At 39.4% G+C, this 72,089-nt stretch overlaps 1 protein-coding gene across 1 annotated transcript; it reads right to left on the reverse strand.

The window, feature by feature from the left end:
- Positions 1 to 3,835: 3,835 nt before the first annotated feature.
- slc7a11 (solute carrier family 7 member 11) lies at positions 3,836 to 36,190 on the reverse strand. The gene is made up of 12 exons (XM_042493313.2): positions 35,773 to 36,190; positions 32,997 to 33,123; positions 28,450 to 28,565; positions 26,360 to 26,485; positions 23,647 to 23,746; positions 23,364 to 23,408; positions 22,190 to 22,313; positions 12,125 to 12,228; positions 9,596 to 9,692; positions 9,025 to 9,174; positions 7,845 to 8,022; positions 3,836 to 5,986 (listed from the first exon to the last, which is right to left on the reverse strand). Exons 1-12 carry the CDS (start codon positions 36,038 to 36,040, stop codon positions 5,931 to 5,933), a joined length of 1,491 nt encoding a protein of 496 aa, XP_042349247.2. The 5' UTR covers positions 36,041 to 36,190; the 3' UTR covers positions 3,836 to 5,930.
- Positions 36,191 to 72,089: the final 35,899 nt, after the last annotated feature.

Genomic DNA, 72,089 nt, shown 5'->3' on the forward strand with positions numbered 1-72,089 from the left:
AGCTCTATTAGAGAGAAAAGTCAATACTATGTAGTGGACTGCCTTGGCGTGGTCATTACATTTGTCCCTCTGAGGAACTCCAGAGCTCAATGTCCCCTGGGCAAGTGGGGGACACGTCAAGAGACACTGTTTTACGAACCCAAAACATCCAACAGGGGGTTGTTAATTAACTTAACTTATACCCCTGGGGATGTCTGCAACACGCTCTGGCTTAAGCCACGGGAAAGTGTCAGCATCTGACACCCTCCATCCTGACATATGGTGGAAGGTAAGCACTCTGAAGGTCCCATCAGCATACCACAGGATGTAAGGCATCTGAACGACCTCCTGGGATCACCTAGCAATACCAACAACCATTGTATTGCCTCCCCTGCTGAGATAACCAACTGGTCGAACATTGGGTAAAGCCATTATATAACCCTGTGTTGTGATAAACATCTGACAGAATGACTTGGACCAAGGTTGTAAGTTAAAATTTCCCTTCTTCCCTAGTCTTTGTGACTGGGGGTGAGGTTGTCTCCATGCTTCAGTAAACAGATAGGAGCACCTCTCATTCTTTTCATCTCATGTAATTTGAATGAGTTAGGTAAAGTACGTTTTATTCCCCTTTTGTTATAATAGAGCTATACTGCCATCTAGTGGTCTTAGTTATTAGTAAGCTCATAACCAACTTTGTAATTATATCGTATTTTGAATTCATTGTATAATGTTAAAAGTAATCCTATATCTAAGTAATCACAAGTTTCTAGGATCCATGGTACAATGTTATGTTATGTGTGGTCACATATTTCACAAAACTGAGCAAAGGATCTTCAGAATCATGTGTTACGTTATAAATTACTTTTGGGTCTCCTAACGTGCATTGGAAGTTACTGTGATGAGACTATAGTGGTGAGGAGATACGTGAATTTATACACCACGGTTTAGATCGCGTAATTCGTAAATTAAGTTCAGAGACATAAATGTCTCCTAAATTACATTAGGTCTTTTAGAAAATTATACCAGAAGCGCGATCGCTTCGGTGCAAAAGTTCGCTAACTCGCCTTTCCATCCGCACTCAAATCGAAAAAGATAAAACTGAGGACTCTCTCTAAAGTTAGCTCAGAGCTCTCTCTCTCTCTCTAAGCTCACTCTTCTCAAGGCTTCTCCTCTTCTCTTTTCTGAAGTTTTTCTTCGCTCCTTTTTATCGCGGTGCATCTCGTGCATCCGCGCTCGTAACTTTTCTTTTCTTCAATTTTATAAGCGGAGCCGCAACAGCTCACCAGAGCTTTGCTGAACTTTTGAAGCCATTTTCTTTTAAATCTCTTTGACGCTTTTCTTTATACCAGTTTTTGGTCAGTAAAGACACTTTTGGTAATTCGTTTTTAAGTAAAATCAAATTAATAATTTAAAGTGACTCCCTCAGACCAGTGGGATTACTTTGATTATTTCTGCGAAGTTTTAATTGAGAAGCGACACTCCATGATTCGCCATCAACTCTCTGCCACGGATCTAGGAGCAACACCTGCTGCACAAACTATCAGCATCCGCTGCTCGCCCTTAAGTGGACTTTTGTTTAAAGATTTTTACCGGTTCGCTGAGGCGTAACACCGAGGCCAGTTAAAGACCGCCAAGACACCGACTCCACCTGCCTGCCGCCGCCGCCTTTCAGCGGGTCACTCGTTCTGGAAGACGCGCCGCAGCTCTCCCCTGGAGCGACGCGAGACCTGGACTTTCCGAGAAGTCTAATCAAGTCGACAAAAGTAGGCAGAATAACATTTTTTCAGGATCAGAGCTGATGTCGTATAGCGAAGCTTTAATGCCAAATTTCTAAATTCTACGTCACCGTTCAGTGCGTATCCACGTTTTAGACGGTCACGTATTTCCTCCACTATCATCCATAATTAATTATTTACATCACCTGAACATACATCACGTAGGTTCCCTTTTATGTGTTCACTGTCCTTTTATATGTCATATTATTTCATCTATTTACTCTTTATTTTATTAGTCTAAATAAATTGTCCTCATTTATCGCCAAGTCGTTGTCTGTGGATATTATTTCATGTGAGAAACAAGATCAATGTATACAGAATAAACGGTACAGACTATGAGATTGATTAAAGTAATGACATGTCTTAACACTGTCACAATTTAAGATTTAATTTTCTCCTGAATGGAGAATGGTGCCCCTTTTACTTTAACGAGTGCAAAATCCAAATTTTAACGTAGTTATTAATAACCGCTACAACTAAATATTAAATACACATAAAACATGGTATGATAATAATAACAAAATGAGAATATAAGATACATATATATATATAGCAAATAATATAATATATAATGACAAATATGTTCATATGTTAATTCAGGGCAATGATGTGATTATGAGCCTGTGTATATTAAAGCTTAAGAAGCAGCTCACACAGCTCAGTACACAGCTCCATGTTGATGTGTTAGTGTTTTGAAGTTGTTTTGGCTCATACAGACTGTGGATCTGTGATGTCATGAATCAGCTGATTCCCCAAATAGCGGCCGAAGTCGCTCGTCACACAAAGTTGTTGCCGCAAAGAATTGTGGGGCGGATTCTCTCCTTTCTTTTGGTAAAGGATGCTCTTGTGTATCCTATGCTAAAGGAGATTATGAAGGATGCATTGATGCACCTTTGCTTAATTTTAGGAGAATTCGAACAGTACTTCTGGTTCATCTCACTCAGTTAGGAACCTTCCTTAGCAAAAAGGGGTATTCGACTGCAGTCTGGGGCTGTATTCACAAAGGCTTCCTGGTACAAAAGAGTTACTCCTTGTGATGAAATTCTGACAAAATTCTTAGACTGGTGAATTTTCAAAGAACTTACTATTGTAGTTAGAACAAGGTCCAGGTATGGATAAAATGCATTCACAAAGCATCTTAGACCGTAAGATAGCTCCTACAGAAAAACTATGTTAGGAGTAGGAAGAAGGACTTTTAAGAGTCTTAGGAGTCTTTTAAGCAGAGGAGAAAATGGCAGAAATACAAAAAGGAAGAACAGTGAGTTAATGAAACGCTACAAATAAGATCTCATCGAGAATGCAAAATGCAAATGCAATAATGATACAATGCCATAAATAAAGTGACGCATAACACTAAGCTATTTGGCAACGCTACTGAAAAAAAAACAGCTAAAATTTACAGCTTATGCTGGTATTTAGTTTTAGTTGGGGCAGCACGATGGTGTGGTGGTTAGCACTGCTGCCACACAGGAAGATGTGTTGCGGCAGTACTAACCACCGCAACCCTTATGAGGACAAGCAGTTATGCACAATGAATGAATGGTTTTAGCTGGTTGAAGATGGTCGTAGATGGTCCTGATCCAGTTGTTGCTGCTCTTTGATGGTTTAGCTAGGTGGGCCACCAGCCGGACATGCTGGTGTGAGCAGCCTATCAAGCTGCGCCCATTTATCTTTAAGTATATCCCATGACAGCAGACTGAACTGATTTATGCCCTTTGCTTTTCATAGTTCCTGCTCGTGAAACTGCAACTTCTCCAGACTCAAGGACATTGATTTGTTTGGTTGTTTGGTTTCAGTTTTACAGGAACTTCAGAGGATAGGAGTGACCATCACAAGCTGATATGACCACCTAAACCATCAAAGATTGTGCAAAAACATGCCTTAAACTGGTCAACCAGATTAACCATTTTAGGATGGCCAAGCAGTTATTTTTCAGCATGTAAGACAAAACAATGTTACAGTGCAGTACTGTGATCACACAAAAGCGCTTTCACAGTCACATATTGTGACACAGTTGTGACATTTCATTTCCGCTGGGTGTACCAGACACACAAACAGCAGGACGACATGGTAAAATTGAACTGGCTCAACAAATTTAATATAGCTACCCAATCTGACAGAGCATACAAACAGAGAATTGAGCATTATTACAGCAAGTTGAGGAGAACAGGTATGTTCTCTGTGTTTTGAACTAGTTTTGCATTTGACACCTAAAAGCACAAACTTTTTCGTGAACAACAAAAGGAAAACTCTGCTAATATTACCTGAATGATTTGTAGACTGTACATTAAAAGGCAAGAACAGACTAAGGTTTAGATTTGTTGGCAAATTTTGGTATTTTCAACCTGCAACTGGATTCAAATACAAATTTCAGGAACAGGGATAATTATCAACATTTCATTAGGATGTGTTACAATACACACTACCTGTTCCTGGGAATATGTCCTTTAGTTCAACCTTTATAACAGAGAACCCCATTCTGTTATTGTTCGCAGTGGCTGGTATTGAAATTCAAAGACATGGTGCTCATTTCACAATGTTTGAAATTTGTACCTCCTAAAAACAAGTTAAGAAACATAATCAACACATTTGACTCTGTGGTTTAGATCTGCTCTCAAAGAAATACATTAAAATAACAATGACCTCTTCACTGTTATATGTAATGGTGGCCACTACTGTGTTAAAATTACCACTGCACCATAGAAACAGTGGAAAAACAATTACAATCCTTTGTCATGTTGGACACATGACTTCCTTGGCTCAGTTACATCACACTAGAAGGCTAACATTTAAAAGAAAGGCCTCAAAGTTGGTCCTCTAAACTTTTGTCTCCATTGCAGTGTATGTCCCCGCTAGGACACTGGACTCCAGAGTTGATGTTCTTCTCTCTTCTTCTGGGTTTTACACTGCGTTCATGTGATGTCGTGGGGTCAAACTTTCCAAGTTGGGAAGTCATTGTTCATGACCTTTGAGGTCATAAAGCGGGAACAATATGGAAGCTACAAAGAAGATGGGTTGCTTTTTTACTTTCCAGAGCGTTTCAACAAGAGGTTGATAGCTATTTCTGTACATGAATTAATAAAAATATTTCTTACCACTGACCAAACATTGACTTTTGCCCGTCACGTTTATGCATTTTGACATAAAGTCAGCAACTCGTGTTATAAAATTATCTCAGAGTTTCCAAATTGAGGCCATTCATGTGGATTTTCGCAGTTTAAAAGTCATCATTTATTCAGACATCACAGGATTGCAGCATTAAAAATGGCACTTGTTTTGTTTACATCCCACCCAGCAGTTTTTTGGGGCCGTACTGAAGTAATTAACCCAAGGCAGGGACTTGTTTTGCCCTCCTAGGGCAGTTTCTGTGGCGGAGACACACACCAGTGGATGAGACCCCATAAAACTCCCCCCTAGTTCCTCCAGTGGAAATGGGCCTATAGGGAGGATGTCAGGATGGAGGGATCCAACAAACATGGGACTTTTACCCAGAAGACGGCTGTTCATGTCCTGTGTGAAACTAAAAGTCACTGCAAACTACTTTAAACTTTACACACATACATCCTTTAAGTAGTTTCATCACATCTCTATCTAAATCTAAACAAGTGGTTTTGTTGCCTCAACTGCTTAAACAGGTGGAGCCAAGTATTTTTTATACTGAAAGCCAACTGTGCTGCCACCTGTAATTTTTTACATTACATGCCATCATTATGTTAAGAGGTAAGTCTTTTCATGTCTTTATGTGAGATAACGTTGCTTCGACTTCAAGGAAATGGTGATAACATGGCACAATCATTTCTACAAAGAATCAGATGATATACAGAATAATAAGCTCACATTAGTCCAGACACTGAATGATAATACATACTAACACTGTATCATGTGCAGTGACATGCTCTGTTTAGTCACACAGTAAGAGTGGGTCGAGAAGAAAATGGCAATTTTCGGGGAATAATCACAATGTTAACAAAAACGATGGCAACAAATTTCATTTCTTTCAACATAAATCTTTTATCCTTTAATAAAACACACTATATAAACTCTCATTCAGCACAGACATTTCTAACTTTCAATCTTTGTCTTAAAAGAGTTTTGGAGAGTATAACAGTTCAACTTAGTGTAAACTCTATGTGGGATTCGCAGGGACCAAGGAGGTGATATAGCGTTCGAGAGCTGTTATTGCTCAGCAGGGATGACAAGCAGGAGGATCTGCAGGGTTCTGTTAAAGGAATCTGGGGACACAAAGAAAATCATACCCTCGTGTTACATAGAAGGTGAAATGACAGATATGAAGTTCATGAGAATGTTTGGTTGAAATAATGACAGGAATTTTAAATACACAAAACCATTACAACATGGGAATAAGATTTCATTAGCAAAAAAAAAAGTACTGGAAGACCAACACTCTCGCTAAAGATATTGTTGCCACCTGAGGGCTTCCCTCACCTTCTTTTATGATTATCTATGCGTTCTCAGGCATGGCATATAGAACTTTTTAACCATGCCATCAAACAGGAAAAAATCCAGTTCAATCTGGTGTTTAAGTGACTTTACCCTATTGATTTTTGATGTTTTTGCCTGTGTTCATGCATATAGCATACATTTTGGCAAGATTGTTTTGTTTTGTTTTTTTTTTGTTGTTGTTGTTGTTTTTCTTTAATCTGCGAATTTCCAGCTCAGCTCCAACAATAAGTCTAAAATAAACTAAATTGTTACATTCAGACTGTTAAGTGCAAAAAAAATATTTTTGATCATACAGAAGCATAAAAACATGCATAGTATTATTTCTGGGTGTCATTCTGGGCTTTTGCCTTGGAATTTCTAATTTTTCTATTTTATTTCCACCTGGTGACTTGTCATTTTTACCATATTTGGCATATGGTGAAATAACATGCTATTTCCACGAGGTGCACTGTCACAATCTATGTTGCTTGTAATAACTGACATATGGGATCATCATTTTTTAAAAACCATAGTAGCATCATGACAAAACCCTGCTAATTTAAAGGATGAAAATATTTAATAGTCATTATTAAGACCGATGTTGGTTAAAAAAAAAAACAAACTCAAAGAAAGTATAAAATCATATTAATATACAAAAACAATAATGTATAACAATCAACTCTGCTGCTAATCATTGACATATCCCAGGCTATGATAATAAGAAAAAAATATATACTTAGTATGTGGTATATTGAAAATAATTCATTCTTTGTGTTCTTTTTTTTTCTAAAAACAAAGTGGCATCATGGCATTTGAATGGATAAAATTCTGAAAATAAATGAGAATTTGGTATTTATAATTCCGACTGATGTTGGGCTATAAATTAATTCAATAACAGTAGAAAATAATATCAATAAAATTTTTGTTAAAGCTTGATTTTGAAAAGCAGATTTTACAGCAGAGTAGTATGAGTTTGTGTAATATTTAAGCAAGCCCTAAGGGTTAAAAGGCAAGTATATCTACTGCCTTACACTTTCCCTGCTTGCTAAATGCCTTCAGGTTTTAAATTTGTGCCCCAATTTTTCTATCTAACATTTATACAACAGATAACCCATATCGAATCATTAGGGGTTGTTTTTCAGACATTATGACCATAATAGACATTCTATTATTTTTTTTTTCCATAATGAGTGAACTGACTTTTATGTAAAAACAAAAAAAAAATCTGTATTGTTTAAAATCTGGGCTACATGACATGAAAAGCATGAGCAGGAATACCAAAACTGATTCCATTTATTTTCGTCTATCATGTTCTCATCCCAAGTCATCACATATCGTTGCTTTGTCAGTGGACTTGCAGGTCTACATATTGCACTCTAGGCATCTTTCTGTGTCTGCTGTTAATGACCAGGGATGCCAACGTAGGAATGTCAGAAAAAGCATGTAGTTGAGTTTAGAAAAAAACATTATGGTTTGGCTATACATACATACAGTGAACACCGGCCATCTGGGTGAAAGTATATGGACAGGTTCGCTTTGGCTTATAAACTGATGCTGCACATCTGCGTATCATACTGCCGTGCCAGGTGCTGTCCAGCCAATCAGCCACATATTATACCACTGCGAAAGGTGGTAGTGATGACTCACCTAAAGCCCTCTGAAGCCACTTTGGTCTGTGGTTGAAGTAAATAAAGATGTAGTAGGCGGGGATGCCAGTGAGGGAAATGGCAAATCCAATCCCCGTGTTGACTGGGTCCGAGTACAGAGACAGGGAGACCATGAAGAAACATGTGATGCAGAACACCACAGGGATGAAGAGCGGGACCTGTGAGACCACAGAATTGATGTCTGTTAATATTATTATCTGCATACTGTATGTAAGCACACACAAAGATGTGCATGCATATTAAACCCTTTGAAACCTGAGCGAATTGATTGTATTTCCTTCATAAACACGAGAAGAAGGCAAAGAGCCACCAAAGAAGAAGCGACCCAAAAATTAGCAATTAGTTTGTAAAAAGTACCAGAAAATTAATTGAAAATTTGTTTAGAAAAATTTTAAAAAATTATAAAATAAATTAAAAAAAACTTGTTGTAAAAAGCAAACAAGACTTGAAAAAAGGGCAAAATATAATAAACAGTTAATGAAGTTTACTAATATTTTTGAAATATCCATAAATAAAACATGAATTTTGAAAATGGCCATTGTTCCCCTTTAAGGAACAGATAACCTTTTGTGAAACATGAATACTAGCTACAAGAACAAAATGGGCCAAAGTGGAAGGCAATGACGCTAATCCATTCCCAAGAGAAAATGTGCATTTCTGCAAACTGCAGACACATCACATTACATTAAAACTGCACATTTCTTTACATTTCAACAAAAAGCATGGTCATAACCACTTAATTATTGTAGGAAAAGATTGCATCTTGATATCCAGTTGTGGTGGAACTATCCTACTTGGAAACACAAAGATATATGAGTAAAAGAAAATGTTTGTCAAGGTACTATCCCCGATGGAGAAACAGCAACAGGTCACCAAAATAACATAAAAAATCTTTTTAAAAAAGAAGCAAGAGGAAAAACTGTGACAGGCCATTAAAATCAGTTTTGGTCTACAGTTGGCGGGCTTATCTTGGTTGGCCATCAACGATCCCCTCCACCTTCAGATAAAAAAAAGTAAACTCATAGAAATGTCACTAGAAACGTTGAAATGTATAAATGTAACGTATTTGTGCTTTGCAGAAACTGCATTATGGTAATTAAATTTGGCACAGATTTAGATTCAATTCAGCTACAGCTGAGTCCAGGTGTGTAAAGACTGACCTTGAAGGGGCGGTGGAGGTCAGGCTTTGTGTATCGGAGGTAGATTAAACCCAGCACCACCACACCGATGAACAGCCACCGCAGGAAGCTCATGAAGTTCAGCAGGCTGTAGATGTCTCCCACAAACAGCTGCAGCATGGTCATAGGGTACTGTGCGCACACACACGCACACACACACACACACACACACACACACACACACACACACACACACACACAGACATAAACACACACATTTCTTTCTGCTTATTTCTACCACAGCCAAAGAAAATAATTTTATTTGTGGTAGCCTGGCAGGTGTCCATTAAAACCTATTATCACTCAACCATAGGTCAGTTATTTAACCATCTGTCAGCATGAAACCTATAGGTAACCATAGCAACAGTGTTTTGCTCCACAATATGTTACCAACAGATTATAATTACCATGGGAAACGGTGAGTGTTTTTTCTTTCAACATTAGTGAGAAGGATGAAATTATGGATTTTTGTTAAATGCTGTTGTTATTTCAAAAGGTGATATTAGTGATATTCAGTGTTCTAATGATCAGTTATTGATTGTTGTAAACTGACCAGTATAAGGACAGCAGCCAGTGGAGTGTGTCTGTGGACATGGACCATAGACAGAACCTCAGGAAGATGTCCCTCACGTGATGCCACATAGAACATTCTGGTGAACACACACACAAACACACACACACATACACGTACAGAAATTTGAACAGGACTGATGTAAGAATTTAGTAAATATTGAATTGATTAATTGTATGACTAAAACCATCTTATTTGAATCTTGTATCATATTCAAATTGAGATTATGAAATTAATGGCCGTATCAACAGGGATGCAATCAACAATGCAATGACCAAGCCTGTTTTCATTCCGTAGTTGTCAAATACTGCTAATTTTGCAGTGATTTCTGCATAAGAGCCCATTGGCAAAAGTCACCTCTGCGTCCGCATGTGTCAGTTAAGCGCACAGCCAGGTGGAACCTGTCACATCTGTGCTAACAACATAATATAAGGAGCACAAAGGTCCCTATAGGGTGGTGGATGAGTCCAACAAACTGCAGACTTTCAGGCAGAAGTCTAGTGTTCACTTCCTGTCTGAATGTGATGGTTTTTTTTACACCTTACCTTGTGCCTCCTCCTTCACACTCTATAGGAACTTACCAGCTCCTTATTTCACATTGTTACCGGGAGTGTTTCAAACTGACGCCATCCACAAGCATATCATACACAAGGTGATGATGATGATACAGTCTAAGCAGCAGTATTAAATGAGTGCTGGATGAGACTTGGCTGAACAAGCCTCTTTTTTAAGATAAATTTTATCTTATTTTAGAAAGAGGCTTTCCTCCAATTAATTGCTCTTGGGTTGCTTTAAAGCTACTGTCAATGAAAATCAACATATGCTGCACAGATATTTCACATTAAAAGCCTCAATTTGGCTCAAATGACATAGCTAATCCCTTGATCTCCTGATTGGCTTTTAAATATGAAAAATCTGCAAATGTTATTTTCACTAAAAGTTCCTGAACAGCTTTCAGAAAAAAAACTCAAGTAAAAGTGACTTGGAAAAATTTAGTGAATGAAAACAAAATTTACTCAGTGAAATAGATTGTTACAATCAATCTGCTGTGGTACACTTGAATTTAGTGCTGTCTGTGGAAATGGTCACTCAGTTTTACTATGTAAGCAACCAGACTGCAGGTAATTTCCCCCCTTAAATGATTTTTATCTGGTCTTTGCCAGAAAGTGGGTTTCCATTAACCCTGAAATTGCACGAATTCCACATATGAAATACGTCAAATGGAAAAATGTCAATTTCAAAACCACTCCCATTTATTGCAAAAAAAGTTTTTACACTCACCTGAGGTGGTATTTCAGGCAAAGCCATATTTAGCAAAACTGCAATGGTAACACTTCTTTTAGCTTCTCTAGGTCACATGATGCTATGGCTATGTGCGTGTCAGTAGGAACTGGCTCCCTCATGATGCAGCAGGAGCTACAAGAGGTGTTATTGCATCGCATAACTCTTCAAAAAATGAGCGAATCACCCGGAAGTTTTGAATCCGTAATTCTTCCGTGAAATTGTGGACTATCAGCTCCCAGGAATCCCTCATATGTGGCCACTCCCACATATAAGGGGCTCGCCTTTCCATTATGACTATAACACGCCTACATTGCCTTGGATTGTAAATAATGACAGCTAGTACGGTGGCTGCAAAAGAAATAAAACTGCTAATGTTTTGAACATCCATGACCATGTTTCTTTGAATGTTATCACCAGAGGAGAAGTCGCAGAACATCACTCAGTGGAAACATCATCTCACGATTGTGTTTTATCGACATTTTGAAAATATCACTTAATTTTTACGTAAATCTGTAATGGAAACCCACGCAGCAACACCCATTTGTTTGTTCCATAAGCCTACAGCTGTTATTTGAGAAACAGCTATTATTTGACTACCAACTTTATTTTACAACTTATAGTGTAATAGGTACTGTAAGCTGTCATTATTCTTTCTGAAGTCATCTACAACTGAACAAATGTCACAGACTCATTCTCTAAAATAATGATGTAGTGTGTTTTTATTGATAAAGGGACACGTCGCTCTAAAATTGACAGTAGAGATGTCTGCCTTCTCTCTAATATAATAATATGGCGGAAGCGTGCATCTACTCCTGGACGAGATGCTCATGCTCATGAAAGAGCAAGATATAAACCTTAATGGTGTCCTCCTCAGCTGAGCTGTAATGTTAGCTAGGTCAGAGGTGGTCTGCAAGCAAGCAGTTGATGCACGCTTCCTTCTGTGCAGTTATATGGTTGACAGGTGTAGTTCGGTTGAAAGAAAATAGTTCTGAAAAGAAACTGCTCACAACAAGGTCTGTGGATTATCTTATCTTTTTTTTTGGTGCTTTGAATAGCACAAGCTGAGTGCCATCTAGTTTCATTATACTGGGGAGAAGGCCAACATAACTGGCCAATATCTCCAACATTCTGCATCTCAATATGTGTTTTTGATTTTGAAGTGAACTTTCCCTTTGAGTGAATGTACTAGGTGTGAGGCAAAGGCCAGCAAAGAGGAGGCATGTGTACCTTGATAAGGCGAAGAGGCAGCCATTCATGGAGCCGTAGCAGGACAGGGCCACAAACAGCGGCACCGCTATCGAGAAGTTCCCCATCAGCTTCTCAGCAAACGTCTGTGATGGGCAGAGACAGAGGGAGGCACAGACAGCGAGCAGAGTGAGCAGGAGCTGTTGATGTCGGGATGTCATAAGTGACCAGTATGCTGTATATCAGCAGTGGATCTACCCTCAAACTTATGACAAGGTATACTATTCCCTTATTTCTCCTGAGGATATAGACCATTATTCACTTGTTCATTCTCTTGGGTATCAAGATAGCTCACTTATGTGCTAAGAAACTCTTACTTTATTGTTTTTTGTCACTAACAGGCCTCCATCAGAGTGAAGAATGTGTCACAGATTGTCTACTTTTATTAGAGGAGAGGTTCAGCACATGAGAAATACACTTTCTTTCTTGGAGGGAGATAAAAAGTAGCCAGTTGAAGCTTGTTAAAAAAAAAAGCTCCAACATGAACCTCCCATCACACAGACTGTCATTTTACAATTCTGTTGATGTTCTGATCAAACAAACAACATGTAACCTCTTCATGACCAGTGGCGGAATGCTATTAAGTACATCTAATCAAGTACTGTAGTGATGTATGAATTTGAGGTACTTGGGCTCAACAGGAAATATTGTAGTTTTTGCTTCACTATATTCATCAGACAGCTTCAGTTATTCTACAAATTAAGATTTTTGCATTAAAAAAAACAGAAGAATCTATCAATTGAATTCAATTGAATTCACAGAAAATGAATTGCCAAATATCTTAATAAACATTTAAAACTTTTTTTTTTCATCCTGGGGTGTTTTTTTGTTGTCCTTTTCAATAATTTTGATTTTTGGGGTGGGTTTTTTCTATTTTCTATTAAAATTTAATGGGGGGCTTTTCTTTTTTTATATAGATTTTTTGATTTTTTGTTCATTTGTTTTAAAGAGATGTCATATCTGGGTGTTTTTCTATTTTAAAATTATTTTGATTTTGGGTTTGTTTTTTTGTTTTTTAAATGATTTGATATTTTGGGGAAGGTTTTTTTCATTTGTTTTAAATAGTGATATTTGGGGATGTTTTTTTATCTATTTTTAAATCATTTTGATATATTTGGGTGCTTTTTTTCTTCCTCTTTTAATCATTTTGAGTTTAGGAGAGTATTTCTTAAAAATTTTGAGTTTTTTTGGGTGTGTTGTATTCTTTTTAAAAATATTTTTTCCACAGTCTGTTATCAGTACTTTTAATGGAGTAAAGGAACTGAATACCTCCTCCACTTATCAGTGAGCTTTAGGAGGTTTTTTTAGGAAGAATATTCTGATTTTCAACAGAACTCGGCTCTGTTTGTTTCTCACTTTTTCAATTGCTCTGTGTCCTGACTCCACCTCTGCACTGAACGTACAGACACTTTTGAGTAGAAAGTAAATAAGTGCATTTCCCAAAATGTTACTCCTTAATAAAGGGCAGCGAGGTTCTGCTGTGAATGTTACAAAGTTTGCAGCTATCAGTTTATTGGATTGCGGTTTGTCTTATTTAATTAACTGCAGCTGCTTAGATGGAATAGGAGCCGTTGACAGGGCTGCTGGCATTAATTGTCATAAATGGGTCATGCAGAAGTGGGAGCAAAAGCTGCTTATTATTCATGAAGCCATTCAGCGCATATTAATCACAGTCCATGCTTGTATGGACAAGCTCCGGCTGTAAGGGAAGAAAATCTGCATTTGTCTTGTACATGTGTATTTGTGCTTTCATACAATGGACTCTGAAATGATGTTGTCACAGAGGATCATTTCTCAGCAGCCGCTCCATAATGATGCAATACTGTTTTAGCAGGCCTGACTTCTATTTAAAAATGTTAAATATTCCTAACAGAGCACTGAGGCATTCAAAGCATTAAGGAAAATGGTCATAAAAACTGTCACAAACCCAAGCTTCCACCTACTGAAAAGGATTAGTCCTAAAAAATATGTATTTTACTGTGTAGAGAAAACAAAAAGATCACAATGTGTGCAGTTATGATTATGGATTTACACACTGAAAGAGGTCTCAAGCTTCAGAGTGAAGGGACGGTTTTGGGTTTTGTTGTCTTGGTTAGTTTTCTTTAATAAGATGCCTTTTAGCATGACCTGAAATTGTTAAAGGAAGTGAAATACATGGTAACGATCTGGATCAGTAATGAAAAATGCTAAAGTTGTTATAATATCCTTATTACACATACAGCTGGTGTTTTAATGCAATCTGAAACCAACAGAGGTCACCTTTAGAGTCACCAGAGTTCATCACTTCCTCTGTAGCCAAAAAAGATTCAAAACAATTCTGTTTACTTTTTATAGTTTATAGTTTTCCACTAAAAGCACAGTAACTTGTATTTTAAAAAATGCAAAAATTGAATAAAATTTGATCTGTAATAAAGTCACATTAAAAATGTTGCAAGCTACTAGGTCCTCCTTGACAAATATTGACAAATATAGCTAAAAATGTTTGTATACATTAGATCGGGATGGGAAAAAAATTAAGTAGGATCTAATATATTTCAAATCAATATGTCCCCCTAACCCAGGGGTAGGCAACCTGTGGAGCCCCTCTTATCCCCTCACTAGTAGCTCCTGTCTCTTTGACAAAAAATTACACGGAAGTGAATGTCATTTTTTAAAGATTTTGATTCAATTTTATCATTGTTGTAGGCCTAAAATTACTCTTACATTCCCTAGATGCAAAAATTTGTAGCCTGTTCACAGAATAAGAAAATGTATTAGCATTTCATCAACTAAAATATGCATTATATTTCTGTGGCCTTGGTGCCTTTTCCACTAAACTTTGCCAAATTTAAAAAGTGGTGGCTGGTCCTGAATAACAAAAGCTAGGCTAGCTACATATTCCAAATCCAAGATAGGAGAAGTCTCAGAGGAAAATGGAGAATTTAATAGTGCAAGGACAGATCTGTTTATTTTTTACCACCAATGCTGCAAAGTTAATGTACCAAAAAATAATAAATAGGGGTAAAACATAATAATGAAGACCCAGTAATAATATTGATAGCCTAATATTGACTTAATGGGTACAAATACTTGTGAAAGGTGTCCAAAAGCAGCAGAAGAACAATGATGTCGCTCCAGGTTTCGAGGGGTTAACTTCACTCAGAAATAAGTGAATTTGCTTTGTAGAAATAGACAAAAAAAGGGCCGTATTACAATATAATGTGGGGGACAAAAAAAGTACAGAACATTAAATTTGAGCTAATCTGCCAATAAGAATTTGCTTGTTGAATAAGATTTTCTAACAAATATTTTATTACCTCATCTTCCATTAAAAACAATGATGATAGCGCTTTATTTGAAAATTCACCTAATTTTCACATCATTGTTGTTATGATGTTAACAATAACAATATTAATCATAACAGACCTTGTTTTTCATATGCCTGATCAGAAGAATACTGGACCTGCAACTCAAAATGTTTGCTGTCAGGGTTGGACTGGGAACAAAATTCGGCCTTGTCATTTTTCCTCTGGAAAATGACAATAATCAGCGTAAATTAAAAAAAAAAAAAAACAACACTCTTAAGAGAGAATTCATAAACACTAACAAATATTGGCACTCTCACTCGTGTTAAACAAAACAGAAAATACAAAACGGCCAAAAAATAATGTGAGGTGACGCCTGAGGTGATGCGTGTATTACCGTCAGCTTCGGTACGGAAAGTTTGAGTGACTACCACAAACAGAAACATGTTCCAGGTGTTGTCAATCCTTATTGTTTGTGCTTCAGTGGGAACAAAGCAAGACGGTGGTGTGTTGCTGCCGTTCTAACAAAGCGCCCCGGGATGCTTTCGTGTCAGCTCCATGCATTGTAGCTGTACACCTGTGATAAGTTGTTGAAATGAAGCAAAGTGCTGTGGCTTGCTCTCTGGTGAATCCATGCTCTGACCGGGCACAGCATACTATACTGCAGCACGCCAACATATGTTTTGCACATTGGCGTATTTCCATATTCAGTGACTTGGATTTCATTGATGAATCACCTCAGCCATAACTAACCTTACTACCTTAAGATACATAGGAAATGAGTGCATGTAACTCTCCAAACTCTTCAACTCTTTCCACCTATTCCCCTCCACACTCATATTATGTGAGCATACCTCTAATTTATGTGGTCTACAATTACTAATCGTGCCTGCAGGCGAGCCTCCTCAAGACAACTTCTAGACAAATTAAGTTTGAGATGTAAACTTTTGCCATCTGTCTGAGGGAGGAAGAGCGCAGTGTAATTATTTGATCACATCACGGCCGTCTAAGAACAGATAAATGCTCTTAACACCTTTCTTAAGGCACTCCTATCACTCATCGCACACAGGGCAATAAAACTAAGTGCATTAGGAAAGATCAGAGATCTCTGAGTGAATGAGTCTTCCCCCGCTATAGGCTTACAGTAGCACTGATAGCAGTCCTCAGTCTAATAGGCAGTGGTGGCTGTTATTAGGGGATGTCCGTGATGTGATTAGCATTAACAGGGCTGGGCTGGAACAATCACATTAACAGCTGCTGGGAAGCCAAGCTGTCAGAGACACTTGGCTGATAATTACATGTTAAGTGCAGGAAGGCAGCCGCCGTGCTCACATTAAGAGTAAATATCAGGAACAGCAGAGACGTGAGACCTCAACTCAACACTTTCAAGTAGCACACACTACAGGAGAGACAAGGTGAGGAAGTCTGAATCAGAACTCTGCTGACAGCTGCTTGGTGCTTAGTTTCAGAATGTTCAAATGAACAAGCTGGGTGACACTAGAAAACATGTTTTAACCTACTATATTTACTGATATTCCTGAGAAGATTGCAAGTTTTATGTACACGGTGGCATGGTGGCGTCGTGGTTAGCACTGTTGCCTCACAGCAAGAGGGTCCCTGGTTTGATCCCGGGTGGAACAGGTTTCGGTCCATGAGCGGTGGTCCTTCTGTGCGGAGTTTGCATGTTCTCCCCATGTCTGCGTGGATACTCTCCGGGGTCTCCGGCTTCCTCCCACAGTCCAAAGACATGCAGCTCAGGTTGATTGATGACTCTAAATTGTCTAAATTGCGTTGTGCGCATGAAAGCTTGTCTGTCTATATGTGTTGGCCCTGCGATAGTCTGGCAACCTGTCCAGGGTGTACCCCGCCTTCCGCCCGATGACAGCTAGGATTGGCTCCAGCCCCCCCACAACCCTTGCGAGGACAAGCGGTTACGGAAAATGAATTAATGAATGTGTGGGGCACATTTCATTTTTTTTTCTTTTCAGGAAAATTTAGCTCTGTGTTTAGATCTGTGTCTTACTGTCATAGTCAGTGGCACCCTCAGAAATGTTCAGCGCGTTCTTACTCCAAACTCATCAAATAGCACCTCTCTGTCAGTGCTTTTGGTGTACAAGCGCATCTAACCGGAATGTCGCTGGATGGTGTCAAATGAGAACACGCTCTGGCTGATTGTACGCCGGCAGACAGCTGGACAGCAACATGTGTGCCCACATGCAATGCACACAGGCGGCATCACTTGAGAACGTGACCAGACGGAGGTGATCGCGTGCGCATTAAACACTGATTAAACGCTGAGTGCGAGACTGTGCTTACAGGGTAAGCGGGGATCGCGCCATTGAAAATCTTAGAGTGCCACACCTAAACTAAAAGCCATTATTAATCTTAAGGAGTTCAGTTATTCTGTAGTAGTATAGCGTTTAGAGTACAGAGTTTGTAACTTTCATAGGTATATGTAGGTGCAGGGGCGTCATAGTGGGGGGAAAAGTGGGACTGACTACCCAGGGTCCTAGTGGGGAGGGGGGCCCTGAATGGGCCTGAAATAACTTCTTTTTTTTAATTTCCTTTTTTTCTCTCTAAGTTATAACTGCAATAAGTTAACTAAAATTGTCTGAATAAATAAATAAATATTAATTCCTTTCAGGAAAAGAGTCTCTCTCAGAGGCCCCTTTCACCCCTACTAAATGCATAAAATGGTTTAGTCCGCCCTGCGCTGGTCGACTGGATTGATCTGTCAGCAGTCAGTCAAGCCTGACAGTAAGTGATGTTGCATCACCATGTCACCCCCCAACAAAATGAAGTCAGGGTATCAAAAAAGGAAAGAAAGATAAGACAAACAAAGGAAGCATGCGGAGGGAAAACAACTTTTTTACCGACTTTCTTTCAAAAGAAAGTTGGGCACAACTTACACAGTTTAAGAATGGTTTAAACCAATATCTGCACAGAGCAGTTGCTTCGTATCATGAACATTTATCTCTGTGTTTTCAGTGAAATCAGTCTGTTAACAGACACTTTGTGAGATTCATATGAGTTAGTTTGTTCAAACAGTTCGTTGCTGCAGCGTGTGTCCGCTTGCTGCCGTGATCTCCGTTACCTCGACTCCTGTATCAGACAACGTGTGTGTGTGTGTGTGTGTGTGTGTGTGTGTGTGTGTGTGGGTGTTTCTCAGGCTGCGGTTAGTGTCACACGAGTGTGTCCCTGTCTCACTGCACATCCTTGTAACATCTGTGACAGCTCGTTTACTCCCAGTGAACGGGTGTTTACCAAAACCCGTCACAGCTTCTCCCTCACAGGCTTCCTCAAAATTTTTAGTAACTTCAGTGTACATACAGTCAGCTCTGACCCCACTTCAAAATTCCTGTTCTTTCTTGCTCACCCCAAACTCCTCTCACTCTCCTCTTCTTCTCTCCTCCCTCAAGCTGACCAACTGACAGCTATGTGAACAGCGCCAACTAGCTGTTTGAACCTATGCTTACACCATGCTGTAAACATATTCCACTTTTAAACATATCCCACTTTCAATCTTACACTAATTATCGGATTTTGAACAGCTGTGAAGCTGAGTGATACATGCAGTTGAGTTAAAAGTTAACAGTTCCAGTGATGTTGTACTCCTATCAGCGCTCATGGAATGCCTCTCGACCCAATCAAATTGCTTGGTCGGAACTAACTGTTGTATAAAAATGTATTATATTGGTAGAATACTCAGCATCATAGTAACAATCTCATATGATATTACATTTATAAATATTACCTCGCAGTAAAGTCAGTCAACTTTGGAGCAATATTTAGCTAATTTCCCAGTGAGCTAGCTTAATATATTTGATATCATTTGATTCATTATAATTTCTAGATTCATATGATACAACTGACTTTGCACTTGCTTTAAAAGCCTGCTAATGCCAAAATGGTGTATTTAATTTCAAGTAAGATTCTTTCCATTAGTGTTAAAGAAGTAAATTAAGAATTTAGGGGAAAAATTCAAATTTTTGGTTCATAGTATCAAGTGTGGCTGAATCTGATTGATGGTAAACTGGAGCTGTTCACTCTGAGGGGTTAGATTATAAACTCTTGTTATTCAACAAGTCACTTGGCTTCAAATAATCTTGTTTAAAGAGGTGGGCAGTCTGAAGGACAACATTGTGCATGTTAGGCAGGTAAAATATGCTTATCAGCACATATGCTTGTGCTTGTCAGCACAAGCATATGGTGGGATTGTGCTGGTTGTGTTTAGAAAACCAAAGCAAATGGCAACAACAGCCCCCCCGAAAAAATGACTGGATTACTCTGATGCTGAAGAAAACTTTCTCTGGCTAGTTCTGGAGTTTTAAGAAACATATTTTTTTTCTCTGTCTGATTTATTCATGGACACGAGAGATAAGATGTGTAAGTCACACTGAATCTAAACATTGTGTTTTGTGTTGAGCCAAATCAACAGGCCAAACACCAATATTGTACTTCCTGATATGTTTAGAACACAGGCACGAAGCTGTCCCTTTCACCTCACACAATATATTTACCTTACGTCTCCCTCCCCACGTCCCCCGCTGCAGGTCAGCTAGAAGCACCATATGCGTGGTAGCTGCTATTTTAGTTTGCTGTGAGATATGGAACATGACCTGACTGGAGCAACACTTAAAACAAGGATTCATGGAGTCATTCCAAAAAGAAGCACAGGCATTGCATTGAAAGCTCAGATTTGATGGCAGCATTGGAATGTGTTTTGAGGCTGCTCCCTGTGCAGGGCTTGTAAACACATCTTACATCTTTATAATGAGTGTGACAAGCGCAATGTTATTCTATATGATGATAAATCTCAAGATTTCAGAATGTTAGCCAAAACAGTGACAGCTGATCCAGTTTGTAAATGTGTTGGTTTGCTTTTTCCTGTGCTATGACTGCTATGAGTATTAGGGTCACTTTTTTAAGAATCCATCCATCCATTTTGATCATTTTATCCTGTTCCCACAAACGGGCCTGGAACTGACCGCAAACTGATTAGATTCCTGAACCACCTAAACTGGCCCCTTTCAACGCAAAGGAGCAGCAGTTCTTCTCCAAGCCCAGCCCGGACTCCACTGTTTGAGCTTCCAGCTTGTTGTCTTTCCAAGTCATCAGATATTGCCGTCTTGTAGTGCACTTCCACATCCTCATGTTACGCTCTAGGTATCCTTTTGCCTCTGCTGTTAATGTCTGGGATGGCGCTACCAATATGTCAACACAAGCAGATGGTGGGATTCCACTGCACGGGACTATGTTCAGACAACACAAGCACATGGCAACCTATGCTGGACCGTCAACAAATGCACATGCTGGCACGAATGGTTAGTAGTAGGCAATGGAGGCACATGGTAAGGTGTAGAAAAAAAACCCATCACATTCACATAGGGAGCAAACACCAGACTCTCATATGAAAGTCGGGGTTTGTGGACCCATCCACCAAACTTCCTGTCCACCCTATATGCGCCCCTGTGCTCTTTATATTATGTTGCCACCAGCAGCATTTCAACTTGATGCCATTCTGTGGTGCATCACACGCATGCGACACGTAGCATCCAGCAGCGTTCTCATGTGATGCTGCCACGCAGCAGATTTCATTTATCTGTATGACTAGTTCTCAGCTGATGCTGTCCAGGAGTATATTATGCGGACACAAAAGGTGCCTTTTGATGTTGAGATTATATGCCAAAAACACTATCAAAGCGGCAATATTTGACAACTGTGAATGGGCTGGAGCTCCTCACCCCACCTCCAAGGCTGAGCCCAGCTGCTCCACAGTGGAAACCCATTTCTGCCACTCGCATCCATGATCTCATTCTTTCAGTCATTTCTCAAAGCTCATGACCAAAGGTAAGGGTCAGAACATGGACTGACCAGTAAATTGAAAGCTTTGCCTTCCAGCTCAGCTCCTTCTTCAAATGTGTCGCAACGCTAACATTGCTTCTGATGCCGCACCAAGCCCGCCTATCCATCTCACACTCCATTTTTTCCGCACTTGTGAAGAAAGCCCCAAGATACTTGATATCCTTTGCTTGGGGCAGTAACTTTAATGGAGGGGTCACACTACCTGTGGATGGATGGATATGCCAATATCACTGCTGTACAGTCAGTGTTACAAGAAAGGCATTGCTAACTTGTGAGAACAAATGCTCCGTGTCATGATTAAATTAGGTAGATCAGATCTAATGTGCATGTTTTCACATTTGTGGACGATTCATGGTACATACTGTACAATTTAGATTGGTGTTTTGACAAAAGCATGACTTCTCTATGACTATTTCTTCACATTCCAAGATAAAAACAAATCAAACAAAGAAATAAAGTGAAATACAAGACACACTGCTATATGTGTTTCTATTTACTGTATGCATTTACTGTGTCATAATTAAATGAAAGAACATTTGTTAAATTATCTCTTCTGTGCTTTATTCAAACTATGTTCATGTGTTGGTTTGAATTAAGAATTAACAATATACCTGCAAATGTTTGCTCCATGAAATAAATGTTACCCTATTTTTTATAAGGGCCACACAAATTTCCATTAAACCCAGCTGCATCCTGAGCGGCTTACTGACAAAGAATCAATCAGGGAGAGCTGAAAGCCGAGCGGTCTGCCTAAGCAGGCACAAAGGGGAGTCGCCACCCCACTGATCTCTTACTATATCAGTATTACGCATCTTGGTCAAAATCTGCTTTTACACTATCATTTTGTGTTAGTGTTTGTTAAACAGTGTATTTCCTCTGATGTGTAAGTGTTACTCACCACTGCAACTGCCTCTGAGGCCAGGAGCTCCTCTGCTGACATCACAGTGTAGTACGCCACATTGGCCAGCACATAGCAGGAAGTCACAATCCCCATGGAGATACAGATAGCTAAAGGCACAGTCCTGAACATAACAGAAGCAGTACACTGTCATTCACTTGTTTGTCTCACTGATCTTTATTTTACCCCCATTATGACCTCTGCCTCTAATCTACTCTACTTTATTCATGAAAATAAACAGTGTTGGGCCCATCCACCACTCCTCCCACTCCCCCGGTAGTCCCTTCCAGCTCCTTATATTATGTTACCGGCAGTGTTTCAACCTGATGCTGTCCAGTGGCATATCATATGGCCGTGACAGGTGATATGTGATCTTATTATGACCAGACATCACCTGTCCACATAAAACGCTGCCATGCCAGGTGCTGTCTGACTGACTTGCGGTATAACATTGGACACAAAAAAGTCCAAAAGCACACTGTTTTTCCATGGAGCGCTGGCCGCTTGCTTTCAGCACCCATGTTGAGCAATCAGGCAGTTCACACTGGACGCACCACAGCCCCAAAATCCGCAGCGAGCTCACCATCTGCAGGGATAGTTTCGGCGCCTGCTCTATTTTTTATGCGAGCCACAAGTGAATCTAGGGGGAAAACAGGCTAAATACTCAATATAAAGGATATATTAAATATGATATGAATGATCTGATTATGACTAATTATACAATATGCATCCAGTACTTCTAATTGATTGCAGATACAAACAGACAGACACTAAAACACACTCAGACAAGCAGACACAAACACACAAACAAGCAGGGACAGAGCTCTTTGTGTGATTCGAAAGGAGCAAAGAAGGACAGTTGCTGCTGACCGTCACAGAATAATACGCTCCTGGTGACAGGCTGCTGCGCGACAATAAACATATCAAGGTGTTTGCTTGTCCAGTGTGAACCACTGCAAAAGGTTTGGTCCAGCCGCGTTACAAACTGATGCTGCCTGGTAGCACACAATTCCAATGCGGAAGGTGGCTTTTGGCGATGGTGTCCCAAAATCACTTACAAAGCAGCAATATTTGATGACTTAGGTGCACATACGAAAATATTTTCCTTCAGATTTTAAGCTCAGCAAATGCTGGTAAACTTGACAGATACAGCCAACACATGGATTAGACTTACCGCTCAGGGTTATCTACTTCCTCTGTCACAAAGTTCAGATAGAACCTGCAGAAGGAAACAGATATTGTATAACCTCCAACAGTTAAAATGGTAAAGTGATACAAATACATACATACAATGACATGCAAGAGGATATACAACAAACTGAAACCACTGAAGATGTTTGATGAGTGGCCCTGTAAGTATGCATGCGTGTGTGTGTGTGTGTGTGTGTGTGTGTGTGTGTGTGTGTGTGTGTGTGTGCATGCGTGCATGTGTGCGTGTGTGTCAGGACCATACCTACCACCCAGCGTATGCATACATCCCTGAGTAGAAGGCCAGTGGCAAACCAGACAGCTCCACGTTGCTCATCTCAAAGGCATTCTCAAAGTTCTTCGTCTCTCCTGCAATCACACACACACACAAAAACACAAACAAACATTTTTCTCATTGGCATTTTGAAGCACTGTAATTGCTCCTAAATGAAGAGGGATAGTTGCAGCAATGGAATGATCTGTACAAATAGTTCTTCCACAAGGCCTGGGTGATCATAGCCATAACAATAACAATAATAATAACTATAGAAGTACTTTTAACAATAAAACAGATGAGTGAGGCAGTTCTCAGCCTTATTAGTTTGGAGAAATCACTCTTGTGCACAACACAGGTACTTCAGACTGATTAAATCACCCTCGATGTAATCAGTGTTCTGTTTCAAACAGGCACGCACATTTATAAACAGAAACTGCTTATATAAACACTAATAGGAAAATAACGTTGTACTGAATTGTTGAGAGTCATGAACTGCTTGTAATGATCACCGTGTGAAAACATACAGAGGTATATTACCAAGTCCAGAGTAATCGGATGATCTCATCAGATAAATGTAGTTAAATCCAGTGGCAACTTCAGGCTTCAAAAATTAAGCCAACATGGAAGTGCGAAAAACTGCAGTTCCTCTGATGTCCGAATGAGACTGGCTCCAAGAGCAAGTCAATCCCTATAGACCCCCATGTTAAAAGGCCTAACTTAACAGCAGAAATAAACATGTTTACAGCCTGGTACAATAAATGGTTTTGGTCTCTATGGTTAATTTTAACATTCATGACAACTCTACATGGGGTGAATTTTTTATATAACTCAACTTTTTATAATGTTATGAGTAACTGAAGTCGCTGCAGTGGCGAAAATGCTGGTTTGGTGATGTGATCATGGCATAACTTCAGATTCACAGAGTACAGGTAGGTGTAGGTATTCTGTTTCCGTGTGTTTTCAAATCATATCAGTCAATTGCAACATTTTGGTCATCTATAAAAAGGCTTGTTTCACAATGGGTGTACTAAAAGATGCTCAGAGGAGTCTAATATTTGTATTTTTTCCCAGTAGGTACATTTTGTTATAATGGTTTTAAGTCTGTTTTTTGTTAGCAAAAGTTATATCACAGTTAATGTTGCTGTCCATGCAGCAAGCTAACCAAGCTAGCAGTTCTCAAGTCATCACATATTGCTGCTTTGAAGATGGCAAGTCTACATTTTATGCTCAAGATATATGTTGAAATTCCAGGGTGGCACTATCGTGATGTCAACAAATGCATATGGTGGAATGATGCTGCACGTTGTTATATTTAGACAATACAAGCACATGGAAATAAGTGCCAGCATGTCAACAAATGTATATGCTGACACGAATGGTTAGGATCAGGCAAAAGAGGCACATGATACAGTGAAGATAAAAAAATATCACATTCAGATGGTAAGTGAAGACCAGACTTTGGCATGAAAGTCTGGGGTGTGTTGGATCCATTCACTGCCACTCCCACTCACCCTATAGGGACCTCAGTCTTCCTTATTACATTGTTATCAGCAGCATTTCAATCTTAAGCGCTGAGTCATGCAGACACAAAAGGAGGCTTTTGGCATCAGAATCTTATGCCAAAAGCATGGCAAAAGTGGTAGAATTTGAAGACTTCAGAATGAGAACTAGCTAAAAGCACCAAACTCCAAATTCTTTTTTTTGGCACACATTCAACATTATTCAATGTTAAATCAATTAAATGACCACATACCAATTGAAACACAAGGAATATGGGCCCTTCTGGGCCCTTCTGTAAGTGTGGGGCAGTTGCCTTCTTGCCCTGTTGGTAATCCAGCCTCAGATGAAACAATAACATGCATCTAATTACAGAGTACAGTCATATTATTTCTTTTCAGTGTTGTAAATGTTCCCAACTGTTTTACTCAGTTGTTTTAAAAGCCACTGGCTGTTTCTATTGTAAAGTGAATCTTGTGTCTGCTGTTTGCAGTGTTCAGCATATATTAGGAGAACACTTTACAAACCTCCAAAACCTCCCAGCCCGGGCATCTGTACAGAGGAATTTGTTTACTTTCTGATGCAGAATTGAAATAAATCATTTTGCATTACTATTGTTTCTACACTGGAGAATGAATAGCTGTAATCATCAGGACCTGGTGGTGTTATTGGCTTTAGCTGGCCTGCACTTGAGGAAAGTGAATGATAACCGAGAGAGGTCATTATGAGTAACATTATATGTGATATGTGATAACAATTACAGCTTTATACACACACAGGCAGATTTTAAAGGGAGCTCCACAGCTGAGAGGAAGACTGTCTTCCTGTGCAATGATGCACCAGCTGAAGGACGCTGTGAAATGCCTGAGCTGTTGCTTGCTGTGAGCAGCTGAGTATCACAGCCTGTGAGGCTTCAAGGTTATATTTACAGTGTGTGTTTTTGCATGAGACAAAGGAGCTGTGTTAATTGTTGCAGCTGAGCACTCTGTGTGAAGTCTGAGAATGATCTTGAAAAGCAGCCATAAAGATAAAACACTGAATGTCCTGCAAAGTCTTGGGGTGGTATTTGGGGCCGTGGTATAGTTCACTACTAATAGATGCTATTAGAGGTGATGATGATAATGGTGGTGATGGTGATGATAACAATGGTGGTGGAGATGATGATGATGATGATGATGATAATGGTGGTGAAGATGAAGGTGCCTCACCTTTAAAGAGCTGGTACATTCCGGGCACTATGATGATGCTGATGGCCAGCAGCTTGCTGAAGGTGAGGAAGATTTGAATCCTCACGGTCCATGTCACGCTTATACTGTTCAGGTACATAACAGATGCTACAGGGACAGAAAGAAAGGATTTATGTTGCTTGCTGTACATTCAGTGCCAATGCAGCAAGTAGTGTATCCTTTAAAGACCAAATCAGAAGATGTGGAGGTTATAATGGTGGATGGGACATGGGGCATATCTGACCTTTATGCGTAGGCCAGTTTGTGTGTCATCACAATTGTACAGTTAATTCTTGCATGGTTTTCGTCTAATGTTGGTGCTTTGTAGTGACCCGTTGGTGTGCTTCAAGCAGCTTTTTCAACACTTTCTCATCTCAACTTGTGACATGGTACCACTCTGTCAGTGACCTTCTGTGTCTATTCATGACATTTTAGATATCCTTATGCATCAGCTGTTCATGCTGTGGGATGCCCTTACCGTGATGTCAACAGATGTACAGGGTGGAATGAAGCAGCACGGTTCATATGTTTACCCAACAACACAATCAATGCGGACTGCCATGATGATTGGGATTAGGCAGCAAAGTCACGGATGGTTAGGTTTAGGCAAAAGAGGCATGTGTTAAGGTGTAGGAAAAAAAACTTGCATCTACACAGAAAGCAAACTCCAGACTCCCACACAAAAGTCGGTTGTTCCATCTCCAGATGGACACGAAAAGTTGCTTTATGGTAAAACTCGTATGCCAAAGCATTGACAGAGCAGATGTTCAGAGTGAGAACAGGCTTGCTTTTTAGGCAGGAAAAGCAGTTGTAAAGCAGACCTGGTAATATAAACCAAAACAATTTTTCTTAAAGTAAGTGGTCTTATGCCAGAACCTAACAACTTGTGAATCACAGTACTTCAGTGCAGTTATGTGCAATTATGAATGCAGGGCCTTAACTGGTACTGAAGTATTGCTCACATTGTGGTATTGGACTTTTGGTAACACTTTCTATGAAGACCACATCTATAATACATTATGAAGGCATTCATAGTGAATTATAATGCATTCATAATGCTTTATGCATACACTCATAAACACACATAAATGCTTACTGATGCACTATAGCAACAGTCATAAATTATAGATGTGACTCATAATGATTTATAAGTGGCAAGGGTCTTATGGATGCTCTTGCCTGGCTATAAACTAGAGGTTGAATGTCGGGGCTTATAATGCATTATGAATATCTACACTCACTTTTTCACACATTCAACAATTAACTGCAGTAAGAACACATAGTGTGATATAACAGTCTGTGCTGTATTTTAAGTTGCCATTGTGTGTATTAAGTGAAGTGAGGTAAATATCGATGCATTTATAATAATTTATGCTTCATCATAATGTTGCATTGTAGGTGTTAAGTAAAGTGTAATCATTTTCATGCATTTATAAGAATATATGCCACATCATAAATGATTAATGCCTACCATAAACTAGAATACTTTGAAAATAAATTAAAAAGCGTGAATTCTTGTGCCAGAGAGTTTTTAGCCACAGAGTTAGATTTCACAAAGACTGGGGATCTTGCAGTGTCGACAGAAACTGTTGCAGCCCTTGAAATCCACAGTGAGTATGCCATATGCTGTAGCTAGCTAGCTAGCTAACCATTGATCCCATCCTTAACAGGTTATTTGCAAGTTGAAGCATACAGTTAGCTTGCAGGTTAATAGCAAACAATCCAGTAGCTGATGTTAGCTCACAGGTAATCACAGGTAACAAGCACAGTAATACTAGTGCACTAGAATAAACATCAATCTCTTAAAGGGCTCTGAGTAATACAAACTACTAGCCAATCGCAGCACAGTAGGGCAGGTGTGTGAATGCCTTCATAGTAAGTGTTACCAGACTTTTTTGTCGGGTGAAGGACCTAAATACTTTTACCACTGCCCTCCTCCTCTGCCTCTAACTTCACAGTTTAATATCAGGGGCATACTGCATATATCCTGTCATTTACAGAGCAGTCTACAACAGGTCTAAACATATTGTCCCAGTGATGTATTAATGTCACAGTGGTCCAAGTATACGTACTTATGCCGATGGCGGTGGCCAGTTTGACAGCCAAGGGGGAGACATCGCAGGGCATGAATAGAGGCTCCAGAATGTACTGACCAAAGGCCAGAGAGATGACTGCCATCCCTGCAGGCCTGAGGGACACAAACATAAAGATGTGGACACACAAATATATCAGTACTAGCATACTGCAAGTTTAGTGCAAACATAAAAGTTTTACATTAAATGTAGTGGTAGAGTTTCTTAAATCAGTAGCTTTACTTTAACATTGATTTTATAGCCCCCAATTTTAGTGAGAGACCTCAGCTAAACCCACCATAGTGGGTGAGAGACACAGTGAGAGACCAACTGGTGAAGCGACATGTTTTCATCCCAAGTCATCACATTTTGCCACTTTGCAGTGGACTTCAGCATCTACATATTACGCTCTAGATATCCGCCTGTTGACACAGCGGAATGCCACTACAGTGATGTCAACATCAAGCACATGGTGGGATGATACTGAATGTGGTTATGTTTGGGAAACAACAGCACATGGCAACCAACACAACAAAGCAGATGCTGACATGGATGGTTAGGATTATGCAAAACAGGCACATGTTGTAGGAAAAAAAACACATCACAGATGGGAAGGACACACCAGCCTCCTGCATGACAATACGGGGTTTGTTGGATCCATCCAGCACCTCTCCCATCCGCCCATCCTATAGGGACCTTCGTTCTTATATTATGTTGTTACCAGCTGCATTTCAACCTAACAGCGTCAAGGGGCGTATTGTGCAGACACCACAGGTTCCATCCAGCTGTGTTCTCAACTGACACTACCCTGCGGTGTGTCATGCTGCCACTGCAGGTGGCATCCGGCTGTCCAAGGTGTATCATAACATTAAGAAAGGTTCTGTCTGGCCACGTTGTCAGCTGATGCCGCCCAGTGGCGTATTGTACAAATGCGAAAGATGGCTTTTGGCGTCGGGATCTTACACTGAAATCATACATTAAAATGTATTGGGAGCTTTGTTGTGCAGATCCTTTATTTGATTCTTATACCTTTGTTAGATTTTTTTTGATCCTGCGCCTGTAGAAGTTTTTTCGATGTGCGTAACCTCCTACCTTGTTTGTTCATTTCACGACATCAACCACATGTTACAATGTGTTTCACGTAGAGTTACTAAATGGCGCCCTGTGCGTTATTATGAGATGCTGAAGGACGTGACAAGGTGTTGGTAACTGACGACCTGGGAATAAGAACTCTGATCCCATTCCACAAATTTCATCTCTCATCTATCACCATGTAAGATCTGTTGCAGCATGTATTATGTAGTTAATCAGCACATGAGTGTGTGTGTGTGTGTGTGTGTGTGTGTGTGTGTGTGTGTGTGTGTGCGCTCTAAACCAGGCTTCAGTAAGAATCAAATAAGGTTGGCTGGTCCCACAGGCTCATCATATGGCTCATCAGTGTTTCCCTTCTTTCCCACAACAGGCACTGAGCTGCTGAAGCCAGGGAAATCTCTCTTTGTCTCCCTTGTTCTTGTTTTCATTCTCTGCCTCTGTCTCTGTTCATTTCCCATGCTCTCCATTGAGGCCCGTTTGCCCAAGGCCAGCATAAAATTGGGCAGCTCAGGATAGCCACCGGACTGTTTATACTATTGGCCTTGGTTGTGTATATACACAGATTCACAAAGAACTTCCTCTCACCTCACTAGTCTAAACTAAACTCAGTATCCAACCTCACAAGGTCACAGCCAGATAGAGCTTTTAATTGCCCATTGTGGTGGTTTCTATCACCCAACAAAGTCTTAGAAATCTTCTAAAACGTAGATCATATACTAAGGAAATAAATATTCTTCCATTATTAATTGCGTTATGTGCAAATTGCTTGATTAGGACTAATGTCTCCCTGTAGGCTTGAAACGTAAAGATAGGCACTAAAATCATATGAGAACTAGGGCTGTCAGAGTAAACATGTTAATCCCAATGAGATTAAAGTCTAACCATATGATGTTTTTGATTTTTTTTCATCACATTAATCATGTGCTTCTATTTTGTCTCCCAGCTGCCACAGAGATGGAAAATAATTATACTACTGTGCTTTTGAATGGTTCATTTTATTTTGAAACTCCCAGACAGCTCAGTTAACCAGTCAAAAGTAATATGCTCCTTCAGATAAAAAACTATTAGTGTCTCTCCGAGCTGCTGCTGTCGTTGGTCAGTGAAGGAGAGCCAGTTTTACCCTCGGCATCATAGTACAATGTAAAGGTCCGTTTGAAATGTCAATGGGACGTTTTGAAAGTTTACACTGTCCACCAGTGGTACAGTCCCTAACTGCAAATATAGCCATGGATACCAAAACCCAGGTATCATTAAATTTCTATGCATTCATTTGATTCCCAATCATGACAATCTGGTAAGAAATGTTTTGCCTTATTAATATGGATTCAAAACTGTTAAAATGCAAATCAATGTTATTTTAAACATGTGCTTAAACATGCAATTAAAGTGATTAAATACGCTATTAATCGCCAGTCACTGTGAAAAGTCAGCAATTACTCATGATTTTAAAAATTAATCGTTTGACAGCCCTTATTAGAACTTTGATTCACAGCACTTACAGTGGGTTTCAGTGGAGACTCAGAATAACCGCACAAGAACAGACAATCATCCACTTCTGTATTGTCACATCACTAACTTCATGTGTTATTTGCAACAGCATTTATGATCTATGATTTCACGTCCAAGAAGTTATGTTGATTTGTTTCTTGTCTTGTGTCTATGTTGTCTCGTGAGTTCCTGTTTTATTTTGAAATTTTAACTCTCCTCTCTTTTCAGGTAACTTGCTTCCTCCCTTTGTGTGTTTCCCACTAGTGTGATTGTCTGCCCCGCCCTGATTGTTTCCATCTGTTCCCCCTTACCTAGGTGTATATATAGTCTGTGTCTCCCTTTGTCCTGGGCCAGTTTGTCTTGTCTAGTGTGTCAGTCAACCAGTGCCATTTCTATGCCAAGTTCCAAGTCAAGTCAGGTTTTGTTTGTTGTTTGCTCTAGTTTTAAAGTTTGCTACTTTGTTTGCTAAAGTTTTCTAATAGTTGTAGTTTTTTCCTCATTCAAGTGATTTTCTGTTGTTTTTGTATTTATTGTGTTTTTCCCTCAGTCAAGTTATTTTCAGTTTTTGTCATTCCTCTTTTAGAGTGATTTTTCATTGTACTTTGTTAAATAAATTGTTTGTTTGATGCTCTGTCAGTCGAGTTGTGCATTTGGGTTCAAGTCCTAGTTCGATTGTGACATATGAGGAGGCAAGAGTGTGAAACAGAAGTAATGTATTGGCTCTGGTGTAAAGAACCTAACAATAAATGAATTATGCTGCAGGATCTGTTAAGTTTCTGTGGACATTTTGAACGTATCTACTCACTGTACTCACTTGAGTTGTCATTAGAATCCATTGTAACTTGCCGTTCTCCATGAAGCTACAAACTTTCAAAACAATCTTAACAAAATCCTCAGGCAGGATGTTTGGTATTCAAATAAGAGATTTCTCGTGGAGTATTCCAGCGTCTTCTCTTTCCATTGTCAAATACTACCAATTTTGCAGTGAATTCAGCGTAAGATCCTGAAGCCAAAAACCACCTATTGTTTCACCATGAGTCCCAGATAGACATTTTCAGGTTGTAACAACGTAATAAAAGTAGCAGGGAGGGCCCTAAAGGGTGGCTGGGAGGAGCGGTAGATAGATCCAAAAAACAAGGACTTACATGCAAGATTCCAGTGTTCACTTCCCCTCTGAAAGCGATGTTTTTTCTGCACCTCACCAAATGCCTCTCATGTTCCAGCATTGGTTGCCATGTGCATTTGTTGCCAAACATAACTACATGCCAGACTACAGCTACAAATTATGTTAACAGCACAAAATGCGAGCAGTCATATCTGCAGTATTTTGGCCTCATTTTTGTGTAGTGGGAATGACTGGAAACACATCATCCATCTTTACGTACATTCTATGGTATGAACCTGCACAGCAAAATTGTGGGCCATAAAACCAAATAATTAACCCAAAAATGTAAAAGAAAAAAAAAATTAATTAATTTAACAAAAAAACCTCTGTAGACAACCCAATTGCCAGAAAAATAAATGTTGGCATTGTATGCTTGTGCATGCCATGGATATGTTACACTTACATTACCAGATTTGTTGGAACTTTACATTTCAACAGCTCTGTGGTTAATGTGTGGTTATGTTTACACACAAAATATACTTGGTTAGGAAAAGATCATGCTTTTGCTTAAAATACACAGTTTTAGGGGTACTTTCCACACTGGAAGTATAGCAATGTCTCACTAAAAAAACAACAATTTGGTTGTTTGTCGGTCTGGTAAAATGGTCTGCAACTTGGCAGGCAACCCACCTATGTATCACTTAAGAAAACTTGACATGATACATATGAAATGTACAAATGTGTTCATGAAGTGTACAGTACCTGAAAGTTTCCTCTGTCGACTGGGCTGCCAAAGACATATATTGACTCATTCAGTTTTAGGGTTAGTTCACTCAACTTGATCCACGGAAGCAGATATTACCTTATAGCAATAAGATCAGCCCATAGCCTCATGAAAGCCATCTGTGGTCCAAAGGCTTCCAGTATATATGTGTAATGTCCACCGGACTTCTTGATACAAGTGCCTAGTTCAGCGTAGGACAGGGCTCCTGCAGGGACAGAGGTGACAGATTAGGTCTGGCTCTGAAACAACAAGACGGGTACAGAACAGTCCCAGGACCATTAAACTGTCTGTCTCTATAGCTACATCTATAGAAATACAGTCCCGCCCTGGGCCCCGTGATCACCCAGATATATGACTGTGGGAGCCTTTCAGGAGCAACAGATTTAGGTGGACACATTTTAATTACAAGTTATGGGAACAGGAATAAAGGAAAGCAGAAAAAGGGTTAAGAAAGGGATAATGGGCTTGGACCTTTCATTACAGCACAAAAACTGGAGGATTTAAGGATACTGCAACAATATATGCTAGAATACACACATGGGCACAGTATTACTTCAGTGTTGCCTCCTGCAGCTCCAGTATTTCAACCCTGATACCCCAAAAGTACGTTTATATAGCCCCCTGTAATGTATTTCTAATTGGGTTGTGGTGACCAACTTGTCCTATGTTTAGGGGGTTTTCTGATTGAACAAAAGCACTGTGCTACACTGAAGTCACAGGAAAGAGGTTGGAATGGACAGAGGATGTTGAAAGACAGCAGACACAGTGGTTGACATCCAGACCCTGTCTGTGGTTAGGTTTGGGAAACAAAAGCACTTTGGTTAAAGGGATTGTTCGATGTTTTTTGAAGTGCAGTTGTATGAGGTACGTATCCATAGTCAGTGTAGTACTTACAACAGATGTCAGTCGAACAAGTAGTTTAGACATGAAAGCTTGAGTTTGAGACAAAAGCTAAGGACAAGGAGGTGAGAGCTGCAGCAGAGGGTGTATTTTCAAATTCCTGAGTCTCTTTTGTTTGTTTGTTTGCCTTTTCTACATTTCTGCCCCCTCAGCTTTAAAACGAGTCAGTTTCATTCATATAGACCAATATCACAAATGACAAAATTCCAGGAGGGGGTGTTACAAGCTGTACAGCCAACTCATGCTCATCCCAAGTTTTCACATATTGCCACTATTTCATTTGACTTCTGTGCCTACATATTACGCCTAGGTATCCGTCTACATCTGCTGTTCATGTTGCGAATGCTGCTACTGTGATGTCAACACAAGCACATGGTTGGATGATGCTGCACATTGTTATGTTTAGGCAACAGAAGCACATGGCTAACAAAGTCTCAACAAACACACATTCTGGCACTGATGGTTAGGTTTAGGCAAAAGAATCACATGGTAAGGTGTAAAAAAACACATCACAATAAGACAGGATGGGAACATCAGACTCACGCATGAAATTCCAGGTTTTGTTGGATCCTCTGCTACCCACAATATGTTCCTTTGTTCTATTTATATTTATATTATATTACATCATTACCGGCAGTGATTCAACCTGACGCCGTCCAGTGGTGTGTCATGTGGACATGACAGGTTCCATCCAGCCATGTTCTCAAGTGAAGCTGCCTGTCCACGTATCATGCTGCCATGGCTGTCCACTACAACTTGGGACTAGCATGTGTTGGCTGTACACCTCGAACAGACCATCCGACCACATTCTCATGCAGACACAAAAGGTGACTTTGGGCATTGCAATCTTCCGCCAAAATCACTGCAAAAGCGACGTTATTTGACAACTTCGAAGGAGAATGTGCTGCTACAGCTTACAACTTCCTCTATGCTGAACAGAAACTTTTTTGTTTTGTTTGTTTGTTTTAAAGCAAGAGCAAATGTGATATAATTGCAAACTTCTGATTAATTAAAGATTTGTGGCTGTGTTTTGGTTATTAAAAACACATTCCTCATTATTATATCTATATTTCATATACAGTGCCTGTTTAGTAGGAGAAATCTATCTGCTCTGTGAAAACCCTTAAAAAATAAACAAGAAACGCATTTTTCTGGCTTTTGAGATGCTTCTGAAACACGCTGCAGCGCGTCAGCTGGAATTACAAGAATTAGTCCAGAGCCGCGGTCAGCTCAGGCAGAGACCTGACCTCTGCTGAGTGGACTTTTCTAGTTTATACATGTTTTTTAGAAAGCATCCTTCCTTGGAAGAGGACATTAGGTTTGTCACATTTCTATACGTATGGACATCTGTTTATCACTGTCCTCATTTGTTATTTCATCTGTGCAATGACAATAAACATCCTGTAAGCTTCATTAGCATCTTAAAAAAATGTAGCTGCTGTTAACCCTTTCATCACCATCACTTTTCTTGTGCTGCTTTTAGCGTGCGCCTTTTACAAGTATTTAAACCTATGAACCCTGAGCAAATCAGTGCAATTTCTTAAAAAACCAAACAATCAAAGAAAGCAATGAGCAACTTGGTAATAATTGTTTCACAAATTGTAAAACAAAAGTAGATTTATTATGATTTCTATAAAAAATGTCTAGGGAGAACAGAAAAATGATAGGGAAAAGCTCTTTTTTTAGTTACCATGAAATTATTTCACTGAATCATTATTTTTCGAGATAATTTCCTTGCTGTATTTATTTATTTATTTATGTTTGAACTAGCTATCAGGTAATTTTTAGTACTTTTTACTAATTTAATGCAATGTTTTGTTTCCTCTCATCTTTTACTGCTCATTGCCTTTTGTCCATGTTTTTGAAAGAAATCAAGCCACTTTGCTCAGGTTTTGTAGGGTTAATGTACGACAGCCATCTCTCAATTGACTCATCCACCTTTGAACCAACTCACCGAAGAGTGACAGCACCCCGCAGGCGATCCACACTATCAGGGACATTCCTATACTGCCCGAGTGCTTCAGGATTCCCTTTGGAGAGATGAAGATCCCAGCTCCAATGATGGTGCCGATTATCATGGAGATCCCTCGGAGCAGGGTCACCTTCTTCCCCAGGCCCACCTTCTTGTCGTCCTGTTTTCCCCTGGGATGTGACTGAGTCCCATTGTGTCCATTTGCTGCAACCTTGTCATCTTTTTGAGTAGATACAGACCTTCTGGTCATTTTTTTACACACTGTAACACTCACAACCACACACAGTCTCTGAACTCAAAGTATATTTCACCTGGGTCTGTCCCTGTGGTCTCGCCTGGACACACTCAGTCTGTGGGGACCAGGGCAGGCAGTTAAAAACTAAGTTGCAGTGATGAAAGACCTTACTCTCTCCCTCTCCCTCTCTCTCTCTCTCTCTCTCTCTCTCTCTCTCTCTCTCTCTCTCTCTCTCTCTCTCTCTGACTTCAAACTTTTTTTCTCTTGTTCCTCTTTCTGTGTTACTGTCTCGACCTGTCTCTGGTTTTCTGTAGTCCCTCCTTCTCTCTCTCTGTTTCTGTCCAGCCATGTCATTACGTCTAAAACCATCTGTTTCTCACCAGGGTGAGGTGTTGTGCGTCTTTGCTGCAAGGTGACGCAGCAAAAAGGGTTTCACTCTGTTATCACAGTCACCTGCTTTAACATAACAAAAGCTATGTAACATCTGCGCTGGGAAAGTTTCAGCCATGGAAACACATAGGTAAAGGCTGAGATAGCAAAGGAGCCAATTAAAGGAGCTCTCTCACAGGTTGCTTTGTAATGTGATGGGGTGTGGTACACAGTACGTTGAAGGGAACAGTAACTAGGAAATGTGTTGGCAAACCCTCCAGAGTTGTTTTACTTGGAACAGATCCATGTCCAGTCACACACACTTACACACTCCATACAAATTTATTTGCATGCAGATTTACATCTAATGCAGCTCAATGCCATGGACACAGGTGTATAATTAAACTTATATTTCTATTATAGATATAAAATCACAATGCTAAAATTCTTGCCATACACCCTGTACATTGATGACAACTCTTTTTCTTTTTCAGATTTTATTTTTTACAATTTTCTTTTTTAATTGTTTTACCTATTTTTTTATTTATCTTTTAGAATCTATTTATTTTCTCATAATTTCATCTTATTATTTTTGATAACACTTTTCCTTTTTATTTATTTTTTAACCAATTTTTATCATTTTTTATTTTTATTTTCTTTCTTTCTTTCTTTATTTATTTATTTCTTTATTTCATTATTTCTGCTTATGTTCATTGCTATTATTTATTGCTTTATTGGCCCTACTTTACCTCTGTTGTATCTGGGAATATTACATTTCTTTAAATTTCCTGTTCATTTCCAATTTCTACTGTATATTTCTACTGTTTCATAATTCCACTTGCCACTAAGGGATGGGATGGGGCTAAGTGAACAAGGTTTATGGTTAGGGTTCTGGTAACAGCAATTAAAAAAGAAAAAAAAAGAAGCTATTGTCTTTTCTTTTTGCTCTGTGTACCACCCGCTTGTTTCAAGAAAACGCTGGCTACTAAAGGAAGCTTTACCCTTATTAGACAATTCTTTATTAGATATAATCAATGTGTCTTTATTAACAGGCTATGTACCACAGTCCTTTAAAGTAGCTGTCATTAAACCTCTTCTAAAGAAGCCCACTCTCGATCCTGAGATTTTAGCTAACTATAGACCGATATCTAATCGCCCCTTTATTTCTAAAATCCTTGAGAAAGTGGTTGCTCATCAACTCTGTGACTCTCTCCAAGATAATAGTTTATTCGAGGACTTTCAGTCAGGCTTTAGACTTCATCATAGTACAGAGACGGCACTAGTATTGATTGCTTCTGATTCAGGTCTGGTCTCTGTTTTAATCCTTTTAGATCTCAGTGCCGCTTTTGACACCATTGACCATCTAATCTTGCTGCACAGAATGGAAAACCTAATTGGCCTTAAAGGAACAGCATTAACCTGGTTTAAATCTTACTTATCAGATCGTTCCCAATTTGTTTACATAAATGATCAACCCTCCGCACACACTAAGGTCTGCTTTGGAGTGCCACAAGGTTCGGTCCTTGGACCAATCCTTTTTACTTTATATATGCTTCCTCTAGGCAACATAATTAGAAATCACTATAAAGTTTCATTGTTATGCTGATGATACACAAATGTATCTCTCTATGAAACCAGAAACTGATCAGCTATCTAGACTTCAGACATGTCTTAAGGACATAAAAGCCTGGATGAGCTGTAATTTCTTGATGTTGAATTCAGATAAAACTGAAGTTATTGTTCTTGCCTCCAAACACCTCAGAAACTCCCTTTCTAACAATGTAATTTCTCTAGATGGCATTACCTTGGCCTCTAGCACTTCTGTACAGAACCTCAGAGTTTTATTTTATCAAGATTATCTTTTGTCTCCCATATAAAACAAACTTCAAGGACTGCTTTCTTTCACTTGCGTAACATTGCAAAAATGAGACATATCCTGTCCCAAACAGATACTGATTTGTCACCTTTAGGCTGGATTACTGTAATTCCCTATTATTTGGTTGCCCCAACAAATCACTTAGGTCTCTCCAACTGGTGCAGAACGCTGCTGCACATGTTCCAATGGGAACCAAGAAAAGGGATCATATTTCTCTTGTTTTAGCTTCTTTGCACTGGCTCCCTGTAAAATCCAGGATTGAATTTAAAATCCTCCTCCTTACTTACAAAGCTCTAAATGCTCAGGCTCCATCATATCTGTTGCAGCTCATAGTTCCTTACCAACCCTCAAGATTACTGCACTCTGAAAATGCAGGGTTACTTGTGGTTTCCAAAGTTTCCAAATGCAGGATAGGAACCAGAGCCTTCAGCTACCTTGCTCCTCTCTTATGGAACCATCTTCCAGTTTCGGTCAGGGAGGCAGACACCATTTCCACTTCTAAGGGTAGACTTAAGACCTTCCTCTATGATAAAGTTTATAATTAGGGCTGGCTCAGGTTGCCCAGACCTGTCCATAGTTAGGCTGACATAGGTTTAACCTGCCGGGGGACTTTCTGTAGGGGTCAGAGAGCAGTGGGACTAACACTGCTCTCTGACATTTACATTTAAGCTATAATAGCTGATTAATGACTCTAGTTTCATTAGTGTGTATATTCCTGGGGCCCAAGTTTCTTGTGCTCAGTTGAAATCCCCGTCCGTGTGACAGGGAGGAGGGGGAGGTGGCAGAGTTTTCAGCTCGATCCAGCGGGGGTGATTTTGAGTCCATTCAGACCTGCAACTCTGGATCTTCTTCCTCTCTCTTTCTTTCTTTCTTTTCTTTGTTTTCTATTACTGCTCTCTGGCATTCATATTTAAGCCATAATTGCTGATCAGTGACTCTAGGATCCTCATAGAGTGCTTATCCTTTTTATTGCTCACTACCTTGGGTTTGTTGAACTGCACTATGCTAATCCCATTGCCTCTCCGGAGCATTCCTGCACACTTGTTTCCTAACTTTCCTGGATCCTGGCCGCAACCCTGGCTGTGCCTGATCATGGTGATATCTGTGCTGGCGCTGTGACCCTGCCTTTGGTTTTGCTCGTGCTGTGGCTGCACTGATACTGTACCACCCGCTCGCCCTGATCGTAGTCTTGGTCCTGGTTGCACCGATGCTGTGATCATGCCTTTGGATGCTTCCCTATCAATATATGCATGAGACTCTTATCAACACCCTCAATATCATCGAGTGCATTTGATAATTTCGCACCTATCGTTATTGTAATATGACATGATGCGTCTGTTTCTATTATTGCTGTGCCTCTCTCCCCCGCTCTCTTTCTCTTTCCTTTTTGCCATGATTGTATTTCATTTGTTATTTACGACATCTATTGCACGTCTGTCCGTCCTGGAAGAGGGACCCCTCATCATCCTCTACCGCTCTTCCTGAGGTTTCTTCCTTTCTTTCCCTTTTATAGGGGTCTAAGGACAGAGGGATGTTTATCATGTTTTGTGATAATGGGCTCTAAAATTGACTTGACTTGACTTGACTTGACTTGACTTGACTTGACTTGACATATAAAATGTTATACACAATGTTGCCCACAAGAAAAATGCTGTAAAACTGAAATTGAAGACGTGACATTTTGGGTGACACTGAAAAATTGGCCATTTTTACAGTCCCTGTTTTCAACAATGTGTCCTCAAACAATACTACTTGATGAATTAGGAAATGGATATCAAATATTTTAAATACAATTATTTTGGGTGAGAGATTTATTTTTGAACTGAAAGAAAAGGGACTGTTTGACATTTATTAATTTTCCCTCTTTTCTGAAACATTATTTTAGGGTCAGAGAGCATAATTGTAGACATACAGGGAATAATTAAGGATTCTGGAAGAATATGGAACTATGGGCTTTAGTACAACATCTGCAACTGGATACTGGACTTCCTTACATGCAGAGAGTTAGGATTGGCAGTCTAACCTCCTCTACATTAGTGCTCAGTAACGGAGCCCCCCAGGGCTGTGTGCTCAGCCCCCTTCTGATCACACTTTACACCCAAATCAACAATCTTGCAGAGTGGTGCACAGAGAACAACCTACTGCTCAACGTCAGTAAAACCAAAGAGCTGATTGTTGATTTTAGAAAGAAGCAGGCAAAGACACACACCCCTGTCTACATCAGTGGAGCTGAGATGGAGCAGGTGAACAGCTATAGTCCTTTGAATTACTATAACTGAGAACCTATCTTAGACATCACACATCACCACCCAGATTAAAAAAGCACAGAAAAGTCTCTACTTCCTACGGAAACGTAGGAAGGCTAAATTCCAGAGCAAGATCTTGGTTCTACAGAGGAGCATTAGAAAGCATACTGACTGGAAACATCATGAGCTGGCATGGTTCATGCTCGGCCCAGGACAGGAAGGCTCTACAGCGGGTGATTAAAACTGCCCAGAACATCACTGGTTCCCATCTACAGAGCATCAGTGACCTCTGTGAAGTGAGGTGTCTGCACAGAGCCCAAAAGATACTGAAAGACAGCAGCCACCCCAGCCACAGTCTGCTCACCCTGCTGCTATCTGGAAAAAGATACAGAAGTATCTGCTGCAGAACCACCAGACTACAGAGCAGCTTCTTTCGCCAGACTGTGAGACTCCTCAACTCCTCCTTCGACGCCAAAAGATTCAGCAGGATTAAGGATCATCTTAAAATTTGAATTCCTCTTAAACTACCTTTATGAAAAATGACAATAAAGTTACCTTGTACCTTGTACGTTGTACCTTGAATACATTAAGCCCATCTTTTTTGTTTCATTTTGTGGCATGCTGATGGTTTGTGCTGTGCTAGCAATATGGTGCATTTTGTGTGTATTGTTTTAATGTCATAAATATTATAAAAATGCAGCTCAGTGTTCTTCTCGAGGTCTTCAGGACAGACTGAAACACTTGAGAAAAGGAAAAGGGAAAAAGAACTTCCTCACTCTGTTCTCACTCGGCTCTCAGCAACTTCCTACTCAAGGCAAGAGGAAATAAATAGTTTTATTGCAAAAAAAAAACAGCTGGACATAGTGTTTTTCAGCAATTGTTGCTAAAACAGTGCAAGTGTAAAAATGAAATATGATGTAAAATGCACTTTTCATGGCTTTTCAGTATAATTGTGTCTGTGGAGTGAAGCAGAAAAGACCCCGCTCTCTGTTTATCTTTTGCTCCATTTTTCAGAAAACCTGTGTAACAGGGGTTCCAGCAGAATAAAGGGAACAATAAAGGGATGATATCTGTTCAGGTTATCTTTGGGTAAGCTACTTTCAGCCTCCTTAGGTGCGCCTGACAAAACTTTAAGTTGCAGTCAAGTTCATGGTGATCAATACAATGGAGGGTTTGCATGAAGAAAGTATTTGGACTTTTTTGCCCAATGAAAGTGCACCAGCTACTGAGCCTTTGGGCACCTACAGACCAGATTTCACTGGGCATGTGTGGCACCACAATTGTGTGACATCATCTAAAACTATGGGTGGGTTTGCATCACAGATTTGCACAAAATGTAAGCGATATTTTTGAAATGTTAATAAAACATAATTGCGAGATGAATGCATTTTTACTGAGTGATGTTCTGTGACTGTGATAACATTCCAAGAAGCATGGCAATGGATGTTCAAAACACTATTGTAGCCATCAAACTAGCCATTATTATTTCCAATTCAATGCCACGTAGGCGTGTTATGGAGTGATAATGGAAAGGCAAGCCCCTTATACATGGGAGCAGCCATGTATGAGAGATTTCTGGGAGGTCATAGTCCACAATTTCACAGAGGAATTATGGATTCAAAACTTCCAGATGATCTGCTCAACTTTTTAAGAGTTATGGGATGCAATAACAGCTCTTGTAGCTCCTGCTACATCATGCCTGGGGGAGCCAGTTCCTACCGACAAGCACACAGCCTTAGCATCATGTGACCTATAAAAAGCCAAAAAAGGAGTTTCCATTGCGGTTTTGCCACATATGGCTTTTCCAGAACACATGAACTACCTCATGCTAACGAAAAAATTGATATAAATGGGAGCTCTCTCCACTGCAAAGCCATTACAATAGCTAGCATTTCTACTGTAGATACAGTAAGGTGATCTAGCGTTCTTATTATAACACTTTCATCTTTTCTAGGACAATAAAAGAAACCCAGTACTTCCACCCCTAGGCTCCTTCAATCCATCTGATTATATATATTTTTTAAGTCTTATGTACTGCTCTCTTCTCACCCTGATTGAACTTATCTCCTCTAATGTTTGCATCCCCATTTGTTTGCCAGCTTGCCAGGAATATGTCAATTCCTAAATCACATAATTATTATTTTTTTGTGTACGGTTGCAGTTCATCTGCTGTGGTTTTAAGATTGCGTTTGTGAAACCATCGTGATCCGTTATACCCTGGAAAAGAGAAGTCTTTTTTTTATTGATTACGTAAGGATGTTTGCACAGACTGCTGACAGCAAGTATGAATGACCAATAGGATTTAATAGTGAATATTTATATACTGTATATCTCAACTCATAATTCTTTGATAAATATGATTTGTAACTGGAACTGGACAGGGCTAGGTGAAACAGTCAAGAATATCTCCTTTTGTCCAAGCAGCAGTGAAAATCCTAAATTTACTATCATATAAATCAGAAAAGCAGCACATTTTCACAGCTGAGAAGCTAGAACTAGATCTTTTTTGCTGAGAAATAACTTGATTCATTCATTCATTTATTGTCACAGCTTGACCTCCTAAAGCTCATGAGGAGGCTGGAGCCTATCCCAGCAGTCACTGGGCAAACGGCAGAGTACACTCTGGACAGACTGAAATATGAGACTAAAGGACCTAAGGAATCCAGTGGACTAATAAATCTTCCTTCTACCTTCTATCTTCTAACCATGTCATGCTAGCGCCAATGTTAGGCCAGATTTCAACAAAAAAAATTTCATTTTATAGAGGTCCATTGATCTTTGGCCTCAAGATATCTGAATGAAAAAGGGTTCGACAGGTACCCATGAGTTCTCCAGGCCCACTTTATGCTAGTCCCATGCAGTTTTGGGCAAAAAACATGCAGGTTTTTGGGGGTTCTTTTGCACGCAGTATAAATGTGTTATTTTCTTTGATTGTATTTGAGTATTTCTGCATATTGGGGTCTACTAACTATCTTGCAATTGTTTCTATCTACGAACTGAGCATGCAGGTGCAGCTAATCACACTGATGAGAGGGGAAAATAAGGTCATTCTTTTGTAACATTAAAGTTATTTCTTAGAATTTGTGGGACATTTGTTGACGAGTTAAACAGGTTGATAGTTAAACAAATAGTGATAGGCATCTGAAAACAGCGCAGAAAAACCAATGTCGATCTAGGTATCAAAGGGTTAATCATGGTTAACTGCTAAAATTCAGCTATTAATAACAAGTCCAAAAGTTAGACAGCCCTAATTATTTGGGTTGAAAACACCAGATCTGCGTGGAGGGAAAAGATGACTGTAACATTCCCCACTGTATTTTCGATGACATCATCTCTCTAATGTCATGTCCAGTCAGCTGTCCAGTCAGCTCCAACAGCTGTTTAACATACACTGTTAACAACAATACACAGGCTGTAGAACACAAGAATCAAATGTGTAACTATTGTTGAAGGTCATATTACGAGAAACAGGTTTAATGGCTCAAAAGAAAAACTTCAGAGACCAGTGAGATGATCAACCAGTTGGAAAGCAGCCAACAGTTTATCTAGTTCAAATGCAGTTTATTTTGAGGTCAAACTGAAAGTGAACACTTGCACAGTAAAACTGTGTACACACTACAGTATTACACTATGTACAATAGGTCAAAGGTGAAGCAGTTGAAGTTGTTCCGTAAACTGTGATGGATCTTTATTTTCACTTCTTAATAGTTAAGCTAATCTAGCAGTTTGCATAAAGTTCATTGACTATACAGAAAGATAGACCACATAACGGCTCGCCAAAAGCAAAGTCAAAACAAGTCAGGCACATTATAAGGTTTAGAAAAAAAAACATCATATACAGATGGGAAGCAAACTCCAGTCTCCTGCATAAAAGTCCTAGATTTGTTGGATTCATCTATCACCCCTTCTACCTGCCCCATAGGCACCCTGGTGCTTCTTATATTATGTCATTACAAGCAGCGTATCATGTGGACGTGACAGGTTCCTTCAGGCTGTGTTCTCATCTGACACTGTCCAGTGCCTTATGACATGGATGTGAAAGGTTGTTTTCGGTGTTGGGATCATACGCCACAATCACTGCAAAAGTAGCTGTACTTGATGACTTCGGAATAACAATGGGCTCAATCTGAAGACATGATTGACAGCTGTGCCAATTGGTGTGCTTGTGATTGGTTGGGCAGGTCTCTGGGCAGGAACTCCACACAGTGGAGATCACTACTGCAATTGTCAGAAGTAAAAGGCTAACGTTAGACTATAAACAAACTACACCACAATTGCATGACTTAACATCTCAATCACAAAGAGGCTGTAAAGCCTTGTTCAATGTGGCTTGGCAGTTATTGCCAGTTATTAGCAACTTGTGTATGTCACAGACATTTTTTCAAACATCTAACTGAAAACCCATTCTAAAAATGCATTGACTTTGAGACGAAGGAGGTGCTGAAATGCCAACTCATTTGAGGGTTTTAGTTCTCCTTATTGGGGTATTCTATCCTCACTCTATTAACTGATAGCTAGAGCTACAGAAAAAATAAAACCTACATTACAATAAACTGTATGTTTAATTTAATACCTGTATTATTTCAGCTGATATTATGCTTGCATGGTGCATTCATAATTTGTTCTGTCAATTTAACTCAACTCTACTGACAGACAGGAGCATGATTTCTGGGCTATGGAAAATATCTAATGAAACTGCTATAAGTTGTAGCCTACTTTAAGGCAACAGAGGATCACAGTTAATTTTTGTTCTAGAAGGTTATTCTTAGATATACAATAAGAACCTGTCTAACATAGAATGTAAACAAATGACTGCAGTTTGGCAGTTACTTTGTCTCTGAATATCATGTTCCAGCATGAACTAACGCTGACTTTTCAAAGGCCAACCAATGAGATAACAGCTCGATGTGATTTAGCCAGAGGCAACACAAGCAACCAGGGGAAGTTAAGAGATGAACTGAAAAAAGAGAGAGAAACTTTCAGAGAAAAACTTAAACACAACATTAAAAATGATGTGTGTAAGTCACACTCGATGAAATCAATGTGTTTTGTTTCTGTGTGCTTTGGCTAAAATTTTGACTCAAATATAACTCCTGTAGCACATTTGCTTCCCCTTCAGCTCTCCTGCTCCCTCTTTGTCCTGCTGAATGCCCGTGTCTATTTAATTGGACCATATTCTCTAATTCTACGATGGTTAAAATGCCAGGATTCAAGCACAGTGAACATTTCAGTTGTTTCCAATTAAATACCATTGGTAACATTGGATAACAAGGCAGATGTCAGGTCTGTCTCGTGTTTGGGTTTTTGTCGATTGCATTGATTGTCCCTCAGTGGTCAATAAGGCAGATTCCAGAATGTTATTCTTGCAAATGGAATTTAAAACTTTTGTCATTATGTTCCTCATCTTTTCTGGCACAAATGGACGGCCATCCACAGGCTGACATGTGTAAACAAACTGGCCCCAGATGTAGATGCCTGCGCTGTTAGTCATGAGCTATTTCTATTCTCTTCGGGTCAGACCCAGAGCCCGAGCATTGAGATGAGTTATATCAAAACCATGTTTATTTGGAATGCTGTACGCCGCTCGCATATTCAATGTATTGTGTGAGCCTTTGTTGTCCCAAATCTCTCTCTCTCTCTCTCTCTATATATATATATATATATATATATATATATATATATATACACACACACACACACACACACATATATATATATATATATATATACATATATATATACATATCTATTCTTGTGCACTGGATCAATGTCTAAGGAATGCCTTGATAGAATTCCCTCAAATTTGTCACAAAAAAATCGGACTCCGGACCCAACGAAGAACTCATTTGATTTCATTCGTAAAAGGTCAAGGTTGTTGTGACCTTGCATTCATCCCCTTCTTGTCACAAACATCTACTTTGACTCAGTGATGAAGTGGAAAGCGATAAAAGTGACGATCATTGACTTGGGTTTAACACTGAGGCAAAAAATGTTGGTAAAGTTGAATGACCACAGTATGTTATCAGTATAATGTGGTCATCTATTTATCTGTCTATTAGGATTAGTACTATTAGTCTAATGGTGTGTTATACCTTTTATATATACCTTATATTTACTTATATATAGCAAGCTAGCAAGTAGCTTGTGAACTAAATAGCTCAAGGGCTATTACAGCTTGCGATCAGGACACAGGTCTACAGTTGACAAAACCACACCTCCACACCAACACAATTTTAACAATTTATTTGGGATTTTACAGAAAACTTCAACATCGATATATTAATCTGTTCTCCTGAGTGCTTTGTTTGTTTTTCAGTGGTACTGGGCATTCCCACTGTGTCACTGTTATCTGGTGCATCTACTGATGCAATGATGTTCTAAAATCTTGTTTGGTTATTTCCTATATAGTTCACCATTTAATACACAATACACACACTACATAGAGAATAGTGAGTGAGTGAGTGAGTGACAAAAGTATGCTGTAGACCAGCATGGGCCACTGTGTATGAATGCAGAGACTGAAAGATGAATGCTATGAATAATTGCAGTAATACAATATGCTGTCTCTTAGTGATTGGGATATTTGGCTCACAGAAAGCGGGGTAAAAAACGTGTGTGTGCACAAATGCATTGTGGCGATAGCTAACTAGTTATGACATATTTTCATTGCTGTTGCTTCACTCTGCTTCTATACAAATATCTGCAATCATAACAAGTGCTGAGCTATATATACACACTTAACAGTTGGCTGAGGGTTGTATTCTTTGCAAGTTTTCTCTGTGACCTCTTCCCCCTTTCCTCTTGACTGGGCATTTTTCACTTTTCACATCTCATATGACCTGCATCTTACTGACCACCCATGAGACATGGCAGGAGGACATAATCAGCCCTTTAAACTCTGCAATAAAAATGGTCTGCTAGTGCCTATAGGTGTTTGTGCTTATTGTGATGTCATTTTTTGGAATATGTTCAAGCGCGTCATATCCTTAAAATCTGTTAACCTCAAAAGCACAATAATTAATGAAACTATTGAAAAAACAAAAAAACACACTAATCCAAAAAATGTTTAATGTAGAAACATAAACAAAATATTTAATAACACTGCTTAAGTTATTTGAACTATATTGCTGTGGTCGGGCACAATCCTCTTAAATAGCTATTTTTTAAGAATTAGGAAAAACGCTTTGTTTTTAAAAGGATCAAATGGAAATAGGGTATGTCACAAACTTTTAAATGCATAGTTGAGAAATGGTAAAAAACTAATGATAGATGTAGAAGGGAACCAATAGAAGTGATTTATGGGGAAAAAAATTGAAGTGTGGAGAAACAAGGTTTGTGCCCGACAATGACAGCACACATTTATTTTTAGCTTTTTTAGATATGCTCATTTATATGAGTAGAGTACACTCATCATTCAAATTTGACTATTGTAGGACACTATGAGTCCTTATTACAGTTGATTGTTGATGTGTGTATAGGTGAATACAGGTATTTATAATGCATTATAAGCCCCATGAGTCAACCTCTAGTTTATAACTAGTCAAGAGCATCCATAAGACACTTTCCTCTTATAAATCACTATAAGTTACATCTATAATGTTTCATGACTGATAATACAGTGCACCAGTAAGCATTATGTGTGTTTATGAGTGTATCCATAAGGCATTTTGAATGCATTATAATTTACTCTGAATGCCTTCATAATGCATTATAGATATAGTCTTCATAGAAAATGTTAGCAAAGTTTGTTCACACAGGCTTATTCATTTGAATTTTGACATTTTTTACTTGCTATTGTACTATTTACTTTTGGAGGAACATTGTTTTTGATAAAGTATGGAAGCTTTATTTTACATATGTGTGGTGTCACTCTGTTGTGTTGTGATTGGTAGGTCTTTTTATATTTTAAATTAAACAGGTATGTAAAAGACAGCAATTTTAGGAATTAAAGAAGGTATGGGTTTTGGAGACTTACATGGTAAATTGAAGCAATGCCAAAGTGTGTTGCCGCAGCAGCACCTGCACCCTGCATGGGTCAGTGCCCCTCTTGATCCAACCAAGTTTTGAAAAATCTGTTAATGCCACTGCCTCTCTCTCAGCTGTGGTTTATGAGATTTGAGGCAAAGCACACTCCATTGAAAAGACATGCACATGTGGTTGGGAACATTTCTAAGATACTAAGTGATAAACACTACATTTAGGTAGCAAATGTAAAGCTTCAAGGTTACCCTTTCCCTGAGAAAATTTGTGTAACAGAGGCACACTATTTGGTGTTGCTCCATTATTTATCAGAGAAGAAAGTGTCAGAAAGTTTCACTCTGATTTTTTTTGTTATTTTGATGATTATAACTGCTGACATCCGCTATTCTAACATCCAGCTAGTCAGTGCTTGCAAGTGATCCATCTGTGTTCCCACTCTGCTGGGGCCCCTCTGCAGAGACATCTTCAGAGACCATGAGCTAGGAATGGAGGCAGTGAGGGTGAGAGGGGTAATGCATGTTTGTCTGGGAAGGGGGCCACTTGCAAGACATGAAAGACTCTGTGAGAGGTGACTGTGTGTCCTTGGCTTGGTCTGCCTGCTCATTCAGAATGGGTAGAGGGGAGGCTGTCAAACTCAAAGTGATCCAAGTATTTGTGTGTGTCTGCTTCTCCTTTGTTTCTCTCTCTCTCCTGCCTTTAAACACTTGTCCTGACAAAAGTGTTTAGCTGGAGGGGGGAGCGTATCAAATCTGCAAAGAGATTTTTCATCCCACAAAGAGGGAACAAAAGACAGAAAATCCCCTTTATCTCATCCTTTTTCCCTTTCTTTCTGCCATCGGTCACTGGCGGCGGTTGTACTGTGACAGCTCCTGTGAGCAGCTCATCCAGTGACATACGCATACATGCACGAACACGCAAACAATTAGTAAAAAACTTAAGCTTTGACATAAACGTAGTACCTGGTGGAGAATTATGCAGCATTAAAATACCTCCACTCACTTCTTTAGGGGAATAAATACAACATCAAATTGTGACTGTGATGAGACAAGGTTACAGGGGCAGATTTTCTGATTTGGGAGCCTGGGCAAACCCAAGGATGGGTTCTCCCTTGGGTCTTATTTTCACTCTTTTCTGTAATGAGAATGTTTTTGGTATTAAGGTAGGTTTTGATGTTCATGGATGCGGCCAAGGACCATACACAGAGACATTACACAGAGATTATACAATAGAGCCTTCATGCAAACAAAGAAAGTATGACTTTACAGCCACCACGGCGGCAGTCCTTTCTAAAGCATAACAGTAACATAACATTGCAATGACAATAATTTACTGTTCCTGAATGGCTGATCCCATCCTCTGCTAAGACAGCCTGCTCTCATTCCAGAGTCATGAGATACAGCCGCTTTTGTAGTGCTTTCAGTGCAAGATCCCAACGCCAAAAGCCACATTTTGCTTCCACATTAAACATCGTTGGACATCATCAGCTGAGAATGGGGCCAAACAGAATAGGTGGCAGTATTATTTTACGCTGCTAAACAGCACCTGCCACAGCACCATGATACATGGATGGTTGGCATCAGTTGAGATTGTGTCTGGAAAGAATCTGTCCTGTCTGCATAATACGCTGCTTGACGCCATCAAGATAAAAACGCTGCCTGTAATGACATCATACAAAAGTGTTGCTTTATTTGTCATAAAACAGTAAATTGTGTTTTACACAGTCCACTAGACATCATATTTATAGCTATTAGGGTCTCATTAAATTGGGGGCCCCAAGATGTCTTCTTTGACAAATTAGTCCCCACCTGCAAAGTCAAAGATGAACTCAATAAAAAGTTGAGGAAAGCTGAGGTTGCCAAGTCCGCATTAACCCTAACAAGCAGAAACACAACTTAAAAATGTGTTTGTGTGTGATATCAGGCAGATATATAGAGGTGCTGTTATAAAAGCTTGCAGATGGCAGCTGTGGATGTAATCATCGCTCTCATTCCAGAGCTTTAATTACCCAGGCTGGGTGCATGTTTGTGCAGGCTGCAAGTACGTATCCCACCTATTCAATGCATTAATGAGTGCTGGGAAGGATTTTGAAGGTGGTAAAGAGCAGAGGGGATATCTTTTTACAGTGCTATTTGGAGTGATGTGATTTGCACAAAAGAAGCTTTCATGACAAAATGAGGCGCAATTGATCATTAAATGGTAACTATTCAATGTGGCTCGTCAAAACTGTCAACACGTTCTCCTCCCAACTCCTTACATGGTGCCGCTTTGTCAGTGACCCTCCGCTTCCCACATCAAAAAATGATGTGCCAGGATGTCGCTTCAGAAATGCACGTGGTCATGTGGTGGCTACAGAATTGCACATGGTGGGATGACGCAACACGTTACCATGACATCAACAAATGCACATGTGGTTGGATGCAGGGTGCGGTCCCTAGGCACCAAAGTCACGGATGGTTAAGTTCAGGCAAAAAGGGACATGGTAATAAGGTGTAGAAAAAAAACACAAACATAGGACACAAAGTGTGGACACAAATGCATACACACACATCCACACAGGACTCGAAGTCTAGACTTCTACATGTGAGTTGGTTGTTTGTGTGGCCCGTCCACCTGTCCACCTGCCCACCTTCCCCTCCACTGAGACACACTCACACTCCTTAACATTATGTGCTTACGCAACCCGGTCTTACACCAACCTCGGAACGTCAAATGTTGACGTGGCGGTGAAACCTAACACGTTATAACTTGACGTGGACAGTCACAGGCCAACTGCCACAAGGTGATCTTCAGACTGGGTTGGCCTCACACGGTTTACCCCTTGGCATTATTTTAAGTGTGTGTGAATGTATTTTTATTTTGCACCTGCAAAAACATTTTTTTTAACATGCACATGTACATGCACCCTGTAATAGGCAGTATATGCATTGGTCTGGTAAACATCTTCCTCTGTCCTGTCTCATCAAATTCTACTACTTAAGGCTAGTCTAAGTGTGTGGTACATTTACATTGATGTGCTCACTTTTGTTACCGATATATTTGTTATCGATATATGGAAATGTCAAGTGATTGTTGCTGCAAATCAGTTTCCCCACACGGACAAATAATGTATCTATCTAGCTAACCACATTCTCATCTGACGCCATCCAGTTGCTCATGGAAGGTGGTTTTTGGCATCATACATCCTGAGAACAGGCTGAAACTACACACTACATATATGTGTTTAGTAGAATAAATAAGAGTAAACAGTCTGATTTTAGTCATTTTTGCTGTCATACTCCCCAGACGTGCAGTGGGAGATCAGAGAGGCAAGCTGATTCTGTGGCTACAATGTCAGCGATGGGAGAGATACAGCATATCAAAGAAAACCTAAAATTATCATCTGAATGCACAGCACACTGTTTGCTGGAACATTCATCACCCTTTGCACCATTTTTGCTGGAGACAAATTATGACAAAATGTATGACAAATGACTACACAGCAGCGTTTAGCCTTGTGTTGTTTCACTGCAAAATTCTCCAGTGTTGCATCATTTTCCTGAAAATTGCTGAGCAATATGTTGTGTAATGAACTCAGTATTTATCACTGTGAGGGCGCCCTGGAATCCCCAGTGTGTCCTCATAAAGAGATGTATGACTTCAGCCTTGTATTCCCTCTTGTGTCTTTATCCCAAAACTTGGTTTGGTAGCTATGCAATCTGTTTTCAGACTGCTGTAATTCTGTGAACACCTCTGTTGTTACTGTCTGGTGGAGGGGAGGAGTAAAGCACGTTATTTTTGATCCTGTATTTGCTTGCCCCTCAGCAAAATGTGGAAGAACCTGACTTCCAATTATATGCAGTTAAAGGACATGAGGTTCCCACAGTACTTGGAAACCCTGGGAAATTATGCAGCTTTCCTCTTGTAAAAAAAAAAATCTGAGGAAACAGAATAAACAGAACAATATGATTTCATTATAGATTTGCACAAAACTAAAGCAATGTTTCTGAAATGTCAATTAAACAAAATTGTGAGATGACTGCGTTTCCATTGAGTGATGTTCTGCAACACGATAAAATTCCAAGAAGCATAGTGATGGATGTTCAAAACATTAGCAGCTTTATTTCTATTGCAGCCACCACACTAGCCATCATTATTTACAATCCAAGGCCACGTACGCGAGTTGTGGAGCGATCAGATTGATTTACCAAGAAAGACTTACAGATGTACAGATTTTTTTTATTGGATTCATTTTATTTGTATCTATTTATTTGTGTTTACTTACTTTTATATGTTTATTGTATGACGTTACGTTTATTTTTCAGATTTCTTTCATATTACATTGACTTTTTCATTTTATACAATACATTATACGAGGAAAAAACATGTTCTTGATAAATTGATGCATTTTGTTAAAATAATCCATGGCCTACAATGTTGTATAATATTTTGCAAAGGTATTTCTTTGTGTGATTATTAAAGGGTTAAGGTACATCCTTACAATGGTTCTTTTGCTGAACCTAACCACAGTAACGTTTATTGTCTGAGCCTAATCTCTGTAACTTACTGTTAGTTACATAACTGCACATAAAAGATGTAACATCATTTGTTGGGCGCAGATTTGTATGATATCATACAAACTGTATCATACAACTGCATTTTTGGAGGATATATGACTCATTCCATAAGAATACGTTAATTTAAGAGATTAAGTTATATTAGGTTATATTTCTTTATATTTTCATCTTCCAAAAATATATTTACAAAAAACACCACAATATATATTTATATTAAAGGTTTAAGTGGAATATAGCAGTGAGGATGCCAATTACAATCAACTAGAACTTCTCAAGATTAAAATTCATTCAGTCTTCATTGTTCAGGAGGTTAGTCCTGGGTCCCAAACTATCCACTCAAGTCTCTATCTCCCCAAAACAATAACGCTATTTCTAGTCTTATTGACCACTCAAAACACGTTCTCACTACTCTCACTACTACTACTGGCTGAGGCTACCGTACAAGGTGCCACCTGCTACTCAGTAATCAGTCATATGCACTCACACTCCGATGACGCAGCATTGGTAACAACCTGGGGTTCAGTTTCTTGCCCAAGGATAATTCAACTTGCCTGTAGGAGCTGAAGATCGAACCACTAACCTTCTGATTAGAGGATGACCCGCTTTACCTCTGAGCCACAGCTGCCCAATTTAAGTCTTGTAACTTGGAAATGCACTTGCACTTGTAGTGCCTTTCACGTCGTTCAACAACTCAAAGCCCTTTCAAACTTCCAGTTATTTTTACCCATTCACACATACACAGACACACACACTATACATTGTTGGCCAAGGCTACCGTACAAGCTACATTAAATAGTTCATTGTTTGTTTGTTTTAAAAAATTTCAGGTAATTTTCTTTTTTGCTAATTTTTGGGTCATTTTTCTCTCCCTCTTTCCATGTTTTGACAGAAATCACACTAGTTTGCTCAGGTTTCAAAGGGTTAAAGGCCAGTACAATATCTCATGTCCTGGCTTAACCTGCAGTCTCTTAGACAAACCATGCTGCTACAGTGGATCATGAATCATGTTTTTTTTAATGATGTAATCAGTGGGGATTTATAATCTATTAACCTGCTGCCTCAGCAAAGTTAGGGGAAGAGAAAAGAAACAAGAAAATGAATGTGAGAATGTTGTCAGTTTGCAGCTTGGCTGCAGGCTTTGGGCTCTGTTTTATATTATTAGCTATTAATCCAAAAGTCTCTGCCAAGAGTGTGGTGAGTCCTTAGGTGAGCCCGCTAGCAACACCACACTTTCACCCCTTCATGGAGAGGGCCTATGAAATATAGATGTCTGCTGTGGGCTTCACGCAGAGGCCTGGCTTCTGTGGCTGCATGGCCAAGCAGGGAGGAAGACAATGACTGTGATTTGGAGGGAAGAAACACAGTGTTCAGCCAACACTGTCTCACAGTACAGTCAAACAGGCACAAAGTCTGATAGACAAATTACATGTTCTGGAGAACATTCTGTTCCTTCAAAATGAAACAAGTAAGAGACACTTTTTCACATATTTTCTCATGAAATTATTATCCTAGTTGGTCAGTTATCTTTGGCCAAGAGAACAGTGTTGTTTTGTTCCCCAATCCCCCCCCTGCCATGTGTCTCACAATAGACACCTTTGGCTGCTAGCACTGAAATGAAATAATTAAATCAAAAAGAAATGTTGTTTTCCATATGTCTAACAAAAAATTGAAATAAAAAGGCTTTAATGAAGAGTTAGTGTTTTACTGCCCTCTAAGTTTGTAATTTTCCAACACCTTTTCATCCCAAGTCATCACATATGATGCTCTAGGTTGCCTTATGCGTCTGCTGTTGCTGTTCGGGGATGCCACTACCAAAGCGTCCAAAAAAGCACATGGCAACCAACACCGAGATGTCAACAAAGCACAGGGCAACCAACGCTGAGACATCAACAAAAGCACATGCTTAGGATCTGCCAACAAATATATGGATGATAAGGTTTAGGCAAGAAAAGCACATGGTATGGTGTCGAAAACATTCAGATGGGACGCAATCATCGGACTCCTGCATCAAAGGAGGGTTTGTTGGACCTATCTACCACCCCTCTTTCAAAACATGGGAACAATGAATTAAAAAAAAAAGTCTAAGGGAAAAATTTTAAAAAGCTAGGCAAAAAATATATTCAACTTCAACTTCAACTTCAAACAACTTTATCCCAACAGGGCAATTCAGTTTCACAATCTACCTGGACCAGACACAAACTGACAGACAGCAACACGCAACACTCAGCAGCAGTAGCAGTACATCAGAGAAATCAGCACATGGGCAAGATGCACACTGGCAGCATACTGACCCACACGAGAACTGGGCATGTATAATGTATAAAATTATGTTAAAAAACTATAATTATTTCAAAGCACTTTTCCAAATGGCATTTCTGTGTTTTGTTTGTTGTTGTTTTTTTGTTTTTTACTTTGTTTATTATTTTTGGCTGAGTGAGATGGGCACAAAGTCTGAAAGACAAATGACATGTTCTGAAGAACATTATGTTCCTCGAAAGATGGGAGAGACATTTTCACACAATTTCACATATTTTCTCATGAAACATTATCTTAGTTAATCAGTTATCTTCAACCAAGAAACAGTGTTGTTGTTTTAATTTAATTTATTTGAGAGGGGGACTGTGCAAGTTCATGTACATCACCATAGAGGTAAAGTAAACAAGCCAGATTATAGCCATCGGCTAATTTCCATCTGTTGTCCTCAGCAGATGTTTCCTATAAAGAAAGAACTAAAAGCACATATCAAAATTACACCAAAAGAAAGAACAAAGGTAGACATTTCAACATACATAACATATTATTGCACACTTCCTAAGTATATTGGAGAAGTAGATATTTCAGCATACTGAAAATAAGATTATTGCACATTCCCTAAATATATTGCAGAAGTAGACATTACAGCATACCAAACATAACATTATTGCACATTCTCTAGGTATGTTGCACCAATAAATGCGTTCTCAAGTGCTACTTCTTTCCTAGCTATTGTGTACAGGTCTGATTTTTTTGCAACTATAGGGCACGATAAATGCATTTTAAAAAAAGGAAAATAATTCTTCATCTACTTTGTATTTATTGGCCTCACAACACACATTATTATGACCTCCTCCACTGTCACCCTGTTTGTTGTTGTCTGAAACATTTGACCCTCTTGCTTCATCTTGAACAGCATCCTGCAAGTCTTGAGCCCTCTTTAGTCTGCTTGTTCATTCTCAAAGCTCGATATGACCACTCCACCCAACCTTGCAATCCCACTATAACCGCTCCACACCTCACTGAAGGTCAACATTAATTTAGGAACATACAAGTCACTGCTGGTGGATCCTTCATGAGCATTTAGCCTTTAGCCAGACACAGCGCACATCTGTTGGTGTTTTAACATTGTGGGTGTGTTTGATTTGAGTCACTGCGTGTGTTAGCCAGGTGATGCATTAAATGGAAAGTTGTCTGGACAGACAGTAGCTGAGCTAGCAGCTAGCAACAAACAGCACTGGAACGCTGCTGACAGAGCTAAAGGTGTTAATCAGGAGGGTACTGGAGAGGTGGAGCTACACTTCTGCCATGATGCCATCTTAATTTCAGCTTTAAATGCCATATGACAGCAGTGCAGATCTGTGGCAATGAGATGACAGCCAGCCTGGCTTACCACAACAAACCACAGAGAAGCTCAAATTACCACACACACAAAGGAGCGTAACTTCATTCTCTGCTCAGGACCTCATAACTCCACCATATCTTTACATAAAAAATGGTGGTTTGCTACTTTATTAAAGCTCTGGATATCACACACAGAACCTTTTAATTTGTTTGTACTGTGCATTTTTCTGGTGCTAAGTGTTCTGCAGCCCCCTTGATTATCGGCCTGTGACCACAAACATTTATTACACGTCAGCTCTCTGCTGCTCTGCCCTCCTGTGGACACAGACACGCCTGCAGCTTCTTCCCTGCTGCAACTGGTGACTGATCTCTTTTCTTTTATTCCATTCTCACGCAGTTTATCAGGACTGATTCATATGACTTTTGTTTAACCTTTTACTAGCATTTAAACCTCTGAAACCAGAGAAATTTGTTTTGATTTATATAAAAACCTTGGAAAAAAACATAATGAGCAACTTGGCAAGAAATGTCCCACAAAGTGCAATAAATAGATACATAGTAATTTCTATTTGTTTTCTTATTTTCAAGTCATTTTCTTGTAACCTGTTAACACATTTCTATCTAATTTCGAGCCACTTCTTGCTAACTTATTTGTCACCCATTTCCCATGTTTTTGAAACAAAACAAGTCATTCTGTTCAGATTCAAAGTATCACATTTCTGATAAAAATGAACTTATGTACCAATATTATTACCCTTTTTTAAACTCCTATTAAAAAAAATGCAAGTACAGCCAAAAGAGTTATTGCTCTTTCATGGAAAAAAAGGTTGGTAATCCAAGAACGGGTCATTGGATTTCTGAATGAACTGCAAATTTGCCCTTACAAAAAACTACATATGATATCAGGGGGAGCAAATCTCTCTCTACAACATCTGGGGTCCCTTCATGTGTTATTTAGAAAGGATACTTAGACCACATGATAGTTGAAGTTGAAGTTGAAGAGATGAAGTACCAGGAGATAGACTATAATTTAACCGTTGCAATGTCCCAGACTGAAATGTTTACTGGTGCATGATGCTCAACCTATAGTTTTGTATTTAACTGATTGAATGTCATTCCCCACTTTTTTAGATTAATTATTAATTTATTTATTTCATTTTTATTTTTACATTTTTATTATCTATTGACTCTTTTAAGGGTGGATTACACAAATGTTAAATCTTCAGTCATCATACTGAGATTGTGTTCATATGTCTATTTGTTTATCTTTTCTTTGACTAGTTTGTATGACCCTGTTTATTGTCAATAAAGACATTGCTGTGGAGAAAGAGATGTGCAAGTACACAAAAAAAAACATCGTTAAAGTAATGAGAGTAAGCCTACTTTTTTCCTCTACAAAGTTTACATTTAGACGTTAATGTGAAAGCAGCCAATGTTGTAGGCTCAAGTGTCATTCTGAACACTCACTGAGAATTGGTAATAAAGCAGTATTTGTGGGAGATGAACTGAAAGACAGAAGGATCTGAAGTCACAATGAGATAGCGTGGTCCTCCTCAGTCACAGAGGAGTATTGGACTAATCCTGTGGAAGGCTCACTGACATGGCTTCCCTGATCCCACTTTAATTGAAGCTGCTACTTTTATTTATTTAATATCTGTCCCTCTCACTCCCTGTTCTGAGCCTTTCATCTAAATGGGACCGGTGGGTGCACTTGTTGCTTCATCCCAGCAGCAATTAGACCTGACAGTGAAGTGATGGTGATTTCAAAAGTTGAACTAAGTATGGTTGGTGATCACAATAATATGACAGCCACAAATGCTTTTCCTTTTGTTTTTTAGGATTAATCTTTTGGCATTTTAGCTTTTATTGGTAGGACAGCCAGAGAATGACAGGAAGGATGGGAGAGAGAGGGGGATGACATGAAATTTATCTAGACCATTTCTCCCCCATTGACCTTCATCAACTCTATACTTTGGTTTCTGCATCTAAGCCATCAACATGCCTGCTAGACCCCATCCCAACTAAGCTCCTTAAGGAAGTTTTACCTTTATTAGACAACTTTTTATTAGATGTAATCAACGCGTCTTTATTGACAGGTTATGTACCCCAGTCTTTTAAAGTAGCTGTCATTAAACCTCTTCTAAAGAAGCCCACTCTCGATCCTGAGATTTTAGCTAACTATAGACCGATATCTAATCTCCCCTTTATTTCTAAAATCCTTGAGAGAGTGGTTGCTCATCAGCTCTGTGACTTTCTCCAAGACAACAGTTTATTCGAGGACTTTCAATCAGGCTTTAGAGTTCATCATAGCACAGAGACGGCACTAGTAAAAATTAATAACGACTTATTTATCGCTTCTGACACAGGTCTGGTCTCTGTTTTAATCCTATTAGATCTCAGTGTTGCATTTGACACCATTGACCATCAAATCTTGCTGCACAGACTTTAAACCTCAATTGGCCTTAAAGGAACATCACTAGCCTGGTTTAAGTCATACTTATCAGATCGTTCCCAATTTGTTCACATCAATGATCAACCCTCCGCACATACAAAGGTCTGCTTTGGAGTGCCACAAGGTTCGGTGCTTGGACCAATCCTTTTCACTTTATATATGCTTCCTCTAGGCAACATAATTAGAAAACATTCCTTAAATTTCCATTGTTATGCTGATGATACGCAATTATATCTATCTATGAAACCAGATGAAACTGATCAGCTATCTAGACTTCAAACATGTCTTAAGGATGTAAAAGCCTGGATGAGCCGTAATTTCCTGATGTTGAATTCAGACAAAACTGAAGTTATTGTTCTTGGCCCAAAACACCTCAGAAGCTCCTTTTCCAACAATGTAATTTCTCTAGATGGCATTACCTTGGCCTCTAGCACTACTGTAAGTGAACCTCGGAGTTTTATTTGACCAGGATTTATCCTTTGCTTCCCATATAAAAACAAACTTCAAGGATTGCTTTCTTTTCACTTGCGTAACATCGCAAAAATTAGACATATCCTATCCCAAACAGATGCTGAAAAATTAGTACATGCATTTGTCACTTCTAGGCTGGATTACTGTAATTCCCTATTATTTGGTTGCCCCAACAAATCTCTTAGGTCTCTCCAACTGGTGCAGAACGCTGCTGCTCGTGTTTTAACAGGAAGCAAGAAAAGGGATCATATTTCTCCTGTTTTAGCTTCTCTGCACTGGCTCCCTGTGAAATCCAGGATTGAATTTAAAATCCTCCTCCTTACTTACAAAGCTCTAAATGCTCAGGCTCCATCATATCTGTCACAGCTCATAGTTCCTTACCAACCCTCAAGATCACTGCGCTCTGAAAACACAGGGTTACTTGTTGTTCCCAAAATTTCCAAAAGTAGGATAGGAACCAGAGCCTTCAGCTACCACGCTCCTCTCCTATGGAACCATCTTCCATTTTCGGTCAGGGAGGCAGACACCGTTTCAACTTTTAAGGGTAGACTTAAGACCTTCCTCTTTGATAAAGCTTATAATTAGGGCTGGCTCAGGCTGCCTGGACCAGCCCATATTTAGGCTGACATAGGTTTAACCTGCGGGGACTTCCTCTGATGCTGAGCTCCTTTCCTTCTCTCAATGCCGCCATCAGAAATCATGCATGTCTGTTTACTGCACTGCCATGTGCAAGCTTAGCTTAGCTCTGTGATAGTCATGTGGTACTCTCACTACCTGGGGCTCATGATTACAGAGCCTGGGTCTGTTGAACTGCACTCACGCTAATCCTGTTACCTCTCGGGAGCGTTCCTGCTCCCTTGTTTCCTAGTTTCCCTGGATCCTGGCCGTAACCTTGACTGTGCCTGACCGTGGTGATAGCTGTGCTGATGCCGCGACCCTGCCTTTGGTTGTGCTCGTGCTGTGGCTGTACTGATTCTGTGCCCCCCGCTCGCCCTGATCGTGGTCTGGTCCTGGTTGCACCGATGCTGTGATCTTGCCTTTGGACAACTCCCTTTCACATATGCATGAGACTGTTATCATCTCTATCAACATCATCATGGACAGCAATTACTAATTTCACACCTACCATTATTGTAATATGACATGCATCTGTTTCTATTATTGCTGTTGCCCCCCCCCTCTCCCCCCACTCCTCTCCCCTCTCTCTCTTTCCTTTTTTGCCATGATTGTATTTCATTTGCTATTTACTTACATCTATTGCTCGTCTGTCCGTCCTGGAAGAGGGATCCTCACTATCCTCTACCGCTCTTCCTGAGGTTTCTTCCTCTTTTTTTTTCCCGTTACAGGGTTCTTTTTTGGGGAGTTTTTTCCTTGGGTGATGTGAGGGTCTAAGGGCAGAGGATGTCGTGACACTGTAAAGCCCTCTGAGGCAAAACCATGTTTTGTGATAATGGGCTATATAAATAAAACTTACTTTACTTGACATGTAGTAAAGGCTCCGCGATTCCACAACAAATGCACATGCTGGGATGACATAGCATGGTCGTTCTGTTAACACAACAGCATGGACTGTCTCGATGGTTAGGATGCAGTCATGGATGGTTAAGTTTAGGCAAAGAGGTACATGGTAAACTGGAGAAAAAAAACACACATCCACATGGAAAGCAAACTCCAGACTCCTGCACGAAAGTTGGTTGTTTGTGACACAAATCAACCACCCCTCCACCTGCCTCATAAGCACACTCGCACACCTTACATTACATTGTTACTGGCAGCATTATTGCCTGACGCTGTCCTTCAGCATTTCATGCGCATGTGACCGGTTCTATGCAGCCACATTCTCAAGTGATGCCACCTGTGCACGTTGCATGTGGATGTGCCCTGCCATTGTCTGTCAGTCCTTTTTTTTCTTCCAATTTCTTCTAATTCATTTCATAAAGTTTCTTAATATGCCAAAAAATGTTCTAACATTTGTTCGAGTTAAGTAATTAAATGCCAAATTTTAACCATTTTTGCGTCCATTCTGCTTTTTACTCATGTTTTTTGGCCTGTTTATGAAATTGAATTGGCACACCAGAAAAACAAAAATTTAAAAAACACAGAAAGGCATACACATCTGCTGCAACACTTTAGTGCTTCCTATGTGCATATCATAGCCTAAAAAATGAATCCAACATGGAAGCACCATAAAAATTGCTGTTCCTCTAATGTCCACTTGAGGTTGGCTCCAAGACAGACTCAGGCCGGTTTCACACAGCCCGCGTCAGCGGTGCCGAACGTGTTGTTTTTTTATTTTGGCGCCAATTATTAAGTTCAAGCATCCATACCGCCTGCCTTGTCAGGTGCAGCACAGTGAAAATGGTGGTTTGATGATTATATTGACTCTATACCACTATTTACTGCAGTTTAAAAGTCTGTTATAGAGATGAGGAAATACAAAGATGTCTGTTTTACTGCAACTTCCCTGCTTCCTTGCAAAACAAAAGCCCTCTAGCAGCGTCTGTGCGGACAGAATTCTACCCGTTGTTAATACAAGGCATTTTATTTTTATTTTTAAATATTTGCAGGACCATGTTTTTGGCAAGGCAGGAACTGCACAACTTCATAATTGAATGGAATTTGAGCTTTTAAATGTGGAAATACAGAACTCACAGCAGCAGGCAGTGACACAGTACTGATGTTGCAACAATGCAACAATGTAACAATGCTGCATGTGTGAACACCACAAGCATGAAACGCACTGCTGTTCAGCAAGACTGAAGCCAAGCACTGCTGATGCCTGCTTTGTGAAACGGGCCTCAGTCCCAAAAGACCCCCCTGTTAAAATGGGCAACTTTACAGCTGAAATAAACATGTTTACAGCGTGGTGCAAATAAAAATTTTGGTCTCTATAACTAATTTCAAAATTAATGACAATCATTTGAAGGTTAAATCTGTTTATGTTTTATTAAGGCTTGCATTTTAAGAATGGGGTGTTTGAGTGACAGGGTGTCTATGATGCATCCAGTCTGTCAGTCAGATAATATTGTTGGACCATCCATCCATCCATCCATCCATTTTCTTCCGCTTATCTGGAGTTGGGTCGTGGGGGCAGCAGCCTAAGAAGGGAAGCCCAGACTTCCCTCTCCCCGGCCACTTTATCCAGCTCTTCCTGAGGGATTCTGAGGCGTTCCCAGGCCAGCTGAGAGACATAGAAGCCACCTCATCTGGCTCTTCTCACCCTATCTCCACGGGAGAGCCCAGCCACCCTACGAAGGAAGCTCATTTCGGCCGCTTGTACCTGCGATCTTGTTCTTTCGGTCACTACCCAAAGCTCGTGAACATAGACAAGGGTAGGAACTAAGATCGACAGGTAAATCGAGAGCTTTGCCTTTCGGCTCAGCTCCCTCTTCACCAGGACAGATTGGTGCAGAGTCCGCATTACTGTAGACGCCGCACTGATCTGCCTGTCGATCTCCCTCTTCATCCTTCCCTCACTCGTGAACAACTTACTTAAACTCCTCCACTTGGGGCAGGATCTCGTCCCCGATCTGGAGAGGGCACTCCACCCTTTTCCGGCTGAGAACCATGGCCTCAGATTTGGAGGTGCTGATTCTAGTCTGACTGCTTCACACTCAGCTGCGAACCGATCCACTGAGAGCTGGAAGTCACGGCCTGATGAAGCCAACAGGACCACATCATCTACAAAAAGCAGAGAACCAATTCTGAGGTATTGTTGGACCATAATGATCAATACAATGAGGTCTGAGAAACACAGGGACTCACACAGCAACATATTCTTACATTTCTTTGATATTTTCTCTTAATTTTCTGGTAAGAGAAACTAAGGGTGCGTACCCACCAAATGCGATTAAAAATGATCGCGCCTCAAGATTACATACAAAGTCAATGCAAAGACGCGATTTGACGCCTCATTTTGCCGGGCGACGCGATGGACGCGATTATGCGCGCGTTGACGCGAAATTAGCGCGTTGACGTTGAACCGTTGACGCGAAATTCGCGTCGCGTCCAACGCCTCGCGTCCAACGCCGAAGTTAAATAATTGAACTTTTGCGCGGCGTCGTGAAGACGCGCGCGACAGCCTATCAGCGTTGAGATCGTCATCGGCGTGCTGGCGTATGGGACGCCCTGGTGTTCCTCGCAAAATCTAATCAAACCGCCAGAAACAATGGAGGAGCAGCTTATCGTCGCCGTCACCGCTCACCCAGAGCTGTACGACAGTTCCTGTCCCTTGTTGCAGGAGACGGTGGAACTCGCCGAGCTCACGCCGCCTCCGTAGGGTAGCATGCACCCAGAACCGACGTCGGCGCCTAGCCCGCAGACGACGCTGGGAACTTCTCCAGAGCAGGTGCGGTGCAGCGATCGTCAACGAGAGAATGAAATGGCGGAAGAAATGTTGTTGTTTGGGCGGGCTCAACGCGCGGCGCGATTTCGTCGCGCGTCGAGTCCCATTTTGGGGTTTTTGTAACGAAGGTCAAAACTGGGCGTCCGGTAGCGACGCGATTTCATTTGAGGCGCGATGAAATAATTTTTATCGCGTTTGGTGGGTACGCACGGTTAGAGAAGTCAACTCCAGATGCACCAACCTCAATGATGCATCATGCATCACATGTAACGCCCCATAAAAACACTTTATAAGGGCAGGTTTTGTGCCGTGTGCAAAGACGTGCGACATTTTTTCAAGACTAGAAAAAGGTTGTGGGAAGCAGAACTTCTGCAGGATTGAAACTGAAGTTGGCCTACTGTTTAAAAACTTTAAAAAGTAAATGTGATTTCAGAAAAAAAGTATTAAAACATTAAAAGTAATGTATGTGTAGTACACATACACAAAGGTTAACTAAATTAAATAAATCTAAATAATCTACATAATTACCAAAAGAGCGGCAAGTCCTCATACAAACAGTTTATATGAGAAGCTGGAACCATGAAATGTTTTTTACACGAAAAATTACTCATATGATGAAAGAAATATTTGCATTTTTTTATATCAATCAATTAATGGTTTTAGCTGCACTTGCATATTTTCATATTTTTGATTTGTGCACAAAACATAAATTTGTAAAGTAGTTACCTGATAGTAGTAGTGGAGTAAAAAGTACAATCCTTCCCTCTGAAGTGTAGTGGGACAGAAGAAGAAATTGGCATGAGATTAAAATATTCAAGTAATAATCTAGTCATTATAAGTACTCTAAAACCTCATTTAAATTTGATTAAATGACATTCATGCATTTTTTTAACCCTCATCAAATATAAAGCTTATTTTGCCTTGTGTTGGACAACGATTTGTGGGCTGTGAAAGTGACCATGAATGTTCTCTTACCTAAGAGAAAAGCAAAAACAAACAAAAAACACTAGTGAATCCCAAAAATCAGTGGGTACTAACAAAAAGAGGAACAAATCCTGGATATGAGCAAAAATGAGAGAAAATGTGTTTGAATATTGTTTCTTGCACAGAGCCCACAGAGTGGAAACAGAAAGGGCACCTCTGACGGCAGGGTGTTGAGTGGTGGGTGGCTGGAAGGTGTTCAGCAATCTGACAGCCAGTTTCTGACAAGACAAGATGAAACTTGTGGTGATATTCGTGGCCCCCAGCTCTAAATCATCTCCCTCTTTCTCTGTGTCTGTCTTTCTCTTTCTCCACCTATCTAGGACTGATATGCGTGTGAACGTTAATAACACAGAGAAACAGACGTTGAAGTGAGTCCACACTGCACAAGGGAGGGTGCAGGGAGCAGAGTGAGAGAGGGAGGCTCTCATATACAGTTACTTACTGTGAAGATCAACAGGATTTGATAATATGACCTGTGAACACCTTTTGAAGGTCGTCTTTTATTGGAATGTGCCACTGAGTCTGTAACAGATAGACTGACAGTCTGGCTGATGATATTCCTGCAGTCAGGAGAAAAGGTCTTTTCTTATGCTTCAACAACCAGGGAAATCGTTTTAGAGCTAAACTGGAACATCAGGCTAACAATCAAACATAACGAAAAGGCTGTTGTCCATTTGTTTTTAGTCTTTTTTGATTCTGCAATATTGTTCTAAAAATTCTGCTGACAAGATTTTCTCAAAGGAAAAATTTGAGCCTCTCTGTCGAGCCATCATGAGCAAGGTTAAGCAAGCTTTTTTTTCTACTAAGCAACAATATTAGGTTTATTGTTACAGAAAAAAAGCAATTTAAACAGTTTCTGCTCTGCCTCTAATTCTCCTTTTCACTCACTAGGTGCAAACAGCATGCTCTTTTTATATATGTAGCCAATTTATTTATTTAAGCAGGCCTATTTGTTTATTATTTTAATTTTGATGACGCTTGTCAGCTGATTAATCTTAGTTTAAATGTATTTAAAATTTAAAAAAATATAATAAATAATAATAATAATAAATAAAAATTATTTAAAATAAATAAACACAACAAACGAATAAACACTTGTTTCGACTAAACCAAGATTAATGTTTAATCGTGCAACAAAGCTCTATTTAATTTTAAATCTGGATTTACTCTTTTTACACCTGGTTTTACTGAACTCTGATATGAGCTCATCTCAAATCAAATTGAATCTGTTAGTGCAACTCAACCTTAGTGTCTGACAACATAACCGACCTGCGCTTAAGAATGAGCTGGCTGTCTACACAGGCTGTGTAAGGATTTTTTTTCACTTTGAGTATTATTAAATTCTTTTTTTTAATATGTATTTTTATTTTATTCTTTTCACTTTCATTTTACCTAACTAAGTTGTTTTAGGGCCCAAACCTAACCCAATCTTAACCCTTTGAAACCTGAGCAAGTTGGCTTGATTTCCTTCAAAAACATGGGAAAACTGCAGTCAGGTACTTAAATGACCTAGCATTTTGCAAATAAAGGTAAAAAAAAAAAGAAAATTACCAAAAAAAAAGAAAAAAGTAAGAGAGAACCCAAAGAAAATTTGCTTATGAAATATAAATATTTCTTTAAAACAATTTTAAATATTAAATATTGATTTATACATGTAGTTTTTTTTTTTTTTACTTTTCTCCCTAGATTTAAAAAAAAAATCCATTAATTGCTATTTGCAGAACAGTTCATGCCAAGTGGCTCCTTACCTTCTTTTCCATTTTTAAAAAAAGAAAAAAAGATAACCAATCTACCTAGATTTTGCAGGTTTAATTGTGTTAATTGCAAAAGCCTCTGAGCGCAGCACAAGATGTCGATTTAGGTTTCAGGGGGTTAACCAACTGTTTTGGGAGGCACAGAGAAATGATATCGTCCTTCTGATGGGGGCATCAGATCAGAGGACACCTCTGTGTGTCCCTCTGGAGAGCATGGCCAAACAAGGAATCCTGTAATTTAATTTGGAGGATTTGTTTACAAAATTCAGCTTTCTCCTTTCATGAGTGCGGATCATTCATCGCTATCTTATATTGACATTTCTCACAATAATGAAATGGTTCATATCATTCTGAGCAAAATCACACACAGGCTAAATACATTCTATAATCCACTGTGAAAGCTGCTGAAGTCCCAAAGTGTCTGACAGCATTTCTTCCCCTCACAGAAGATTCTTCCTGACTTCAAGAAGGACTCTGCCAGTCGCAGAAGCGAAGGATTTCAATAAGCCAATAGGAGCTTCTCTGAAAATATTAAGGTAATGGGGTGTTCAAATAAACACAGTGAAGGAAAAAGTCAATAGTATGAGGATGAGAGGGAGTGAAGGAGAGTCACAGACGCATTAACACCAAGGTCATTTACTAAGCCTATGGCTCCAACTCCACCGCCGCAGCATTCAGAGGGAAACTGCAAATCTAATTTTCTGCGCATCTCATTGGCGGCGGAGCGACCACACTCACTTATCATTCTCTGTTGTACTTGTGTTTTCATTCTTTCTCTTCTAGTTGCAGTAATTGCTGAGTCTCTGGCGTGGAGTGTATGAGGACATCATCTGCAGCTGTTGAGCTCTTTCATTCAGCTGCATTCTTTAACAGTCACTGCTGAGGAATACTTATATGTATGTAAGGCTAGATATGTTCTTTGAGTTATTAGTCTGATTGTCTTTGGGAGAGAGTTTGTTTACTGTGGAGTTCAGCAAATACCATTTTTAGAAATAAAGCCCTGTGCTTGAAATCACCCACCTTAAATTTGCCATTTTTTTATAAAAAAGGTGAATGAATGTTGTCTTTGAATATTGTTCTCGCCTGTGAGGCAGAGTTCTTTTTTTTTTCAAAGGCTGTTAACATTTATAACCAGGCTTAAAGGATTATTTTCCGTTGTACCCAAACCAGGCTCACCAGCACAGCTTGCTGTCTTTTTGTGACATGGATGCAGTGTTTTCACAGGTGTAACATTTGTGTTATTTTGAAGCCCCTACTTTAACAGCCAAGAGTGATAGAGTGGGTAAGTGAGTGGGTAGTTGCATAGCGGGTAACATAGGTGCCAGGTTTTGTCAAAATAAAGATGTAATTCCTGTTTCCACATCAATGGTTTTTATTTTAGTTTTGTTTATTTTTATTTTCATAGCATCCACAAGAGATGTAACAATTCACCCAAGTCATGATTTGATACGATTCATGATAATGGGTTGATAATACAATTTTCTCATTATTTCTTAAATACAAAACGAGATTACAGACAAATTATGACTGAAAAATATTATTTTAGTTATTCAAAAACAAAAATCATACAAAACACTGTATTTTCTCTTTTTTCTATATCAAATTAAAGAATGCCTTTTCATTTCTGAGGTAGGGTATAACTGCAAAACACAAACTATGCAGTAAATGGATATTTCCTTTTCTTCGTAAAAAAAAATATATCTTTAAATATATAAAATATATATAAAATATAAAATAATAAATAAATAAAATGTTAAAACAAATACCACATCAAATAAATATTACAAATACAGAAAATCTCTATACCCTATAACACCTATTTGATTTTGCTTTTGTTTCGAGCTTGACATTTTCATTTTCATTCTTTTTTATTTTATTGTATTTATTTTGAATATCAGCATATCTACATGCAGGCAAATGCAGAGATCTCTGGACATTCACAATGTCCCCTGCTGTTGAAAATACTCCTTCATGGGGGACAGAGGTGGCTGGTGTGTAGAGGTATACTTTTGCTAACAGGGAAAGCAGGGAGGGAAAGTTTGGAGAACAAAGTTGGCCATTTTCTACTGATAAGATGATAAGATGAGCTCTTGTACTTACTTGAGCAAGCAGGGATGCAAACATGCTTGTTCGTGTGGTTTGGCTGTGTAGTAGTCCTTTAAGAATAACGTGTGTAGGCGGGGCTGACTGGAGTTTCTCACTAAGATGTATGTGTACTTCAACCCTGCCTTGCAATATTTGCAGACTGTTTTTGTCTTGTCTGATAGACAAGACATTTAAAGTGTGAGATGTGATGTTTATTTATTAATTAAATGTAATTTTGTTTCCAGCAATCCTTCAACCTTTATGAAAAATCAGACATGAACCTCTGAGGATTATGTTTGAAAACACCTGATCAGTTGGTCTGTCTCTCTCGACTCAGTCCACAAATATTTTTGAAACAGAAACAAAATTACTGCAATTGTGGCGACAGTCAGCTCGTTTTACACTACTTGTGCACGGTTAACCGCTGTGAATGTATTCCTTTCATATCTGATGCCTTGAAAGACATCCACTTTGCAGGGAGGACTCTGAGATCAGTATTAAACAAGGTCAGGAGTTGTTACAGTTTAGGTTTCTATACTTACACGCAACTTTACAACTCGTGTGTGTCCTGTGTCTGATTATGCTTCTGGTGTTTGGGGCTTATGTCAACATACAAGTTCTAACACCATGTATTATAGTGCAATTCACGCCTTTTTGTAAGTCCATAACTTAACTTCAGTTTTGGCCATTTGTGGAAATATGGATGGGAACCTCCCAACATTAGACACAAGTGTCATTTACTTCAGCTTTGGAACAGACTTGTGAACATGTTTGATCAGAGACTCACTAAAAAGACATTTAATTGGGACATCTCACATTGCCATCCCTGGGCTATGGAGTTAAACTCTTTATTTTATTTGAACAACTTGTCTTACATTTTTAAGAACAGATTATTCATTGATATTCACGAGATACGAAGCAAGATGTCATGTCATACATGATTTCATGTGTATAAAGAAAAATGTTTTGTTGATATATGGTACAAGCCAAAATTAAGAACGTATTGTCTTAATTTTATCTTAATTTAGGATGGTTATAGTGTAGAACCCTATGTGTATGTGTACATGTATGTGCAAGTATAATTTAAGCAAGCACAAAGATCATTGTGTGCTCAGTTATGTTCAGGAACGTTACCATTAGCTCTGGAGACTGGCAGGTTTAATGACACTCTAGAGGAGGACAGACTCTGTTTGTTTGATGTAGGCGAAATTGTGAATGAGGTTCTTTTTTTCTTTTTTTTCCTTGTGTATGATGACTTGAGAAATGTACTTTTACTAGAATGTATTCAGTTGATACAGTCTTCTTTTGGTTGGATGATTATGAAAAATTCGAGTCGTGCTTCATGAATTGAACTTTTGTTGTTGCAAATTTTCCGGCTCAGGAAAGAAGGCAGAATATTTCGTTTTCTGACTGAGCTGTAAAATCATTTTTAATCCCTGTAATGAAATTAAATGTGATTTATTATTTAATTGCTGCAACTGCAATTTTAGTGTCTAAAAAACCCATGAGGGTTGGGCTCATTGTGTGCATGACACGAAAATATAGAAATCAATCATCCATAACCAGTGTACAACAGGACGCATTTGTTCGTATTTTTGTTTGCACCAGAAATGTAATCATGGTGCTGATAGTTAATTTTTCTGATGTGTACACAATTAAAAGTGCTACATGCATTGCCCCTCTCATTTTGGATGCACTTAGGATATGACTAATTTTGTTTCTGTCACGATTGCCATTTCATCCAAAACAGTAGATTTTTGCAAATGTGCAGTTGTTTGATCATGCATATGGACACATGTCCATTATTGTCATTTTTTATTAACTGTGGCAGCGCAGCACTGTCCAGTGCTGAAGTCGTTCACCTGAGCAATTGAAAGACATTTTTGTCATTGACTTGAGGTCACTTGTGCTGGGTTTAAAGATGTTCTCTTAAATATTCTTTCACCAAATCAAATTAAAAACACATCTACATTGAGTGAAAAAACAAATACGTCCAAATAAAGTAACTCTGATGTCATGAAAATTGTCAACACATTTTGGTCAAGCCACACCTTAGCACCAGCAGAGACAAAATCCTGGCGTTGTCCCTGTTATCTGTTATCTTCTTGCCTTTATTATCTTCTGACTCAAGGAAGCCAAATTGTTGCCATGCCTCAGATTTGAAACCGGAGGGTGCATCCTCTGTTTAATATCGCCTGTCACGGCTGCCATTGCTTCGTCTTCTTTAGGTTGCCAAGCTGTGTCTGAACAGGTGACATAGGACATTGAAGAAGAGCCATACAGTTACCAAGCTGACTTCGTTCTGTCAGTTACACAACAATTCCTCTTCATTTGGCAAATATTAGTCACAAAAACTGATTCTGATCATACCAGCCCAAATATGGCTGCAGCAACAAATACTTAATGTTAACTTACACCCCTGAGTGTATTAATCTCAGCATCACTGCATCATTGAAGAGCTTCATTTATCAGTCTCCATACTGACATGACATACTATGAATTACACGTGTGCTGGAGAATTGAAAAGAATATTAGGATTTTACAGTTTATTAGCACAAAATCACGACAATATGCCTCAGGGAGCTGATAGCGTTGCATATCAATGCTAATGGATCTCTTGGCTGGCTACTGAGATTTCTGGCTTTCACTATTTATTGAGTGACAGGAAACTTTATGTCTGTAGTATTTGCTATTTTCCTATGGATTCATTTTTTATCATAAACTTAGATTTATGTTCAATTTGACTTCCTCATGTCTGCCTTAAAGTTGTGAAAAGACAGAAATATGATATTGATAAAAAATGACAAGAATGTCATCAACATTCTCCAATAAATTTAAAGCCATTCTCGCTAGACCAAAGAGAAAATGTTTGTTGTTTATATTAAAAACGTTCGGATTATAATGCTCGATATACAATAGGCTTGGGTCATATCATGGTATTATGGTATGTATTTAGACATCTTGAATGAATGTTTTTTAATACAGGTGCTCCTCTTTCTATTAAACTCACTGTATGTAGTATGCAGCATGCACCACCAGAGCTCAGTCTCCAGATTCTACTGGTGGAAAACGCAGCTGAGCTGAAAGACCCCAGGACACCTAGTGGTGGAAGGAGAAGTTACAGGACTGTAAACAGCTGGCCGCCAGCAGGCAGAGAGACCATGGGGAGCAATGGCATGTTATTTACATCTAACTTGATGAATTAAGGATTTATTTTGGCCAAACCACCTTGGTTGCATACTTATACCATCATACACCATATACGCCAGTGAAATTTCTGAAAGGTATTAAGGTATGACATACTGCCCAAGCCTATTAACATCTCTTGAGAATCTCTCATTTGTTCCCCTCA

The sequence above is a fragment of the Plectropomus leopardus genome, chromosome 8, assembly GCF_026936395.1.
Source record: "Plectropomus leopardus strain MGB_pleo_1.0 chromosome 8, ASM2693639v1, whole genome shotgun sequence".
Lineage (NCBI taxonomy): Eukaryota > Metazoa > Chordata > Actinopteri > Perciformes > Serranidae > Plectropomus > Plectropomus leopardus.

Excerpts from the sequence above, each read along its gene's own strand:
- slc7a11 (XM_042493313.2), bottom strand. The coding sequence starts at position 36,040 with ATGACCAGAAGGTCTGTATCTACTCAAAAAGATGACAAGGTTGCAGCA. Across the intron at positions 28,566-32,996 it reads GCTGATCTTATTGCTATAAG|GCCTGCAGGGATGGCAGTCA; the intron begins GTAATATCTGCT and ends TGTGTCCCTCAG. Across the intron at positions 22,314-23,363 it reads GAAGTAGATAACCCTGAGCG|GACTGTGCCTTTAGCTATCT; the intron begins GTAAGTCTAATC and ends TGTTATGTTCAG.